We start from the raw sequence: 72,089 nt of genomic DNA, 5'->3' as shown, positions 1-72,089 counted from the left end.
ATGGGTGCACTAGTTCGGCGAAGAGATAGTAAAATGCAAGTGATATGGATGAATATGAGTGGTAATAACAATCTGAATAAATATGGCAGCAAGTAAACATGCAGTAAAACAGTAAATAAACGGTGATTCGATGTTTGGAAACAAGGCCTAGGGATCATACTTTCACTAGTGGTCACTCTCAACAATGATATCATAAAGGAATATAAATATAAGCACTTCACTATGCTACTCTGAACTACTCTCCGACTGGATAATGAACACTAATTCACCGTGTAGGGATGCAAAAGCAAACCTTAAAGATGTATTCCCAAGTACTAACGAACACCTCACGCTGCACTTTGAGCATTCATAGGTGGTACTATGTAACATCCCAAATTTCAATAAAAAAGAAAGTTAGAAGAATTACAGAGAGCAAAATTTCAAACCAACAAAAAACTTTTAAATTGCATATAGTGCCATGCATAGGACTTGTGCATTTGATTGATAGGCCATGATGATTGTTATAATATGTAGGTGCTACACTCTAAAACCCTAATGTGATCATGAGAAGATCACCAACCAAATAAATCAAAAAGAGAAAGAAATCAAATAAAAGAAAAACCCTAAAACCCTCACATATGGCTTATGCCATTTTTATAAATTTTGACCCTAGACCATTTTGGTCTTCACCATTATTTGAATAATGTTACTAAACACTTATTACAACTTTTGGAATCAAAGAAACACAAATCAAATGAATCTCAAACTCAAATTTGGATCACATATGATAATGGTCAAATATGCCAATTATAGTCTGATCCCTACTTTGAGCCCTTGCAATTCAAATTCTCCAAACTAAAATTTGTCAACTCTTTGCACCTCATCCTAGAGCACATCAAGGTGAACACTTTTTGTAAAGACCACCATGCCAAATTCTTTTTAGATCAAATACTATGCTCATCCAAAGTTGCAACTTTTTATTAAGTGGAACAATCTCACACTTACTGATTTTTGCAATTCTTTGAATTGAACAATTCCACCACCACCTCTCATCTTCTCTGGTCATTTACAACTTAACCAAACACACACAATTCAATTCTTGCAACCATTTGAACTCACTCAAATTTGGACAAATTTGCAAATTGCAAATATGGAACTATTTGACACTATTTCAAATAGTGATCTACCCAACTCTAATCTACCCTAAACTACCCTATCTGGTCCCCTTGTCCCCTCTCACACTAAATGCCCCATAGTAACCCTAAGGAGAGAGCATGGCAAGCTAGGGCATGGCCATGCCGGCCATGGCGCCACCCCGACAAGCCACCCCTCTCTCCCTTCATCGCCAGCACTGGCCCTGGTGCCACACCTCGCCACCGCACCTCTCTACTCCTCCGAAGCCAAGCCACGGTCCAGCTCGACGCAGACCAACGCCGGAGAACGCGCGGCCAGTATGCGCAGTGATGCCGCTCGCGTCGCGTGTGGACACGCCGCGGACACACCCTGGCCACGCGCCACCCCACCGTCTCCCTCTCGCTATGGCCCCGCTAGCAACGCGTTGAGCACCGCCGTGACACCACGACTCCACCAGACACGCTCGGAACCACGACCCTGGACCGCCGCCGCCGGAGACGACGACACAATCCCGTAAACGCCGCCGCCAGACATGGAAGCAAAGCGAGCTCTCCAGACGCCGCACGACCAAGCTGTCGCCACCGTTAGCTTCGCCTGGACGTGTAGAGCACTGCTGCACCCTCGCCTAGCTCAACCGCTCGCCCGAATCGCCGCGCCCATGTCGACCTCAACCCTGCCCCGCAGCACCCTCGCCCATCTATAAATAGAGTGTTCCCTGGACGCCATTGAGCACACCACCTCGCTCCCCATCCTCCACTGCCTCTCCTCAACCCATTAGCTACCTCGATCATCGCCGGAGATGCCGCAATCGCAAGCTCGGAACCGCGGAAGCCCTGGAGCAATCACCGTCGACTGGAGCCTCCTCGAGCAACGCCACTGCTACAGGCTACTTCCCCTTCATCGACAACCTCGCCTCGACCACCGCCGCCGCTCGCCAGACCAACGGTTAGCGCTCCGACCCCCTAGGCTCGCCGCCAGACCCTCGGCATCTCGTCGGAGAAGATGATGGCCCTGCGCCGTCCGATTCTGTTTTAATCCAACGCCTCTGGTTGATGCGTACTGATTCGGTGTTTATGAGTCTCTGACGAGTGGCCCCCACTCTGTCAGGCGGCCCACTCGCAAGAGCTGCGTTGCTGGGCCGTTTCTCTCTTTTTCAAACCGTTCCGGCCCAGTTTCGTTTCCCGCCAGCCCAATAATTCAATTCCAGTTTTAATTCAATTCAAACAAATTCAATACTGAACCCAACTTTGAAAATGCATAGAATCTGTTTGGCTTGGCCAAATTTAACAAATTTGATATTGATGGAAAGCTATGAAAAAGTTCTACAATATGCCACTGGTCCCACTTCAAGATCTGTTGTAGAAATAATCTGATAAAAAGATGAAGGCAGGGACTTTTCCATATTCAAATAATTATTAAAAATCAACCAAAATAGATATTAAGTTAATTCCAACTCCAATAGCTCACATTTGACTTACACTATTTTTTCTGCAAGAAAATGGTGTGGTCACTTTGCATGATCATGCCCTAGTTTAATTAATGGACAATATGGCTAGTTTATGTAAGTGATATTGTCCAAAACTATTACGCAAACCATATGAATATTATACTTCATTTAAATCTTGTCCCAAATGAATTCATGTGATGTTTGAACCCCTGGTCAAACACTCTTATATGAAATACTTCGATATTTAAATCATTGTAGAATTATTAAATGGTATGAGGTGGTCTACCTCATTTAAATCATTTTCTCAAATAATGATAATGAATGTTTGACTTAGGTCAATATAAATTCATGCATGATTGTTTGAGAAATTAAATCTTAAGAAGATTTCAATGAGAGGAAATTATTTCTCAAGAACCCTATGGAAACTATCATTTACATATTAAATAAAAGGAAATTATTTGTCCTCAAGCAACACAACCAATGCACCCTAATTAGATTAATTGTGTGCTTAGAATAGTTGTGTGAATATGTGTGATGTTTGGAATAGCCATTGAATTAGTTGAGTGATTATACTCGTATTTAAATTTAGACACTAGCACCAGAGAATACCCGGAAGAAGAAGGTTGCTACCAAGAAGAGGAGGAGGAGAACTTTGAGAACTACCAAGGCAAGCTAATATTCTTGCAAAGTGCAAAGCCCTTTGGGGCAAGGCACCATAGTCTTACCTTTCTTACCATAAGCCTATCCCAAGTTTCTACCTTACAAGTTTTTGCTTGTTTATTCAAAGAGTTACTTTTATAGTTAACTTTGGTCTAAGTTAAAAATGGTTACTGGAGTAGCAAAGTTAGTCTCAAACTAGCAACGCAAGATAGCACCCCTCATGATTAGAGCTAGTGCTAATTATTTAAAAACTTGACTACTCTAGATGGGAACAAGTGACTTGAACTGAATTTTGAAACCTTGGAATGATGAAGCATTCCATTGTATGAATTTTGAAAGTGAATATGACCAAGAGAAGATGGTGATTTTTGATAAAAATGATATTGGTTTGAATGCGATACCTTTCCAATATTGAGTACCCCCACAATACCTGATTATGGGTAGGGCTTAACTGGAAGTTTATCCATCTTAGTATGGGTTCCCTCTGAACACACATCATAGGGGTTATGCTTGAGGCTGCCTCCGTTGTTGAGAAATGATGTGAATTGAGGTGAATTGTACGGCCAAGCCCTGTGCAGTTCCCAGGTTGACAGTTGGTCTTCACTGGGAGGCCAAGCTCATGGGGAGAGGTGCTCATACTAGGATTTATAAGTGAAAGGTTATGGTTGATGATCCACGTAATGTGTTACGATGATTCGGGGTAATCCCGACGGATGAAATCAAATGTTGTGGCACAAGTGTGCAACCTCTGCAGAGTGGCAATCTATTCGAATAGCCGCGTCCACGGATACGGACGGTTGGAAAGGCCATACAGTTTCCGATGTTAAATTCTTGAAAATGATGGTGAAATGAATTGTGAAGTGGTGAATTGAATTGAAATCACCACTTGAATGGTGGGAATGACACTAATGTTCCCACTTGAGTTAGTTAGCACATGAATAAGCTCTTTCTCAAATACTTGTGAACTAAAATTGGCTTTATGCAAATAAACTAGAGCTTAGCAAACCTTACTAGAAATGTCTAGCACTTACACTAGTACTCCCTCTATTCCATTCTATAGTGCCTATTGTTTTTTGGCACGGAAATTAGCGCAGGAATATATTTTACACAAGACCCTTTGTTGAACGATTTGAGATCAACTTACAATTTGGTAAATCCATATCTTTCTAACTTACCATAACAATTTTTGGGAGCTGAACGATTTGGGAGCTGAACGGGGAGGGGTAATTGAAAAAAAGCTAAGCTACAACCTTATATTCTGAAACGGATGCCAAAAATCTATAGGCACTATATAAAGGAACGGAGGGAGTATTAGTTTGCGAGTACTTGAAGTACTCACGGCTTTGTCCCTGGCTATTCAAATGGCCAGAGTATGAAGATGAACAAGGAGATGACCAGCAGGACGCCTACGACAACTAGGACTCTTCCGACGTCAAGCGTTGGCCTGTGGACTAGAGAGTCCTTGTATCTTACGCTTCCGCTATGAACTTGTGTTTGTTCGTTGATCAATAGATCAACTATTCGTGTAATATGGATGATGTGATTCCAATTGTAAGACATTATGGTTTGTAATGAATGATGACTGTGATACTTAACTATTATGCCTCGCAACAACAATATTCCAGGGATTGCGATGTATGACATAATAGGCATCCGGACTTAAAAATCCGGGTGTTAGAACCATTGTTTGACCTTAGAACCATTGTTTGACCTTAGAAGACCTTAGTTAGAATGGGCGTTCTGAAAAACTTAAACTTTGAAATCAAATGAAGAGAATATTTGTGAAAATTTACTTACTCTCTTGTCTTTGAGACTTTTTCAAAATTTGATGAATCATGTTCTATCTTATTTGAATCTACTTAAAATTTTGCCACACTTGTTCACTCTCTAACTTACTCATCCAATTCTCTTTCAGATGGAGCCGAATGAACCCATCAACACCAAGTTTTACCAGCTTGGGAACGGAGGGAGCTTGATCTTCGAGCACGACCTCAACGCACTTTCGGACTTCCTCGAGCGCCCGCACCCTGAGTTCCACAGGATTCAGGTGGACGACACTCCTGGAGGAGAGTTGCAGTGGATCATCACTGCTGACTTGAGGGGCAAGATGGAGCCTCCCACCTCGGAGAGGATCCTCTTCTCCTTCCGCGAGAGCAACTGGCTCGATGGACTCGCACGTGGCCTTCAGGAGGCACTTGCGCGCCTCTGTGGACAGAACGTGGTGCGCATCCTCGCTTCGCGCTTCGCGCATCTCGTGAGGTGTGATGCCATGGGAGTGCCCATGGAGCTGCAGCCGCACCCGCAGCTGAGGCACCATGCTGAGCACCTGGACTTCATGCTCTACCAGACTCAGAAGGACCTCGACGCCACTCGTGCTTACGCGAACCAGACCCATGCTCACATCATCGAGCAGGGTGAGGCGATCAAGCTACTCAACAACGACCGCAAGAGCCTTCACCAGCAGCGTGCCAAGAAGGACTCTACGATTGCGCGCCTTCGCGCCAAGATCGCGTCTCTTGAGGCCACTGTCAAGGCCTAGGAGGATCAGATTAGAGAGATGGAGGACGATGACGGAGGTATCGACCTTCAGGGAGGAGGAGCCTTCCTGAGCGACGACGACGACTTTGAGGAGGACGAGTTCACCGAGGAGGAGGACTACGAGTTCCTGGAGGCAGGACCTGACGACTACGTCCCGATCGACGTCGAGGATGAGGAGTAGTTGCACTAGTTTCACTTATGTAGGTGTGAGTTGTATCCCGTCCTTTGTATCGTAGCATGAGAATGGTTCTTAAAACCATGGTAGTATGAGTATGTTAGTGTGTACTACGTGATGAATGAATGAATGAATGAATGTTATGTTTGTCATGAAAAGATTACAAGTTTCACATGTTTTCAAACTTACTCAAAATAAACCATAGAAATTTCCATCTTATCTCATGATCTTCTCTATCTTCAGATGGCCCCTCCCAATTGCACCAACGATGCGATGATGCAACTGCTGCAAACCCTGCTTGCCGACAGGGAGATAGAAAGAGCTGAACGCCAAGCCAACATCGCAGCCTTGCAGAACCTTGCCAATCAAGGCCATGGAAATCATGACCACCCCGGGTCCAAACTCAAGAACTTTCAGAACACCAATCCTCCGGTGTTTAGCAAGACTGAAGAACCCCTCGACGCCGACGACTGGCTCCAGACTATGGAGAACAACTTGGAAGTAGCCGGAGTGGAAGCCAATGAGAAGGTTTTGTTTGCAACCCATTATCTCGCCGGACCAGCCCGCGCTTGGTGGACAAGCACCCATGCCATGAACGGAGGTCAGTTCATGACTTGGGAGGATTTCAAGCTCAAGTTCAGCAAGTACCATGTACCCCCGGGTCTTATCAAAAAGATGAGGGATGAGTTCCGTGAACTAAAGCATGGTCGCTTGACGGTGGTAGAATACCGCGACAGGTTCCTTACATTGTCAAGGTACGCCCCCGACGAGACCGACACCACCAAGAAGAGGCAGGAGAGATTCCTGAATGGACTGCATGATGAGATGCAGACTGTCCTCGTCAACATCCCCTTCGCCGACCTTGAAGCCCTTGTTGACTCCGCCATCCAGATGGAGGGCAAGCTGAACCAAGCCAATGAGAACCGCAAGCGCCGCATGATGCATCAAAGTGTGTATAGCAATGCCAGAAGTATCGCCCCAGCTCAAGCGGAGGTTTCACTCCGAGAAACAACAACAAGCCCCCGATGCAGAACTCGCGCCCCGGTTATCAGAACCGGAGTGGAGGAAACTCCAAGCCAGGAGGCTACAACAACAACTACTACTACAACTACAACCGCGCTCCGCCCCGAGCCCCCAACAACAACAACAACAACAACACCAACACCGCTCCCAGAACCGGAAGCAACGCCATCCCCGTTGCGACCAAGGACAAGGCCACCATCAATTGTTATGAGTGTGGTGTAGTGGGGCACTACTCCAACGAGTGTCCCAAGAGACTCGCCAAGCTCGCCGGCAACACCGCTGCACCTGCTCAGCAACAACGCCGTGTCTCCACCGGCAAGAAGTTCGCCCCCAACAACCCCAATAACCGCAACGGCCGCCTCTACCACATGAACGCCGAAGAAGCCCAGGAAGCACCAGATGTTGTACTGGGTATGTTTTCTGTCAACCACATCCCTGCCAGAGTGTTGTTTGATTCCGGAGCATCTCATTCTTTTGTCACTGAAGACTTTGCATCAACAAGTAAAATTCAACCCATCAGTTTGAAGCATGTTATGATAGTTCAAATTCCCGGATCCACCACCAAAGCCAGAAAATTTTGCAAAAATGTACCCATCAAAATCCATGATGTAGATTTCTATGCCAATCTAATCATTCTGGGAACCAAAGGTTTGGAAGTCGTACTAGGAATGGACTGGATGTCAAAACACAATGGATTGATAGAATGTGCCAAGAAAGCCATCACCATGACTAGCAGCACCGGTATCATAGTAGAACATGTCTCTGAAAGACTACCTAGAAAATTCACCTGCAACCAAAGTGTATCCAAGCCAACTCTGGATCAAATCAGGGTCGTTTGTCGCTACCCTGATGTGTTTCCGGATGATCTACCCGGTATGCCCCCGGATCGGGATATAGAGTTCATCATCGAGTTAATCCCCGGAACTGGACCTATAGCCCAGAGAGCCTATAGCATGAACTTAACAGAGCTTGTGGAGCTGAAGAAACAGATAGATGATATGTTAGCCAAAGGTCTGATTAGACCTAGTGCATCCCCCTGGAGATCCCCAGTTTTGTTTGTGGACAAGAAGGATGGTGCAAATCTTTTATGTACTGACTATCGTAAGCTTAACGATGTCACCATCAAAAACAAGTACCCCCTACCCAAGATAGAAGACTTGTTTGATCAGCTAACCCTGGAGCCAAAGTTTTCTCCAAGATAGACCTTAGAACTGGATATCATCAGCTGAAGATCCGAGCCACCGACATTCTAAAGACTGCCTTCACCACCAGATATGGGTTGTATGAGTACAACATCATGTCGTTTGGATTAACCAATGCCCCCGCTTATTTCATGAATCTCATGAATAAGATCTTCATGAACTTTTTGGACAAGTTTGTCGTTGTCTTCATCGATGACATTCTGGTATACTCCAAGTCCGAAGAGGAACATGAACAGCATTTGGAGACTGTCCTAGAAACCCTTAGGCACCACCAGTTGTATGCCAAGTTCAGCAAGTTTGAGTTTTGGTTGGAGGAAGTAGGATTCCTGGGACACATCTTGTCTGCAGGAGGAATTGCCGTAGATCCTACCAAGATCAAAACTGTTCTGGAATGGCAAGCCCCAACCACTCAAACCGAGGTCCGCACTTTTCTTGGATTAGCCGGATATTACCGCAGATTTGTAGAAGGATTTTCGAGCATCGGTCGACCAATGACCCAACTATTGAAAAAGGACAAGAAGTTTGAGTGGACTGACAAATGTGAAGAGAGCTTTCGACAGCTCAAGAGTATCACCAAGCCCTTTGACGTATATTGCGACGCCTCCAAGACTGGTCTTGGATGTGTGCTTATGCAAGAAGGCAAAGTTGTATCCTACCTTTGAAGACAACTGAAGCAACATGAACAGAACTACCCAACCCATGACCTCGAGCTTGTTGCCGTGGTCCTAGCCTTGAAATGTTGGCGTCATTACCTCATGGGTAATCGATGCGAGATCTACTCCGACCACAAGAGCCTGAAATATATCTTCACCCAGAAGGAGCTGAACATGAGGCAACGCCGATGGATCGAATTGATCAAGGATTACGACATGGAGATTCACTACCACCCCGGCAAGGCCAATGTGGTAGCGGATGCTTTGAGTCGACTGCCGTGTCAGTTGAACTCCATGATCGCAACCGAGCAGCCCAGCCTGTATCAAGAGTTTGAACAGTTCAGACTAGAACTTGTTAGTGAAGGATTCCTAGCCAGCATAGAACTCCAACCCACCTTGGTTAGCCAGATCAAGGAAGCCCAGAAGGACAACGCTAGCATCGACAGAATCAAGAAGCAAATAGCCGCAGGAAAAGCCCCCGGATTCACTGTTGATGAAGCCGGAGTTCTTTGGTACAAGGAACACCTCTGCGTACCATCAGACTCAGACTTGAAGCAAGTCATCCTACAAGAAGCCCATGACACCCTTTATTCAATCCACCCCGGAGGTACCAAAATGTATCAAGACCTGAAGGAGCAATTCTGGAGGCATGGAATGAAGAGAGAAATCGGCAGCTACATCGCCAAGTGTGACATCTGTCAGAGAGTCAAGGCAGAACATCAACGACCCGCAGGACTGCTACAACCCCTGCAGATTGCAGAATGGAAGTGGGACTCCGTAGGAATGGACTTTATCACAGGTTTTCCCAAATCCAGCAAAGGCAATGATTCAATATGGGTAGTTGTCGATAGACTGACCAAGGTAGCCCATTTCATCGCCGTCAAGACCACATACCAAGGCCCAAAGTTAGCTGAACTGTACATCTCCAGAATAGTCGCCCTGCACGGAACCCCGAAGTCGATAGTGTCAGATAGAGGATCACAGTTCACCTCAAGATTCTGGCAGAAGGTGCACGAAGGACTAGGAACCCGTCTGAATTTCAGCACCACCTATTGATACGTCTCCAACGTATCGATAATTTCTTATGTTCCATGCCACTTTATTGATGATACCTACATGTTTTATGCATACTTTATGTCATATTTATGCATTTTCCAGCACTAACCTATTAACAAGATGCCGAAGAGCCAGTTGTTGTTTTCTGCTGTTTTTGGAATCAGAAATCCTAGTAAGGAAATATTTTCGGAATTGGACGAAATCAACGCCCAGGGGCCTATTTTCACACGAAGCTTCCAGAAGACCGAAGGAGTCACGAAGTGGGGCCACGGGGCGCTGCCACAGTAGGGCGGCGCGGCCTACAGGGGGCCCGCGCGGCCCTGCTGTGTGGGGCCCCCGTGACGCCTCTTGACCTGCCCTTCCGCCTACTTAAAGCCTTCGTCGCGAAACCCCCAGTACCGAGAGCCACGATACGGATAACCTTCCAGAGACGCCGCCGCCACCAATCCCATCTCGAGGGATTCAGGAGATCGCCTCCGGCACCCTGCCAGAGAGGGGAATCATCTCCCGGAGGACTCTTCACCGCCATGGTCGCCTCCGGAGTGATGAGTGAGTAGTTCACCCCTGGACTATGGGTCCATAGCAGTAGCTAGATGGTCGTCTTCTCCTAATTGTGCTATCATTGTTGGATCTTGTGAGCTGCCTAACATGATCAAGATCATCTATCTGTAATGCTATATGTTGTGTTTGTTGGGATCCGATGAATAGAGAATACTATGCTATGTTGATTATCAATCTATTACCTATGTGTTGTTTATGATCTTGCATGCTCTCCGTTACTAGTAGAGGCTCTGGCCAAGTTGATACTTGTAACTCCAAGAGGGAGTATTTATGCTCGATAGTGGGTTCATGTCTCCATTAAATCTGGGGGAGTGACAGAAACCTCTAAGGTTGTGGATGTGCTGTTGCCACTAGGGATAAAACATCAATGCTATGTCTAAGGATATATTTGTTGATTACATTACGCACCATACTTAATACAATTGTCTGTTGTTTGCAACTTAATACTGGAGGGGGTTCGGATGATAACCTGAAGGTGGACTTTTTAGGCATAGATGCATGCTGGATAGCGGTCTATGTACTTTGTCGTAATGCCCAATTAAATCTCACAATATTCATCATAACATGTATGTGCATGGTCATGCCCTCTTTATTTGTCAATTGCCAACTGTAATTTGTTCACCCAACATGCTATTTATCTTATGGGAGAGACACCACTAGTGAACTGTGGACCCCGGTCCATTCTTTTAATCAAATACAATCAACTGCAATACTTGTTCTACTATTTTCTGCAAACAATCATCTTCCACACTATACATCTAATCCTTTGTTACAGCAAGCCGGTGAGATTGACAACCTCACTGTCACGTTGGGGCAAAGTAATTTGGTTGTGTTGTGCAGGTTCCACGTTGGTGCCGGAATCCCTGGTGTTGCGCCGCACTACACTCCGCCGCCATCAACCTTCAACGTACTTCTTGGCTCCTACTGGTTCGATAAACCTTGGTTTCTTACTGAGGGAAAACTTGCCGCTGTACGCATCACACCTTCCTCTTGGGGTTCCCAACGGACGCGTGCTGTACGCGTATCAAGCTCTTTTTCTGGCGCCGTTGCCGGGGAGATCAAGACACGCTGCAAGGGGAGTCTCCACCTCCAATCTCTTTACTTTGTTTTTGTCTTGCTTTATTTTATTTACTACTTTGTTTGCTGCACTAAATGAAAATACAAAAAAATTAGTTGCTAGTTTTACTTGCATTTACTTTACTTATTTCATCATGTTTCCTCCTAATTTTACTTTAAAAGATATATATGTAGGAGATGGGTCTATAATTGGAAGAGATAATATAGAAGAATTTTTCACCCATGTTAGCATGGATGAGGATTTTGAAGATATACCATTATTAAAAGCTGCTCCTACTTATGAAAGTGCCTCTGCCTGTTTAGTACACCTGTTGGAAACTAGATTTATTAGTCTCAACCCCATGATACAACACATGTTTCTTACACTTTCTGATATGGAGAGGGGAGAAAAGAGAGATTTTGTTCTAAAAGTCCTTGATATGGAATTTAAAGATATAGCTAGAGAAGCTAGAAAAGTTTTCATTAAGTATAAGAGGCTTGGTATGTTCACCGATTTTAAAAGAACACTTGAAAAGATGGATATGGATAGAATTAAGTACACTAATAATGTTAATGATGGTGGGGAGATTAAAGCACCAATACCTTGTAAGCTCCTAGCAATGCATGAAGTTCTAGATGATAATTATGCTTGGCTTGTTCCTGAAAATTTGTTTGATGAGAGTAGCAAGCCCAAGAATAATGAAAAGGGAGCCTCTGAAACTTATGTATCCAAAATACAATGCATGGTTGAGAAAACTCCAAACCCCTCTGTAGACGCATCATCTCTTGATAATACTTGATACACACTTTCTGCGCCTAGCTGAAAGGCGTTAAAGAAAAGCGCTTATGGGAGACAACCCATGATTTTACTACAACACTTTTGTTTTATATTTGAGTCTTGGAAGTTGTTACTACTGTAGCAACCTCTCCTTATCTTAGTTTTGTTGCATTGTTGTGCCAAGTAAAGTCTTTGATAGTAAGGTTCATACTAGATTTGGATTACTGCGCAGAAACAGATTTCTTGTTGTAACGAATCTGGGCCTAATTCTCTATAGGTAACTCAGAAAATTATGCCAATTTACGTGAGTGATCCTCAGCCACGCAACTTTCATTCAATTTGAGCATTTTCATTTGAGCAAGTCAGGTGCCTCTTAGAAATTTGTCTTTACGAACTGTTCTGTTTTGACAAATTCTGCCTTTTATTTCGCATTGCCTGTTTTGCTATGCTTGATGGATTTTTCGATTCCATTAACTTTCAGTAGCTTTTTGCAATGTCCAGAAGTGTTAAGAATGATTATGTCACCTCTGAACATGTGAATTTTGATTGTGCACTAACCCTCTAATGAGTTGTTTTGAGTTTGGTGTGGAGGAAGTTTTCAAGGATCAAGAGAGGAGGATGATACAATATGATCAAGGAGAGTGAAATCTCTAAGCTTGGGGATGCCCCGGTGGTTCACCCCTGCATATTTCAAGAAGACTCAAGCGTCTAAGCTTGGGGATGCCCAAGGCATCCCCTTCTTCATCGACAACATTATCAGGTTCCTCTAGTGAAACTATATTTTTATTCCATCACATCTTATGTACTTTGCTTGGAGCGTCTGTTTGTTTTTGTTTTTGTTTTGTTTGAATAAAATGGATCCTAGCATTCATTGTGTGGGAGAGAGACACGCTCCGCTGTTGCATATGGACAAATATGTCCTTAGGCTTTACTCATAATATTCATGGCGAAGGTTGAAACTGCTTCGTTAAATTGTTGTATGGTTGGAAACGGGAAATGTTGCATGTGGTAGTGTATAATAAACTACTTGTAGAAAATTGAGCTTTGATAACTTGATTCTTTGCAAATGTTTTGAGGTATTTAGATGATAAGGCTTGCTGGATAAATAAGTTAAAATTAGTAGTGGATTGTTGTCTTTAAGCTTGTGCCGTACTACAAACTCTATTTAAATAGTTGAAGGTGTAGTTGGACTTGATAGCTTTCCATGTCTGAGAGTTCATCGTAATAAATAAGTTGTGCTGAAGGTCGAGGGAGCTAGCGGGGTACTTGTGCCACCGTGAACGGCCCTCCTTGGAGTAAATTTTAATCATGATCTTAATGTTGAACCTGCTAGATGTTTGCAATAAGCTTGTGAGTTCTTTTTGACTAATGTTAAGCTACGGTTTTTGGCACTTCCACCATCCAAATTTGCTAGCCTCTTCGGTACTGTGCATTGCCTTTTGCTCACATTGAGAATTGTGCATACTTCGCTAGTACATCCAAACCCGTGGGAGGACTTTCTCTTGTTCTCCTACACATAAGCCCATACATCTCCTCAAAACAGGCACCATACCTACCTACCACAGCATTTCCATAGCTATTCCGAGATATATTGTCATGCAACTTCCACTTTACATTACATGCCATGTTGTCATTTATTATTTATATATTGCTTTGCATGATCATATATAGCTGATGTGAGTTTTACCCATGTTACGCTAGATCATTGCACATCCTGCTACACTGGCAGAGGCATACAGTTTCATACATCATGTTTCATTCATTATGAGTTATTTGTACCAAAAAGTGTGTTGTCATATTAGGATGTTGCCCCTAAAAGTGAAAAGAGCCATGGAGGCCATCAAAAAAAGAAAAAGAAAAGAAAGAAAAAAAATAGAAAAAAAAAGAAAAAAATGAGAATAAAGAAAAAGGGGGCAGCATTACTATCTTTTATCCACACTTGTGCTCATGTTTTAGCACCCGCATTATTCATAGTCATCATTTGTGCTCATGTTTAGCACCTACACTTCATATGAGAGAGTTTTCATGTTTTATTAGTATAACTATGTGGGGAATTTACACTATAGAACTTGGGTTGTATATTCCAATGATGAGCCTCCTCAAAAGTGCTCTAGGTCTTCATGAGCAACCAAGTTGGATGCACCCCCACTAGTTCCATTGGAGAGCTTTCATACACATATAGCTCTATGTGCATCCGTTGCATGGCAATCACTACTCCTTGCATAGCTTCGATCATAAGGCTTCCTCTTGTCTAATGGTCATTTACAGCTTTGCAAGCCTTTCTTCCTTTTGGCCTTCCAAACCCCCATTAACGTTCTTTATGCCGTAACATCCTGGTGCTAATACCAAATGCTTGCGCTCACCGGTTGAGTAGACTTCGAAACAGTTGGTTCATGATGTTCATGTTTATGTTTACTTGACTGAATCCTTCTTATGTTGTGAAAATTTACTTGATGCTTGGAATGAAGGATAGAACTTCTACGCTGAATACTTAACACATCCTTAATGAACTTTGTACGGTTTCATGTCTTTAAAGCAATAGTTCATGAAAACTTCTAGCTTGTTTAACTCTTGCATTATCATCTCTTATATCAATATAGATACTTCCTTTGAATGATTTGATCTCAGCTCATGTGCTTATGATAGTATGATCAAGATTATGATGGCATGTCACTTCAGAAATTATCTTTGTTATCATTTACCTACTCGGGACGAGCAGGAACTAAGCTTGGAGATGCTGATACGTCTCCAACGTATCGATAATTTCTTATGTTCCATGCCACTTTATTGATGATACCTACATGTTTTATGCATACTTTATGTCATATTTATGCATTTTCCGGCACTAACCTATTAACAAGATGCCGAAGAGCCAGTTGCTGTTTTCTGCTGTTTTTGGTTTCAGAAATTCTAGTAAGGAAATATTTTCAGAATTGGACGAAATCAACGCTCAGGGGCCTATTTTCACACGAAGCTTCCAGAAGACCGAAGGAGTCACGAAGTGGGGCCACGGGGCGCCGCCACAGTAGGGCGGCGCGGCCTACAGGGGGCCCGCGCGGCCCTGCTGTGTGGGGCCCCCGTGACGCCTCTTGACCTGCCCTTCTGCCTACTTAAAGCCTTCGTCGCGAAACCCCCAGTACCGAGAGCCACGATACGGAAAACCTTCCAGAGACGCCGCCGCCGCCAATCCCATCTCGGGGGATTCAGGAGATCGCCTCCGGCACCTTGCCGGAGAGGGGAATCATCTCACGGAGGACTCTTCACCGCCATGGTCGCCTCCGGAGTGATGAGTGAGTAGTTCACCCCAGGACTATGGGTCCATAGCAGTAGCTAGATGGTCGTCTTCTCCTAATTGTGCTATCATTGTTGGATCTTGTGAGCTGCCTAACATGATCAAGATCATCTATCTGTAATGCTATATGTTGTGTTTGTTGGGATCCGATGAATAGAGAATACTATGCTATGTTGATTATCAATCTATTACCTATGTGTTGTTTATGATCTTGCATGCTCTCCGTTACTGGTAGAGGCTCTGGCCAAGTTGATACTTGTAACTCCAAGAGGGAGTATTTATGCTCGATAGTGGGTTCATGTCTCCATTAAATCTGGGGGAGTGACAGAAACCTCTAAGGTTGTGGATGTGCTGTTGCCACTAGGGATAAAACATCAATGCTATGTCTAAGGATATATTTGTTGATTACATTACGCACCATACTTAATGCAATTGTCTGTTGTTTGCAACTTAATACTGGAGGGGGTTCGGATGATAACCTGAAGGTGGACTTTTTAGGCATAGATGCATGCTGGATAGCGGTCTATGTACTTTGTCTTAATGCCCAATTAAATCTCACAATATTCATCATAACATGTATGTGCATGGTCATGCCCTCTTTATTTGTCAATTGCCTAACTGTAATTTGTTCACCCAACATGCTATTTATCTTATTGGAGAGACACCACTAGTGAACTGTGGACCCCGGTCCATTCTTTTAATCAAATACAATCAACTGCAATACTTTTTCTACTATTTTCTGCAAACAATCATCATCCATACTATACATCTAATCCTTTGTTACAGCAAGCCGGTGAGATTGACAACCTCACTGTCACGTTGGGGCAAAGTAATTTGGTTGTGTTGTGCAGGTTCCACGTTGGCGCCGGAATCCCTGGTGTTGCGCCGCACTACACTCCGCCGCCATCAACCTTCAACGTGCTTCTTGGCTCCTACTGGTTCGATAAACCTTGGTTTCTTACTGAGGGAAAACTTGCCGCTGTACACATCACACCTTCCTCTTGGGGTTCCCAATGGACGCGTGCTGTACGCGTATCACCTATCACCCTCAGACCGACGGACAGACTGAGAGAGTCAACCAGATACTGGAGGACATGCTGAGAGCGTGTGTACTGGAATATGGATCCAAGTGGGAAGACTGCTTACCTTACGCAGAATTCTCTTACAACAACAGCTATCAAGCTAGCCTGCAGATGGCCCCCTTTGAAGCCTTGTACGGAAGGAAATGCCGTACCCCCCTGAACTGGTCGGAAGTTGGAGAAAGCCAAGTTTTTGGCCCAGATGTTCTTCGTGAAGCCGAAGAGAAAGTGCACAAGATTCGCGAGTACCTCAAGACGGCGCAATCCAGACAGAAGAGCTATGCCGACAAGAGACGTCGGGAGATGACCTTTGAGATCGGAGACTTTGTCTATCTCAAGGTATCCCCCTTGAAAGGAATGCAAAGGTTTCAGCTGAAAGGAAAGCTCGCACCCCGATATGTCGGACCCTTCAAAGTTCTGAGTCGCCGAGGTGAAGTATCGTATCAACTGGAGCTACCAGAAGAGATGTCGGCGGTACACGACGTGTTTCACATCTCACTCCTCCGGAAGTGCCTTGAAGTCCCTGAGAAGACCGAAGTGTTCAAGAACATCAATCACCGATCGGTGGATATCAACAAGGACCTGACATACCGCGAAGTGCCGATTCGCATCCTGGAGGAAGCTTACCGAACCACCCGCACCCGAAGCATCAAGTTTCTGAAGATACAGTGGAGCAATCATACTGAAGATGAAGCCACCTGGGAACGCGAAGATTTCATGAAGGAGTACCCAGATCTCTTTAGTACCTAACTTTCTTTTAGATCTCGGGGCGAGATCTTTTGTAAGGGGGAAGGGTTTGTAACATCCCAAATTTCAATAAAAAGAAAGTTAGAAGAATTCCAGAGAGCAAAATTTCAAACCAACAAAAAACTTTTAAATTGCATATAGTGCCATGCATAGGACTTGTGCATTTGATTGATATGCCATGATGATTGTTATAATATGTAGGTGCCACACTCTAAAACCCTATTGTGATCATGAGAATATCACCAACCAAATAAATCAAAAAGAGAAAGAAATCAAATAAAAGAAAAACCCTAAAACCCTCACATATGGCTTATGCTATTTCTATAAATTTTGACCCTAGACCATTTTGGTCTTCACCATTATTTTAATAATGTTACTAAACACTTATTACAACTTTTGGAATCAAAGAAACACAAATCAAATGAATCTCAAACTCAAATTTGGATCACATATGATAATGGTCAAATCTGCCAATTATAGTCTGATCCCTACTTTGAGCCCTTGCAATTCAAATTCTCCAAACTAAACTTTGCCAACTCTTTGCACCTCATCCAAGAGCACATCAAGGTCAACACTTTTTGTAAAGACCACCATGCCAAATTCTTTTTAGATCAAATACTATGCTCATCCAAAGTTGCAACTTTTTATTAAGTGGAACAATCTCACACTTAGTGATTTTTGCAATTCTTTGAATTGAACAATTCCACCACCACCTCACATCTTCTCTGGTCATTTACAACTTAACCAAACACACACAATTCAATTCTTGCAACCATTTGAACTCACTCAAATTTGGAAACATTTGCAAATTGCAAATATGGAACTATTTGACACTATTTCAAATAGTGATCTACCCAACTCTAATCTACCCTAAACTACCCTATCTGGTCCCCTTGTCCCCTCTCACACTAAATGCCCCGTAGTAACCCTAAGGAGAGAGCATGGCAAGCTAGGGCATGGCCATGCCGGCCATGGCGCCACCCCGACAAGCCACCCCTCTCTCCCTTCGTCGCCAGCACTGGCCCTGGTGCCACACCTCGCCACCGCACCTCTCTACTCCTCCCTAGCCAAGCCACGGTCCAGCTCGACGAAGACCAATGCCGGAGAACGTGTGGCCAGTACGGGCAGTGATGCCGCTCGCGTCGCGTGTGGACACGCCGCGGACACACCCTGGCCACGCGCCACCCCACCGTCTCCCTCTCGCTATGGCCCGCGTTGAGCACCACCGTGACACCACGACTCCACCAGACACCACCGTTAGCTTCGCCTGGACGTGTAGAGCACTGCTGCACCCTCGCCTAGCTCAACCGCTCGCCGGAATCACCGCGCCCATGTCGACCTCAACCCTGCCCCGTAGCACCCTCGCCCATCTATAAATAGAGCGTTCCCTGGACGCCATTGAGCACACCACCTCGCTCCCCATCCTCCACTGCCTCTCCTCAACCCATTAGCTACCTCGATCATCGCCGGAGACACCGCAATCGCAAGCTCGGAGCCGCGGAAGCCCTGGAGCAATCGCCGTCGACTGGAGCCTCCTCGAGCGACGCCACTGCTACAGGCTGCTTCCCCTTCATCGACAACCTCGCCTCGACCACCGCCGCCGCTCGCTAGACCAACGGTTAGCGCTCCGACCCCCTAGGCTCGCCGCCAGACCCTCGGCATCTCGCCGGAGAAGACGATGGCCCTGCGCCGTCCGATTCTGTTTTAATCCAACGCCTCTGGTTGATGCGTACCGATTTGGTGTTTATGAGTCTCTGACGAGTGGCCCCCACTCTGTCAGGCGGCCCACTCGCAAGAGCTGCGTTGCTGGGCCGTTTCTCTCTTTTTCAAACCGTTTCGGCCCAGTTTCGTTTCCCGCCAGCCCAATAATTCAAATCCAGTTTTAATTCAATTCAAACAAATTCAATACTGAACCCAACTTTGAAAATGCATAGAATCTGTTTGGCTTGGCCAAATTTAACAAATTTGATATTGATGGAAAGCTATGAAAAAGTTCTACAATATGCCACTGGTCCCAATTCAAGATCTGTTGTAGAAATAATCTGATAAAAAGATGAAGGCAGGGACTTTTCTATATTCAAATAATTATTAAAAATCAACCAAAATAGATATTAAGTTAATTCCAACTCCAATAGCTCACATTTGACTTACACTAATTGTTTTTGCAAGAAAATGGTGTGGTCACTTTGCATGATCATGCCCTAGTTTAATTAATGGACAATATGGCTAGTTTATGTAAGTGATATTGTCCAAAACTATTATGCAAACCATATGAAGTATTATACTTCATTTAAATCTTGTCCCAAATGAATTCATGTGATGTTTGAACCCCTGTTCAAACACTCTTATATGAAATACTTGGAGATTTAAATCATTGTAGAATTATTAAATGGTATGAGGTGGTCTACCTCATTTAAATCATTTTCTCAAATAATGATAATGAATGTTTGACTTAGGTCAATATAAATTCATGCATGATTGTTTGAGAAATTAAATCTTAAGAAGATTTCAATGAGAGGAAATTATTTCTCAAGAACCCTATGGAAACTATCATTTACATATTAAATAAAAGGAAATTATTTCTCCTCAAGCAACACAACCAATGCACCCTAATTAGATTAATTGTGTGCTTAGAATAGTTGTGTGAATATGTGTGATGTTTGGAATAGACATTGAATTAGTTGAGTGATTATACTCGTATTTAAATTTAGACGCTAGCGCCGGAGAATACCCGGAAGAAGAAGGTTGCTACCAAGAAGAGGAGGAGGAGAACTTTGAGAACTACCAAGGCAAGCTAATATTCTTGCAAAGTGCAAAGCCCTTTGGGGCAAGGCAACATAGTCTTACCTTTCTTACCATAAGCCTATCCCAAGTTTCTACCTTACAAGTTTTTGCTTGTTTATTCAAAGAGTTACTTTTATAGTTAACTTTGGTCTAAGTTAAAAATGGTTACTGGAGTAGCAAAGTTAGTCTCAAACTAGCAAAGCAAGATAGCACCCCTCATGATTAGAGCTAGTGCTAATTATTTAAAAACTTGACTACTCTAGATGGGAACATGTGACTTGAACTGAATTTTGAAACCTTGGAATGATGAAGCATTCCATTGAATGAATTTTGAACGTGAATATGACCAAGAGAAGATGGTGATTTTTGATAAAACTGATATTGGTTTGAATGCGATACCTTTCCAATATTGAGTACCCCCACAATACCTGATTATGGGTAGGGCTTAACTGGAAGTTTATGCATCTTAGTATGGGTTCCCTCTGAACACACATCATAGGGGTTATGCTTGAGGCTGCCTCCGTTGTTGAGAAATGATGTGAATTGAGGTGAATTGTACGGCCAAGCCCTGTGCAGTTCCCAGGTTGACAGTTGGTCTTCACTTGGAGGCCAAGCTCATGGGGAGAGGTGCTCATACTAGGATTTATAAGTGAAAGGTTATGGTTGATGATCCGCGTACTGTGTTACGATGATTCGGGGTAATCCCGACAGATGAAATCAAATGTTGTGGCACAAGTGTGCAACCTCTGCAGAGTGGCAATCTATTCGAATAGCCGCTTCCACGGATACGGACGGTTGGAAAGACCATACAGTTTTCGATGTCAACTTCTTGAAAATGATGGTGAAATGAATCGTGAAGTGGTGAATTGAATTGAAATCACCACTTGAATGGTGGGAATGACACTAATGTTCCCACTTGAGTTAGTTAGCACATGAATAAGCTCTTTCTCAAATACTTGTGAACTAAAATTGGCTTTATGCAAATAAACTAGAGCTTAGCAAACCTTACTAGAAATGTCTAGCACTTACACTAGTATTAGTTTGCGAGTACTTGAAGTACTTACGGCTTTGTCCCTGGCTATTCAAATGGCCAGAGTATGAAGATGAACAAGTAGATGACCAGCAGGATGCCTACGACAACTAGGAGTCTTCCGACATCAAGCGTTGGCCTGTGGACTAGAGAGTCCTTGTATCTTACGCTTCCGCTATGAACTTGTACGTGTTTGTTCGTTGATCAATAGATCAACTATTCGTGTAATATGGATGATGTGATTCCAATTATAAGACATTATGGTTTGTAATGAATGATGACTGTGATACTTAACTATTATGCCTCGCAACAACAATATTCCTGGGATTGCGATGTATGACATAATAGGCATCCGGACTTAAAAATCCGGGTGTTGACATACTAACACACCACAATTTCATAGAGACATCCAACACAAATCATATTTCAGTGAACAAGTATTCTGTGAAATATAGCCTAAGAGACCCACACGGTGCACACACCCACACCTTTACACACGTGGGACAAGGAGTCTCCAGAGATCACATAAGTAAAATTTACTTGAATAGCATAATGACATCTAGATTACAAAGCTCATGGTCACATAATGATCACACCATGGGAGAGAGAGATAAACCACATAGCTACTGGTAGAGCCCTCAGCCCCAGGGGAGAACTACTCACTCCTCATCGTAGGATTCAGCAACGGCGATGGAGAGGGCGGTGGAGTCGATGGAGATGACTCCGAGGGAAATTCCGCGTCCCGGTAGGGTGCAGGAACAGAGACTTCTGTCCCCCGAATCTTGTCTGCGATGGCGGCAGAGCTACAAAACTTTTTGTGGGCGGAGGCTTGTATATTTAGGGTTTTTCGTCGGGAGCTTTATATAGGCAGAAGGGCGAGGTCGGTGGAGGCCTGGTGGCCCCAGACCACCCCTGGATGTGGGCCAGGGCCAGGGCACCCCTAGGGTAGGTCTGGCCACCCTGTGGCCCCCCTTCGTCTCTCCTCTGGACTTTGTCTTTGCTCCGGGAAAAATAGGAACTTTTCCTTTTGTTTCGTCCAATTCCGTGAATAATATCTGTACAACTTTTTTTGAAATACAAAAACAGCAGAAAACAGGGAACTGACGCTGTGGCATCTTGTTAATAGGTTAGTGTAGGAAAATGCATAGAAGTGCCACGAAGTGTAAACAAAACATATAGCAATTGGTGTAAAACAAGCATGGAGCATCAAAAGTTATAGATACGTTTGCAACATATCAACATCCCCAAGCTTAACTCATGCTCGTCCTCGAGTAGGTAAGTCATAACAAAATAATTTTTGAGGTGGCATGCAGCCAACACAATCTTGATCAAGCATTGTAAAGCATTGTGAGCCTGGATCTAAGTACTCTAAACATAGGCATGATAGATATAATTCAATAGAGCTTAGCAACTACTCCCTCCGTTCCTTTCTATAGTGCCTATAGATTCTTGGCATTTGTTTCAGAATATAAGGTTGTAGCTTAGCTTTTTTCAATTACAACCTCCCCGTTCAGCTCCCAAATCGTTCAGGTCCCAAATTTGTTATGGTAAGTTAGTAAGATATGAATTTCCCAAATTTTACGTTGATCACAAATCGTTCAGCTAGGGGTCTTGTGTAAAAAATACTCTTGCGCTAATTTTTGTGCCAAGAAACTATAGGCACTATAGAATGGAACAGAGGGAGTATATTATAACATGAAGAGTAACTCAAACAAAGGATCATGAATAATAGTTCATTGAAAGCAACTAAAACATAGTAAAGTGGTACTCAACATGTCCTTTATGAAGTAGAAAAACATAAATGCTAGGACACCTTTAAAGTTCAAAGGATGACTAGATACAAGTAATTTAAGAACAAGCAATATTCATAATCATGAATCAATCAATAATAATTTTGGGACTATGCACATTGCACTAAGAATGACAACTATGCTCTCTTAGTCGGTGCATAAACTAGAAGGTGCAGACTCAACATAATAGTAAAAGAGAGACTCTTTGCAGAGTAAGCAAGATAAACAAGTTTTATAAACCTTCCAAAAAGTATGGTACATATTATCTTTGAGCTCTAATTGCCCCTATCATAAGCATCTTGAATGGTTAAAGTTAATGTGAGTAAAAAAGAGCTATATGCTTGCAAATCACAAGTTGAAAATCTCATGCCCCTTGAATGCGAGTACCTAAACCTCATGCTACGCAACTTAGGTCCCACATATGTTCTTGTCATTGTAAGTATACATGTATCATTGAGAACCGCCAATGCGGTACCTCTTGCCTGATGATATGGAGGTACTCTTGTAAGAGCAATCTCATGCAAAATGAAAAGACAAATAGAGAGTGAGCATCTCGGCATTTTTTTCTGAAAATGCTCTGTTGCTCATATCGAAAAGTTGTCAACTAACAAAATTTATATAATAACCTGGGGCACATGCATAAAAATGGAAGCTCAAAATTCCGCTCTAGCTATTTATACGAATTTTTATGGTGACAACACATAATATGTTTTCAGGACAGCAACTTCCCCAAATGATACGTTCACTCTATTAGAGGCTATTCTTGGGAAAAATGAAATAAAAATGATAAAGAGAGGTTATTACAGAGGTAACAACTTCCAAGACTCAACATAAAAGAAAAATTACTGAAATAAACATGGGTTATCTCCTAAGAGTGCTTTTCTTTAACGCCTTTCAGCTAGACGCGGTAATTTGAGAAGATGCTCACATAAGAAATATGAATTGAAGCAAAAGAGAACATCAAGAAGCAAATATAAAACAAATTTAAGTCTAACCCACTTCCTATGCATAGGAATCTTGTACACAATAAATTCACAAATAACAAAGTGACAAGCATAGGAAGATAAAACAAGAGTAACTTCAAAACTTTCAGCATATAGAGAGGTGTTTTAGTACCATGCAAACTTCTACAACCATATTTTCCTCTCACATAATAACTTTCCGTAGCATCATTAATAAACTCAACAATATAGCTATCACATAAAACATTCTTATCATGAGCCACATGCATAAAATAATTATTACTCCCCACATAAGCATAATCATTCTTATTAATTGTACTGGGAGCAAATTCAAAAAAATAGCTATCATTATTATTCTCATCACCATAATCATAAAATATAGGAGGCATATTGTAATCATAATTAACTTCCTCCTCAATAGTAGGTGGACTGAAAATAACATAATCATCATTGTAATCATCATATACTGGAAGCATAGTATCATCATAACAAATTTCCTCCTCAAAAGCTAGGGAACTAAAAAGATAATTTTCATAAAAACTAGCTTCCCCAAGCTTAGACTTTTCCATAGCATTAGTAATAATGGTGTTCAAAGAATTCATACTAATAACATTGCTACCATCATGCAAGTAAAGTTCCATGGGTTTTTAATTTTCTCTTCAAACACCTCATGTCCTAACTCAAGATAAATACTATAAAGCTCTATAAAATTATTTTTGTTTTCCATTAAGCCTAACTAGTGAAAATAAAAACAAGAAACAAAAAGATGTAATTGCAGAATCTAAAGGAAATAACTTTGAGCACTCACCAGCAACTAAAAGACTTAGTAGCCAGAGCATGTGAGTACCTTTTACCTTCTCAGGCAACGGCGCAAGAAAAGAGCTTGATGTCTACGCACACTACTATTCTTATAGACAGTGTTAGGCCTCCAAGTGCAGAGGTTTGTAGAACAACATCAAGTTTCCCTTAAGTGGATCACCCAAGGTTTATCGAACTCAGGGAGGTAGAGGTCAAAGCTATCCCTCTCAAGCAACCCTGCAATTATGACACAAGAAGTCTCTTGTGTCCCCAACACACCTAATACACTTGTCAGATGTATAGGTGCACTAGTTCGGCGAAGAGATAGTAAAAGGCAAGTGATATGGATGAATATGAGTGGTAATAACAATCTAAAATAAATATGGCAGCAAGTAAACATACAGTAAAACAGTAAATAAACGGTGATTCGACTTTTGGAAACAAGGCCTAGAGATCATACTTTCACTAGTGGTCACTCTCAACAATGATATCACAAAGGAATATAAATATAATAACTTCACTATGCTACTTTGAACTACTCTCCAGCTGGATAACGAACACTAATTCACCGTGTAGGGGTGAAAAATCAAACCTTAAAGATGTATTCCTAAGTACTAATGAACACCCCACGCTGCACTTTGAGCATTCCTAGGCGGTACTAACACACCACAATTTCATAGAGACATCCAACTCAAATCATAGTGCAGTGAACACGTATTCTGTGAAATATAGCCTAAGAGACCCACACGGTGCACACACCCACACCTTTACACACGTGGGACAAGGAGTCTCTGGAGATCACATAAGTAAAATTCACTTGAATAGCATAACAACATCTAGATTACAAAGCTCATGGTCACATAAAGATCACACCATGGGAGAGAGAGATAAACCACATAGCTATCGGTAGAGCCCTCAGCCCCGGGGGAGAACTACTCACTCCTCATCGTAGGGGTCAGCAACGCGATGGAGATGGCGGTGGAGTCGATGGAGATGGCTCCGGGGGAAATTCCCCGTCCTGCCAGGGTGCCGGAACAGTGACTTATGTCCCACGAATCTTGTCTGCGACGACGGCAGAGCTATGGAACTTTGTGTGGGCGGAGGCTTGTATATTTAGGCTTTTTGTGTCGGGAGCTTTATATTGGCGGAAGGGCGAGGTCAGTGGAGGCCTGGTGGCCCCAAACCACCCCTAGGCGCAAGCCTAGGGCCAGACCACCCCTAGGATAGGTCTGGCTACCCTGTGGCCCCCCTTCGTCTCTCCTCTGGACTATCACAACCCATTTTTCTAACATGCATGTTTTCAAGTCTTGAAAAAATTAGAGCCAACAAAAACTTGTATTTCTTGTGACTATGTGTGTGCTTAGGATAGAATCTTGCAAATGGTTTGTGTAGAATTCTATTTGTGTGCAAAATTCTTCTAAAACCCTACCACCCAAGTTTGTCACCACTTTGAACCATTAGGGATTTCACTCCCACTTGATAACTCTCTCACACACATATGTTTCTTTGAATACAAAACCCTAACGAATCCTAGCCCTAGTCTCCAAAAATTCACCAAGGTAAGGGGAAACACTTCCCTCTCTTAATTTGGTGGAGACACCAACCTCAAGTGAACACCACCACCACACCACCTTTCCCTCTCATTTTCTCAACTCATGTGCATTTGCACTTTTCCAAATTTTTGGCACATGCAACTCCTTTGCAAGGCCCCACTTTTTCATCACTACCTCTCTCTCTCTCTCTCATTTTTCCAAGGTGAGAGACATGAGAGGGGACACTTCCCCCTCTCTTTCTCTTCTCTCTTTTTCCCTCACTTTTTCTCTCTGGTTTGGGCCGAGGGCATCACCACCTTTCCCACAACCCTGGCACAGCCCCAACACCCCCTCCCCTCTCTCTTTTGCAGCCCAGAACCACCAGCTTCCCCTCTCCCGCCAAAAACCCTAGCCCGCGAGCACGCTGGCACGCTCCAGCGCATCAACGTGCATGGACGCCTCGTGCGACGCGCCGTTGCCTCGACTACGCCCCACCACCTCGTCTTCATGCACCACCGCCTCGATTCCCCTCCCATGCCGCCTGGTCTACCCCGCTGTCCCCATCGTCTGCTACACACAGACGATCGCGCCGTCGCCTGTTGAGCACGGCCGATCCGCATGTCCCCCTCCTCTCCCTATAAAAACGATCCCTCTACCCTCCCCCCCCTTTCAAACCCTCCCCACTCTCACTCTACTATCTCCGCGCCGCTGTAGAGCTGCTCGAGCAGCAGCTCGAGCTGCAACTGCTCGTTGTCGTCAACGATGTGGTCACCGTAGGCGTGAAGAGCAGGTGGACGCTCGCCGCGACGACGCCGATGCCCCTCTCTCCCTTTTTCCTTCGCCAACGCCAGCATCTGCAGCCGCTGACCCTTTGATACGTCTCCGACGTATCGATAATTTCTTATGTTCCATGCCACATTATTGATGATATCTACATGTTTTATGCATACTTTATGTCATATTTATGCATTTTCCGGCACTAACCTATTAACGAGATGCCTAAGAGCCAGTTGCTGTTTTCTGCTGTTTTTGGTTTCAGAAATCCTAGTAAGGAAATATTCTCGGAATTGGACGAAATCAACGCCCAGGGGCTTATTTTCACACGAAGCTTCCAGAAGACCGAAGATGATACGAAGTGGGGCCACGAGCTGGCGACACAATAGGGCGGCGCGGCCCAAGCCTTGGCCGCGCCGGCCTACTGTGTGGGGCCCTCGTGTGGCCCCCTGACCTATCTCCTCCGCCTACTTAAAGCTTTCATCGCGAAACCCCCAGTACCGAGAGCCACGATACGGAAAACCTTCCAGAGACGCCGCCGCCGCCAATCTCATCTCGGGGGATTCAGGAGATCGCCTCCAGCACCCTGCCGGGGAGGGGAATCATCTCCCGGAGGACTCTTCACCGCTATGGTTGCCTCCGGAGTGATGAGTGAGTAGTTCACCCCTGGACTATAGGTCCATAGCAGTAGCTAGATGGTCGTCTTCTCCTAATTGTGCTTCATTGTCGGGTCTTGTGAGCTGCCTAACATGATCAAGATCATCTATCTGTAATGCTATATGTTGTGTTTGTTGGGATCCGATGGATAGAGAATACTATGCTATGTTGATTATCAATCTATTACCTATGTGTTGTTTATGATCTTGCATGCTTGCCGTTATTAGTAGAGGCTCTGGCCAAGTTTTTACTCTTAACTCCAAGAGGGAGTATTTATGCTCGATAGCGGGTTCATGCCTCCATTAAATCTAGGACAGTGACAGAAAGTTCTAAGGTTGTGGATGTGCTGTTGCCACTAGGGATAAAACATTGATGCTATGTCCGAGGATGTAGTTATTGATTACATTACGCACCATACTTAATGCAATTGTCTGTTGTTTTCAACTTAATACTGGAAGGGGTTCGGATGATAACCTGAAGGTGGACTTTTTAGGCATAGATGCATGCTGGATAGCGGTCTATGTACTTTGTCGTAATGCCCAATTAAATCTCACAATACTCATCATATCATGTATGTGCATTGCCATGCCCTCTCTATTTGTCAATTGCCCAACTGTAATTTGTTCACCCAACATGCTATTTATCTTATGGGAGAGACACCTCTAGTGAACTGTGGACCCCGGTCCATTCTTAACATCGAATACAATCTACTGCAATACTTGTTCTACTGTTTTCTGCAAACAATCATCATCCACACTATACATCTAATCCTTTGTTACAGCAAGCCGGTGAGATTAACAACCTCACTGTTTCGTTGGGGCAAAGTACTTTGGTTGTGTTGTGCAGGTTCCACGTTGGCGCCGGAATCCCTGGTGTTGCGCCGCCATCAACCTTCAACGTGCTTCTTGGCTCCTACTGGTTCGATAAACCTTGGTTTCTTACTGAGGGAAAACTTGCCGCTGTACGCATCACACCTTCCTCTTGGGGTTCCCAATGGACGCGTGCTGTACGCGTATCACCCTTCCCTCGCTCTTTCTCTTCACCCAGGACCGCCGCAGGACGCCTACGCCATCGACACGCCGATGCTGCCCGTGAAACAGACGATGTCGAGCGAGGAGGAGCATCTGCGACTGGATGACGACAGGATCTCCAGGCACAACGTCGCCACTCCCCCACCCTCTCTGCACGTCGCCAAGTCACCGCTGACCGCCGGTAAGCCGCGCTGTGATACGTCTCAAACGTATCTATAATTTCTTATGTTCCATGCTAGTTTTATGACAATACTCACATGTTTTATACACACTTTACATCATTTATACGCATTTTCCGGCACTAACCTATTGACAAGATGCCGAAGCGACAGTTCCTGTTTTGTGCTGTTTTTGGTTTCAGAAATCCTACAAAGGAAATATTCTCGGAATTGAACAAAATCAACGCCCAAGGTCTTATTTTTCCACGGAGCTTCCAGAAGACCGAAGAGCATACGAAGTGGGGCCGCGAGGCGGCCAAACCACAGGGCGGCGCGACCAAGGAGGCGCCCGCGCCGGCCTGTGGTGTGGGCCCCTCGTCAGCCCTCCGACTCTGCCCTTCCGCCTACTTATACTCTCCGTCGCGAAAACCCTATTACCGAGAGCCACGTTACGGAAAAAGTTCCAGAGACACCGCCGCTGCCAATCCCATCTCGGGGGATTCAGGAGATCGCCTCTGGCACCCTGCCGGAGAGGGGAATCATTTCCCGGAGGACTCTACATCATCATGATCGCCTCCGGACTGATGTGTGAGTAGTTCATCCTTGGACTATGGGTCCATAGCAGTAGCTAGATGGTTGTCTTCTCCTCATTGTGCTATCATGTTAGATCTTGTGAGCTGCCTATCATGATCAAGATCATCTATTTGTAATGCTACATGTTGTGTTTGTTGGGATCTGATGAATATGGAATACTATGTCAAGTTGATTATCAATCTATCATATATGTGTTGTTTATGATCTTGCATGCTCTCCGTTGCTAGTAGAGGCTCTGGCCAAGTTGATACTTGTAACTCCAAGTGGGAGTATTTATGCTCGATAGTGGGTTCATGCCTCCATTGAATCTGGGACAATGACAGAAAGTTCTAAGGTTGTGGATGTGCTGTTGCCACTAGGGATAAAACATCAATGCTTTGTCTAAGGATATTTGTGTTGATTACATTACGCACCATACTTAATGAAATTGTCTGTTGTTTGCAACTTAATACTGGAAGGGGTGCGGATGCTAACCCGAAGGTGGACTTTTTAGGCATAGATGCATGCTGGATAGCGGTCTATGTAATTTGTCGTAATGCCCTAAGTAAATCTCGTATTACTCATCATGATATGTATGTGGATTGTTATGCCCTCCCTATTTGTCAATTGCCCAAACTATAATTTGTTCACCCAACATGCTATTTCTTATTGGAGAGACACCACTAGTGAACTGTGGACCCTGGTCCATTCTTTTACATCTGAATACAATCTACTGCAATCATTGTTCTCTGCTGTTCTTCGCAAACAAACATCATTTTCCACACCATACATTTAATCCTTTGTTTACAACAAGCCGGTGAGATTGACAACCTCACTGTTACGTTGGGGCAAAGTATTTTGATTGTGTTGTGCAGGTTCCACATTGGCGCCGGAATCCCTGGTGTTGCGCCGCACTACACTCATCCGCCAACAACCTTCACGTGGCCTTTGACTCCTACTGGTTCGATAACCTTGGTTTTTTACTGAGGGAAAACTTGCTGCTGTACGCATCACACCTTCCTCTTGGGGTTCCCAATGGACGTGTGCTTCACGCGTTATCAAGCTCTTTTTTTGGCGCCGTTGCCGGGGAGATCAAGACACGCTGCAAGTGGAGTCTCTCACATCCAATCTCTTTACTTTGTTTTTGTCTTGCTTTACTTTATTTTATTTTACTGATTTGTTTGCTTTCTATATCAAAAACACAAAAAAATTAGTTACTTGCTTTATTTTATTTACTGTCTTGTTTGTGTTCTCTATATTAAAAACACAAAAAAATTAGTTACTTGCATTTTATTTAGTTTGCTTTATTTAGTATTGCTAAAATGAGTAATCCTGAAGTTGAAGTTGTTCGTTTAAGCAACAAGGGGGAGAATGTTTTAAAGATGCTTGGTATAGGATTAGTGATGCTCATCATAGGTGCACTAAAAAACACTCCACTATTATGTTACTTAGGAACTTTTATGTTGGTATCTCTAGCTGGAATAGGTATGTTCTTGATACTCTTGCGGGAGGTAATTTCCTAGGCACTCCTGCTTTAGAAGCTAGTTGCATTATTGAGAGTCTAGTTGGAATACCACCTGTTAATGAAGCTAAAATTGAAATTTTTCTTGAAGATGTCATGAAAATGTTGGAGGCCATAGAGAAAATATTCCAAGTGTTGAGACTAAATTGGGAATATTACTTGATAACACTGATAAACTTGATAAATCTCTAGGTGGAATTAATGAGAGAATTGCCATCTTAGAAACTTGTGCTACTCATGATAATCAAACCAATAGGATTAGTGAACTTGAAGAAGCTATGGGAACCTTGGGTTCAACTTTTTCTTCTCTTAAGTTTAAGGAGAAAGCTTATGTGGGTAAGGAGCAAAAGTTCATGTATGTCTCTAAGGTGCCTAAGCCCAAGAACTATTATAAGCCTAAAATTGAAAAAGCCCTTAGTACCACTATGGATGATGGAGCATCTAAGATACCTATTGTGACAAGTTGTGAAAATTATAATGTTGATGCCTCATCTCTTGATATTACTTGATTCACACTTTCTGCGCCTAGCTGAAAGGCGTTAAAGAAAAAGCGCTTATGGGAGACAACCCATTATTTTACTTCCGCACTTTGATTTTATATTTGAGTCTTGGAAGTTGTTACTACTGTAACAACCTCTCCTTATCTTTATTTTATTGCATTTTTTTACCAAGTAAAGTCTTTGATAGTAAGGTTGATACTAGATTTGGATTACTGCACAGAAACAGATTTCTTGCTGTCACGAATTTGAGTAGCCCCCTCTGTAGGTAACTCAGAGAAATCTGCCAATTTACGTGAATGATCCTCAGATATGTACGCAACTTTCATTCAATTTGAGCTTTTTCATCTGAGCAAGTTAAGTGCCGCTAAAAATTTTGTCTTTACGGACTGTTCTGTTTTGACAGATTCTGCATTTTATTTCGCATTGCCTGTTTTGTATGTTGGATGGATTTATTTGTTCCATTAACTTTCAGTAGCTTTGTGCAATGTCCAGAAGTGTTAAGAATGATTATGTCACATCTGAATATGTGAATTTTTGATTATGCACTAACCCTCTAATGAGTTTGTTTTGAGTTTGGTGTGGAGGAAGTTTTCAAGGATCAAGAGAGGAGGATGATACAATATGATCAAGAAGAGTGAAAACTCTAAGCTTGGGGATGTCCCCGTGGTTCATCCCTGCATATTTCAAGAAGACTCAAGCATCTAAGCTTGGGGATGCCCAAGGCATCCCCTTCTTCATCGACAACTTATCAGGTCACCTCTAGTGAAACTATATTTTTATTCCGTCACATCTTATGTGCTTTACTTGGAGTGTCTGTATGTTTTTATTTTTGTTTGTGTTTGAATAAAATCGGATCATAGCATTCTTTGTGTGGGAGAGAGACACGCTCCGCTGTTGCATATGAACACTGGTGTTCTTAGCTTTACTTTTAATGTTCATGGCGAAGGTTGAAACAGCTTCGTTCATTGTTATGGTTGGAAGCAGAAAATGCTTCATGTGGTAATTGGTATATTGTCTTGAATAACTTGATACTTGGCAATTGTCTTGCTCAATAGATCATGTTTAAGCTCTTGCATCATGTACTTTTCACCTATTAATGAAGAACTACCATAGAGCTTGTTGAAATTTGGTTTGCATGATTGGTCTCTCTAAAGTCTAGATATTTTCTGGTGAGGTGTTTGAACAACAAGGAAGACAGTGTAGAGTCTTATAATGCTTGCAATATGTTCTTATGTAAGTTTTGCTGTACCGGTTCATACTTGAGTTTGCTTCAAACAACCTTGCTAGCCAAAGCCTTGTATTGAGAGGGAATACTTCTCGTGCATCCAAATCCTTGAGCCAAAAACCTATGCCATTTGTGTCCACCATACCTACCTACTACATGGTATTTCTCTGCCATTCCAAAGTAAATTTCTTGAGTGCTACCTTTAAAATTTCATTCCTTGTCTTTGCAATATATAGCTCATGGGAAAATAGCTTAAAAACTATTATGATGAAGAATATGTAGCTTATGTATATTATTTCTTATAAGTTGCTTGTTGAGCGGTAACCATGTTTCTGGGGACGCCATCAACTATTACACCTTTGTTGAATATCATGTTAGTTGCTATGCATGTTCGTCTTGTCTGAAGTAAGGGTGATTTATCATGATCAAATGGTTTGAGTATGCATATTGTTAGAGAAGAACATTGGGCCGCTAACTAAAACCATGAATCATGGTGGAAGTTTCAGTTTGGACATCAATCCTCAATCTCTTATGAGAATATTATCTGTTGTTGAATGCTTATGCATTAGAGAGGAGTCCATTATCTATTTTCTATGTTGTCCCGGTATGGATGTCCTAAGTTGAGATGTATCAAAAACGAGAAATCAAATGCGATCTATCTCCTTGGACCTTTGTACAGGCGGCATAGAGGTACCCCTTTGTGACACTTGGTTGAAACATATTTTATGCAATGATAATCCATTTAAATCCAAGCTAATTAGGACAAGGTGCGAGAACTATTGGTATTCTATGCATGAGGCTTGCAACTTATAGGATGTCTTATGCATAACACATATGAATTATTACTACCGTTGACAAAATTGTTTCTATGTTTTCAAAATAAAAGCTCTAGCACAAAAATAGTGATCCATGCTTCCCTCTGCGAAGGGCCTTTCTTTTACTTTATGTTGAGTCAGTTCACCTACTTCTTTCTATCTTAGAAGCTAACACTTGTGTCAACTGTGTGCATTGATTCCTACATACTTTCTTATTTGCATTCATCATATTACTTTGTGTTGACAATTATCCATGAGATATACATGTTGAAGTTGAAAGCAACTGCTGAAACTTATATCTTCCTTTGTGTTGCTTCAAAACTTTCTACTAAGAATTTATTGCTTTACGAGTTAACTCCTATGCAAGTCTTATTGATGCTTGTCTTGAAAGTACTATTCATGAAAAGTCTTTGTTATATGATTCAGTTGTTTAGTCATTGTCTTTACCATTGCTTCGAATCACTTCATTCATCTCATATGCTTTACAATAGTATTGATCAAGATTATGATAGCATGTCACTTCAGAAATTATCCTTGTTATCGTTTACCTACTCGAGGGCGAGTAGGAACTAAGCTTGGGGATGCTTGATACGTCTCAAACGTATCTATAATTTCTTATGTTCCATGCTAGTTTTATGACAATACTCACATGTTTTATACACACTTTACATCATTTATACGCATTTTCCGGCACTAACCTATTGACAAGATGCCGAAGCGCAAGTTCCTGTTTTGTGCTATTTTTGGTTTTCGAAATCCTACAAAGGAAATATTCTCGGAATTGGACGAAATCAACGCCCAGGGTCTTATTTTTCCACGGAGCTTCCAGAAGACCGAAGAGCATACGAAGTGGGGCCGCGAGGCGGCCAAACCACAGGGCGGCGCGGCCAAGGAGGGGCCCGCGCCGGCCTGTGGTGTGGGCCCCTTGTCAGCCCTCCGACTCTGCCCTTCCGCCTACTTATACTCTCCGTCGCGAAAACCCTATTACCGAGAGCCACGATACGGAAAAAGTTCCAGAGACACCGCCGCCGCCAATCCCATCTCGGGGGATTCAGGAGATCGCCTCCGGCACCCTGCCGGAGAGGGGAATCATCTCCCGGAGGACTCTACATCACCATGATCACCTCCGGACTGATGTGTGAATAGTTCTTCCTTGGACTATGGGTCCATAGCAGTAGCTAGATGGTTGTCTTCTCCTCATTGTGCTATCATGTTAGATCTTGTGAGCTGCCTATCATGATCAAGATCATCTATTTGTAATGCTACATGTTGTGTTTGTTGGGATCCGATGAATATGGAATACTATGTCAAGTTGATTATCAATCTATCATATATGTGTTGTTTATGATCTTGCATGCTCTCCATTGCTAGTAGAGGCTCTGGCCAAGTTGATACTTGTAACTCCAAGAGGGAGTATTTATGCTCCATAGTGGGTTCATGCCTCCATTGAATCTGGGACAGTGACAGAAAGTTCTAAGGTTGTGGATGTGCTGTTGCCACTAGGGATAAAACATCAATGCTTTGTCTAAGGATATTTGTGTTGATTACATTACGCACCATACTTAATGCAATTGTCTGTTGTTTGCAACTTAATACTGGAAGAGGTGCGGATGCTAACCCGAAGGTGGACTTTTTAGGCATAGATGCATGCTGGATAGCGGTCTATGTAATTTGTCGTAATACCCTAAGTAAATCTCATATTACTCATCATGATATGTATGTGCATTGTTATGCCCTCTCTATTTTTCAATTGCCCAACTGTAATTTGTTCACCCAACATGCTATTTCTTATTGGAGAGACACCACTAGTGAACTGTGGACCCCGGTCCATTCGTTTACATCTGAATACAATCTACTGCAATCATTGTTCTCTGCTGTTCTTCGCAAACAAACATCATTTTCCACACCATACATTTAATCCTTTGTTTACAGCAAGCCGGTGAGATTGACAACCTCACTGTTACGTTGGGGCAAAGTATTTTGATTGTGTTGTGCAGGTTCCACGTTGGCGCCGGAATCCCTGGTGTTGGGCCGCACTACACTCCTCCGCCAACAACCTTCACGTGGCCTTTGACTCCTACTGGTTCAATAACCTTGGTTTCTTACTGAGGGAAAACTTGTTGTTGTACGCATCACACCTTCCTCTTGGGGTTCCCAACGGACGTGTGCTTCACGCGTTATCACGCTGCCGCTCCCTTTCTCTCTGTCACCGTGCGTGATGTAGACGTGCCAAGGACGGCGGCCTCAGACTCGTCAAATCTCGATCCCGTGGCTGCATGGGCCATGCACGCCACGGTGGACATGCAGGCCTAGCCCGCCACTGGCCCCTGGCCTCTTTTCTTTTTATTTTCTTCGCCACCTGGAAAATCCCCTAGGCCGGCCCATCTCTCCGCACTGGCACGGCCCAAATCCGTTCCTGCCCGTTTAAATCGTTTGAATCATTAAAATCTCTGTTAAAATTGAATTTGTATATGTGATCCATTTTGTAAATAACTCGAGTTTGGCACATCTGATTTGTATGATACCAATTGCATTAGAACCAGTATGAAATTACCTTTCAGATGCCACTCACCATGTGTTTCTAGGATTTTTGTACGATTATTGGCAGATTAAACTTGTTCTCTGTTTTTTCTGCTTAGTCTAACTAATTCCTAAAATTGTAGGATTAGTATGTTTGGGTGAATCCAATTGTGTTGATCTTGTTTCAGTACTGGACATCTAGGAAAAATATTGTTAGTCTTTGTTCATGCATATTGGTCACTATTAGTAAGTGTATGTGTGTCACATGCAATGATGGATTTTAAAACTCCTTTGATTTTATTCAAACTCTTGACACCACTTTGTTTAAAAATAGCCAACCTATGTTTTGTTACTGACAAACAAATACCCTTGCATATTTTATCTTGTTTTATTTAAACACTTGATTCTTGAGTTATGTATTGATTGTATGTATTATTCATCTTTGCGACGCTAGATACGAACGAGGGTGAAGTTGAAGGAGAGGATTCTGGAGAAGGTTTTGAAGAAGACCAGGGACAACCCAACAAAGGCAAGCCATCTTTTGATCTCTGAATGTTGTGATGCATGCTGTTGCTATCTATTTGTCGTCTTTTCCTCTTGATCTATCTTGTGTTAGTTCTATTTGTGTCGTCAATGCATGCTTACCTTAAGCATGTTGTTCCTATTTGACACCTCACATACACTCCTTGTGTGACATTGTGGTTTTTATCATGATCATGGTTTAACCTATTTTTGTGATGGGTATGCCTATTTACTTAGAGTATGTCGGATTGTTGGTCACCACTACCCCTCTTGGTGTTTTGTTTGTCAACATCATGTTATTGTCATATTCTTCTTCTTATCTCTAATCTTTACATGCTTACCTTAAGCAAGTATGACCCCATGACACTACATCTATCACCTTCTTGGTGGTATGATAACTATCATCATGTCCCCTTTGTCGCAAGTCTAGCTCTACTCAACAATGCCTTAGGTTGGGAAAACCCTAAGTTTATGTTTTTGAGACAAAAGCTTTGAAAACTTTGGGAAGATGTAGTCTTTCCCAAATGTTGTTTCAAATTGAAATACTTGTTGTTTCGGAAAAGAGATGTGTGGTTAGCCGTGGGTAACCAAAGAGGTGTGGGTAAGAATATTATAAAGAAGCACTGTGTATAAGTGTTCGTCATCCCAACTTTACTTTGCACAACCACATTACCCAAATGTGGGCACGGGCTTAGTCTCTAGTTTGTTGAAGCTGGCGTGAGACACCTCACAACTCTCTATGAGGGTCACGATGACCCTTGACGCCGGGTTGCGCTCTGGAGGAGGCAATACACTGTAGTTGCCTATAGCCGGAAGATTACTGAGGGTCTTCTGCCATGCACCGGAGACACACTCAAATAAGGAGGTGTGCTGCCGGTATGCTGGGAAGGTCAAGCCCACAAGGAAAGACTCATGCCAGGGGAGATGAGCGAAAGACTAAGATTGGTTATCCGAGACTCGCATACTTTCGTATGACGATCCGGGGATGATCCCAGCGGATTTACCGGTTCTTGTACCAATCTATTCGAATAGCCACGTCCACGGTCATGGAAAATTTGAAATGGCCATACTTAACCGGGGCTAGTTTTTTTTTAGAAATGCTTTACAAATGCAGTAAAGAGAATGTTGTTCCTGAAGTACCAGAAGGGTACGAGAAGTGATGAGGACCATATGGAGATGGTTGGGAAAAGAAATAAAACGGGCTACTCCTATCCTAGTGCTTTATGTTGTGGAACTCTTTTGAAGTATCCTATTCAACAAAGATATATAGATGTCATAGGTTATCTTTTGAAGTATCTTCTTCAACAAAGATATAGAGATGTCATAGGATATCTTTTGAAGTATCTTCTTCAACAAAGATATAGAGATGTCATAAGATATCTTTTGAAGTATCTTCGTCTTCAACAAAGACACAACGATGTCATAGCAAACTCCTTAGTGTCCCCTTCAACTGCGAAGTTGGGATGCTATATCCACAAGAGAAACTGATTCTCTTCCTCATGCTATATCCACAAGAGAAACTATTCTTCCCCTCTTGTCTTCTTAAGTTAGCGTTTGTTAGCACCTTCTTGATGGTTTGCGAGTACAATTCCAAATGTACGCACGGCTTTGTCCCTGGCTATTAACTTGGCCAGACTATGAGGGGGAGCATGAAGACGACGGAGGTTACCAAGACGATTATGCGACCTAGGATGATCTCCCAGTCAGCTGCCTGTAGGTCTAAGGCGTGACTTGGGCCCGACGTTGTTGATGTGTATCCGTTGCATGTTTGTGATGAACTTGCCCGAAGTGGCGTTTATGTAAGACTGGGTGATGTGACCCGTTTATTGTAAGACTTAGTTATTCAGTACTTTGTAATGGATGATGTGACTCTGGATATTTAGTTCGGTTATGTGCTCACGATGCACTGATCATGGGATCGTGAGTTGAATGCATAACAGGGTATTTCGGACAGCTAGTCCGGGGTCCCCACAGAGCTGGTATCAGAGCCATCCTGACTGTAGGAGACCTTAGTTAGCATGGGCGTTAAGGTAGTACCAAAAACTATTTTCGATATCAAAAACGAGATGACTATATGTTGAAATAATGCCTAGTCTCTCCCCTAAGTTCTCTTAAATTTAAGTTACTTGCATTAATCCTTAAAGTTTTACTTTATGTACTTGAAATTTTGCACACTTTTTGGTCATATTACTAATTACAACCTTAAAATTTTGTGTAGATGGGCGAACCTATGTACACCAGGAGCCATCAACTGGGCTATGAGCAGCCCCGCTACCTTTTTGAGTCCGCCCTTATCGAGGTGTCGCGGGCTGTGGGACGCCTGCTTCCTGAGGTAAACGGAGGACAGATGGAGAGCACCAAGGACGGAGAGTTGTCCTGGATGGTGGTGTGCACGCTTCGGGGTTCACATGTGGCGAACCTCGAGGAGTTTGATATTCAGGTCTTCAATCGCACTTGGGAGGAAGGGCTTGTGAGGGTGATGCAGGCTGCCCTCGCTCGCCTCGTCTTTCACCACCATGCTGAGTTGGAGTCCAAGGGATTTCCCCACGCTCACCTAGGACGCCGCAACGAGGAGGGTTTCCCCACCGAGGTGCCCTACACTTGCCCCCTCGGTCGCCAGGACGCTCAGATGGAGTACTTGCTCTACAAGACTCAGCTTAGCCTCGACTCCAACAGAATGGAGAATGAGGTACTGAAGTTTGAGCTTGAGGGACTCAAGATGGAGCTAAAGTTGGCCAAGCTCAAGAGCCATCGCCAACAGAAGCACAAGCTTCGTGTTTGCGAGGCCAATTATATGTTGAAGGTCAAGGTGATGCACCTCAAGATCGCCCTTCGTGAAGCCGAGGACAAGATCGAGATGCTCCAGGATGAGGGTGAGGATCTTTGCAAGGAGGATACCGCACTCATTAGTGATGATGATGACTACATGGAGGACGAGGGGTACAACTGGAACAGGCAGGACGAGGATGGGGATGAAGAAGACCTCGCCTTCATCAATGACGAGCCCGAGGACCCCGAGCCCCTCCCCTCCAAGGAGGTAGTTGCTGAGGATAATGAGGAAGAGGACCCTAGGGAGCCCCCATTCGAGGACAGCACTATCGTTCTCGATGAAGACTAGATGTGCACCACCCGAGACTTATGTTATGTTATGTTGTTCCTGATGTAGCGCGGCGTACTATGTTGGTCCTTTTGTGACATTGTTATGGTTGTGAACTATGCTCTTTTGGTAGAATCTATGCTATGTTTATGCTTGCACCTTTTATGTGTTTGTTGCCTTTTCGAGTTTTTCGACATGTTTCTTTTCATGCATTACATTCCCTCCCCCTTTGAAGAGACTTGCCTATTGGAGTTTCTCTCTTTTGCCTTATACCCTTGTCTCAATAAAATGGTTGAAACTCGCCGTGGAGGTTCAAGCCAAGACAACCCTCCACCCCCACCGGATCCCAACATGTCACAACTCTTGCATCTCATGATGGAGGACCGCCAAACAGCATGCGTAGAAAGCCAAGCCAACATCGCGGCTCTGCGACAGATCGCACAGCTTGCCGCGGGAAAGCGTGACAACGACGACGAAGGTGGAAATGGTGAGGAAGCGCCTAGGTCCCATCTGAGAGACTTTCAGAACACCAACCCACCTGTGTTCTCTAAGTGCACCGCACCTCTCGATGCGGATGACTGGCTCCGCACTATCGAGAAAAATCTGGAGGTAGCCGTTGTTGGAGAGCACGAGAAGGTGCTTCTCGCCAGTCATTTTCTCTCTGGACCCATGAGAGCGTGGTGGGAAAATGTTAAAGCTATGCAAGTGGCCGACCATGTTATCAACTGGGAAGAGTTCACCGCCAAGTTCCGCAAGGCCCACATACCCACGGGACTGATCAAGATGAAGAGGGATGAGTTCTTTAAGACACTGACACCGATGAGAAAAAGCAAGACCGTTTCCTGAATGGGGTCTGCATGAGGAGATCCAGAGCATCATTGTGGATGTTCCCTATACTAATCTGGAAGCGCTGGTGGATGCCGCCATCATGGTGGAGTCCAAGCGCAAAGCTTCCTTTGAAACTCGCAAGCGCAAGATGCAACAGCAGAAGAGTGGACCCAGCATTGCCAAGTTTCGCATTCCGCCCCCATCTAGGCCAGTACACCAGCCCCTGAGGACCCCAGCCTTAGTTCCAGCTTATCGCCCCAACAACAACAACCCCAATTGCCAAGCTATGCAACAGCGTTCTGGAGGAGGAAGTTACAACAACAACCCTCCCAACAACCCCACCGCTCGCACTCCCGGAGATGGTTGTTTTGCTTGTGGGAAGCATGGACACTTCTCTCATGACTGCCCCAACAAGATGAATGCTCCTCGGCGCAACAATGCACCCAGAACCAATCAAGGCCAAGCTCGTGCCGCATCTAGAAAGAATCCCCCTATTAAGAAGCAAGCCAATGCTGCCAGGGAACATCTGAAACATGTCAATGCTGAGGAAGCTGAGGAGTCTACCGACATCACGATGGGTATGTTCCTAGTCCACTCTACCCCTGCAAGAGTCTTATTTGATTACGGAGAATCACATTCTTTTGTTACCGAACCCTTTGTTAGGAAAAGTGGGATACCACCAACCCTCATGAACGACCTATGATAGTGCAAATACCCGGATCCACTGCCAAAACTCGCCTATCTTGCAAAAAAGTACCCATAATCATCCAAGGAGTACCTTTCCCAGCTGAACTTATAGTTCTAGGAGCCCATGGTTTAGAAGTGATAATTGGAATGGAGTGAATGATCGAGTATCAAGGACACATTGATTATTCTAGAAAATCCATTACCCTATCGAATACTGATGAAATCCAAGTAAAATACACCGCCACTACACATTCATCCAAAGCCTACTGCAAGAAGAGTATCTCCGTACCAACCATTTACCAAGTCCCAATCATTTGTGAGTTGTGTTCCCGGAAGAGTTACCCGGTATGCCCCCTGATCGAGATATCGAGTTCATCATAGAGTTGATCCCTGGAACTGCACCTATAGCACAACGACCTTACCGCATGAACCCTCGAGAGCCGATTGAGCTAAAGAAACAGTTGGATGACATGTTGAGCAAAGGTCTGATCCGACCTAGTGCCTCACCATGGGGATCACCCGTGATCTTCGTGGACAAGCGAGACGGTACCATTCGCCTATGTGTGGATTACCGGAAGCTCAATGATGTGACCATCAAAAAAAATATCCCCTTCCGAAGATAGAGGACTTTTTTGATCAAATGAATGGAGCCAGAGTCTTTTCCAAGATTGATCTCCGCACTCGTTATCATCAACTTAAGGTTCGTGAGTCAAACATTCCCAAGACTGCTTTCACCACCCGCTACGGACTGTGCGAGTACACCGTGATGTCTTTTGGTCTCACCAATGCCCCCGCCTACTTCATGAACCTAATGAACAAAGTCTTCATGGAGTACCTCGAAAAGTTTGTCGTGGTGTTCATCGATGACATCCTAGTCTAGTCAAAGACTGAGGAAGAACACGAGAGCATCTGAGACTCGTTTTGGGTACACTGAGAGAGAACCAACTCTATGCCAAGTTCAGCAAATGCCAGTTCTGGCTCAAGGAAGTTGGATTTCTTGGCCATGTCCTATCAGCCGGAGGAGTTTCTGTCGACCCCTCTCTAATCGAGTCCATCATGGAGAGGAAACCTCCTACCAACCCCACTGAAGTGAGATCTTTTCTCAGATTGGCGGGATACTATCGAAAGTTTGTTGAAGGATTCTCGAGCATCGCCAAACCTTTGACCTTACTGCTCAAGAAGGGCAAGAAGTTTGAATGGACTGACAAGTGTGAAGAAATCTTTCAAGAGCTCAAGAAACGACTTGTGTCTGCCCCCATCTTGACCATGCCTATAGTCACCAAAGACTTCATGATCTACTGTGACGCTTCCAAGCTTGGACTCGGTAGTGTTCTGATGCATGAAAGGAAGGCTATGGCTTACCTATCCCGACAACTTCGACCCCACAAGGTGAACTACCCAACTCATGACCTTGAGTTAGCTGCCATAGTTCATGCTCTCAAGACATGGCGTCAATAACTTATTGGAAACCGGTGTGATATCTACACCGATCACAAAAGCCTCAAGACATATTCACTCAGAAGGAGTTGAACATGCGACAAAGAAGATGGATAGAGCTGATAAAAGACTATGACCTCAGTAAATAACTTATTGGAAACCGGTGTGATATCTACACCGATCACAAAAGCCTCAAGACATATTCACTCAGAAGGAGTTGAACATGCGACAAAGAAGATGGATAGAGCTGATAAAAGACTATGACCTCAGTATCCACTATCATCCTGGAAAGATAAACATAGTCGCCGATGCCCTTAGTAGGGAGCCCTGCTCTCTAAATGCCCGTTTGAAGATTGAACAACCAATGTTATACCAAGAGTTTGGTTTAGAACTGGTTAGCCGGCCATGGATTCTTAGCCGCAATGGAGGTTAAGACTACATTGCAGGAACAAATTAAGGAAGCTCAGAAAGACCACGAAAGTATTGAAGGTATCAAACACCGTATGAGCAAGGAGGAAGCGGCTGGATTCTCCATTGACACGGAAGGAATCTTGTGGTATAACGGACGTCTCTGTGTGCCGAGTATCCCAGATCTGAAACAGCTGATTATGGAGGAAGCCCGTGACACTCCTTACTCCATTCATCCTGGTGGAACCAAGATGTACCAATATTTGAAAGAAACCTTTTGGTGGCATGGAATGAAGCGGGACATCGCATCCTTTATCGCTAGATGTGATATCTGCCAGAGAGTTAAGGCAGAACACCAACCCCCCACTGGACTTCTCCAACCTTTGCAGATTCCTGTATGGAAATGGGACGAAGTGGGAATGGACTTTATCACCGGCCTTCCCAGATCAAGTCGCGGACATGATTCAATATGGGTGATAGTTGACCGTCTCAGTAAAGTCGCCCATTTCTTGCCAGTCAAGACCACCGACTATGGAAGGAAATTAGCAGACCTCTATATCTCTCGAATAATTAGTCTTCATGGAGATCCCAAGACCATCGTATCAGACAGAGGCCCTCAATTCACTTCCCATTTCTGGAAGAAGCTTCATGAAGCTATGGGAACAAAGCTATCTTTCAGCACTGCGTACCATCCACAGACAGGAGGACAGACAGAACATGTGAATCAAATTCTAGAAGATATGTTACGCGCTTGTGTTCTAGCCTATGGAACCAAGTGGGAAGACTGTTTACCCTTCGCGGAGTTCTCATATAACAATAGCTATCAAGCTAGTCTTCAGATGGCACCTTTTGAACCCCTTTATGGACGTAAGTGTCGCACCCCTCTCAACTGGTCTGAGACGGGAGAAAGCCAAGTGTTTGGACCTGACGCACTCCAAGAAGCAGAAGAGCAAGTACAACTTATCCGTGACCATTTTAGAGCGGCACAATCTCGCCAGAAGAGCTACGCCAACACTAAGCGTCGAGAAGTGGCTATCAACATCGGAGATTTCGCTTATCTCCGAGTCAGATCGCTCAAGGGAATGCAACGATTCCATGTCAAGGGCAAGCTCGCGCCAAGATATATTGGACCCTTCAAGGTACTAGGCCAACGTGGTGAAGTATCGTACCAGCTGGAGTTGCCCCCTGAATTGTCGGAATTTCATGATATCTTCCATGTCTCCCTACTCCAAAGATGCCTCCTAGTACCTGACAAAACATAAGTGTTCAAGGACATTGACCATCGTTCTATCAACTTGAATCAAGACTTGACCTACTGGGAGAAACCACTTCGCATTCTTGAAGAGACCGTGAGAGTTACCCGCAGAAGGAAGATCAAAATTTTCAAGGTTCAGTGGAGTAACCACTCCGAAGAGGAAGATACCTAGGAACGAGAGGATTATCTCAGAAAGGAGTTCCCTTACCTCTTCAGCTCTTAGCCTCGGAATCTCGGGACGAGATTCTTTTAAGGGGGGAAGGTCTGTCACAACCCATTTTTCCTAACATGGATGTTTTCAAGTCTTGAAAAAATTATAGCCAACAAAAACTTCTATTTCTTGCGACTATGTGTGTGCTTAGGATAGAATCTTGCAAATGGTTTGTGTAGAATTTGGTTTGTGTGCAAAATTCTTCTAAAACCCTAGCACCCAAGTTTGTCACCACTTTGAACCATTAGGTTTTTCACTCCCACTTGATAACTCTCTCACTCACATATGTTTCTTTGAATCCAAAACACTAATGAATCCTAGCCCTAGTCTCCAAAAAAATTACTAAGGTAAGGGGGAAACACTTCCCTCTCTTAATTTGGTGGAGACACCAACCTCAAGTGAACAACACCACCACACCACCTTTCCCTCTCATTTTCTCAACTCATGTGCATTTGCACTTTTCCAAGTTTTTGGCACATGCAACTCCTTTGCATGGCCCCACTTTTTCATCACTGCCTCTCTCTCTCTCTTTCTCTCATTTTTCCAAGGTGAGAGACGTGAGAGGAGACACTTCCCTCTCACTTTCTCTTCTCTCTTTTTCCCTCACTTTTTCTCTCTGGTTTGGGCTGAGGCCATCACCACCTCTCCCACTACCCTGGCCCAGCTCCAACACCCCCTCCCCTCTCTCTTTCGTAGCCCAGAACCACCAGCTTCCCCTCTCACGCCAAAAACCCTAGCCCGCGAGCACACTGGAACGCTCCAGCACGTCAACGCGCGTGGACGCCTCGTGCGATGCGCCATCGCCTCGACTACGCCCCGCCACCTCATCTTCAGGCACCCCCGCCTGGTTTCCCCTCACACACCGCCTCGTCTACCCCGCTGTCCCCTCGTCTGCCGCGCACAGACGATCGCGCCGTCGCCTATTGGGCACGGCCGATCCGCCTATCCCCCTCCTCTCCCCATAAAAATGACCCCTCTGCCCTCGCCGCCCCCTTTCAACCCCTTCCCACTCTCACGCCACTATCTCTTCACCGCTGTAGAGCTGCTCGAGCAGCAGCTCGAGCTGCTGCTGCTTCTCGTTGTCGTCGACGCCGTGGTCACCGCGGGCGTGACGAGCAGGACGCCATCATCTGCAGCCCCTGACCCTTCCCTCGCTCTTTCTCTTCACCCAAGACCGCTGCAGGACGCCTACGCCATCGACACGCCGACACCGCCCATGAAGCAGACGACGCCGAGCGAGGAGGAGCAGCTTCGACTGGACGATGCCAGGACCTCCAAGCACAACGCTGCCACTCCCCCAGCCTCTCTGCACATCGCTAAGCCGCCGCTCTCTTTCTCTATGTCGCCGCGCGCGACGTAGACGTGCCGAGGACGAAGTCCTCAGAGCCGTCAGATATCGATCCCGTGGCTGCATGGGCCATGCACGCCAAGATGGACATGCAGGCCTAGCTCGCCACGAGCCCCTGCCCTCTTTTCTTTTTATTTTCTTCGCCACCTGGAAAATCCCATGGGCCGGCCCATCTCTGCGCACTGGCACGGCCCAAATCAGTTCCCACCCATTTAAATCGTTTGAAATATTAAAATCTCTGTTAAAATTGAATTTGTATATGTGAGCCATTTTGTAAATAACTTGAGTTTGGCACATCCGATTTGTATGAAACCAATTGCATTAGAACCAGTGCCACTGATCATGTATTTTTAGGATTTTTATACGATTTTTGGCAGATTAAACTTCTTCTATGTTTTATGCTTAGTCTAACTAATTCCTAAAATTTTAGGTTTAGTATTTTTGGGTGAATCCAATTATGTTGATCTTGTCTCAGTACTGGCAATCTAGGAAAAATATTTTTAATTTCCGTTCATGCATATTGGTCACTGTTAGTAAATGTATGTGTGTCACATGCAATGATAGATTTTAAAACTCCTTTGACTTTATTCAAAATCTTGACACCACTTTGTTTAAAAATAGCCAACCTATGTTTTGTTAGTGCCAAACAAACATCCCTGCATATTTTATCTTGTTTTATTTAAACACTTGGTTCTTGAGTTATGTATTGATTGTATGTATTATTTAAACCCTTGACGCTGGGTTGCGCTCTGGAGGAGGCAATACACTGTAGTTTCCTACAGCTGGACGATTACTGAGGGTCTTCCGCCGTAGCGCCGGAGACATGCTCAAATAAGGAGGTGTGATGCCGGGATGCCGGGAAGGTCAAGCCCGCAGGGAAAGACTCATGCCAGTGGAGATGAGCGAAAGACTAATATTGGTTATCCGAGACTCGCATACTTTTGTATGACGATCCGGGGATGATCCCGGCGGATTTACCAGGTCTCGTGGGGAAAGTGTGCAAATTCTGCAGAGTACCAATCTATTCGAATAGCCGCGTCCGCGGTCATGGATGAGTTGAAATGGCCATACTTAACTGGGGCCAGTTTTGTTTTAGAAATGTTTTACAAAAGAAGTAAAGAGAATGTTGTTCTTGAAGTACCAGAAGGGTATGGGAAGTGATGAGGACCATATGGAGATGGTCGGGAAAATAAATAAAACGGGCTACTCCCATCCTAGTGCTTTATGTTGTGGAACTCTTTTGAAGTATCCTCTTCAACAAAGATATAGAGATGTCATAGGATATCTTTTGAAGTATGTTCTTCAACAAAGATATAGAGATGTCATAGGATATCTTTTGAAGTATCTTCTTGAACAAAGACACAGCGATGTCATAGCAAACTCCTTAGTGTCCCCTTCAACTGCGAAGTTGGGATGCTATATCCACAAGAGAAATTGATTCTCTTCCTCATGCTATATCCACAAGAGAAACTATTCTTCCCCTCTTGTCTTCTTAAGTTAGCGTTTGTTAGCACCTCCTTGATGGTTTGCGAGTATAATTCCAAATGTACTGACGGCTCTGTCCCTGACTATTAACTTGGCCAGACTATGAGGAGGAGTATGAAGATGAAGGAGGTTACCAAGACGATTATGCTTGACTTGGGCCCGATGCTGTTGATGTGTATCCGCTGCATGTTTGTGATGAATTTGCCCGAAGTGGCGTTTATGTAAGACTGGATCATGTGACCCGTTTATTGTAAAACTTATTTATTCGATACTTTGTAATGGATGATGTAACTCTTGATATTCAGTTCGGTTACGTGCTCACGGCATACTGATCATGGGATCGTGAGTTGAATGCATAACAGGGTATTTCGGACAGCTAGTCCGGGGTCCCCACATGGACATTGTCTTCGCTCCGGAAAAATAAGAAATTTGGTTTTTGTTTCCTGCAATTCCGAGAATATTTCCTGTACAACATTTTTGAAATACAAAAACAGCAGAAAACAGGGAACTGACACTGTGGCATCTTGTTAATAGGTTATTGCCGGAAAATGCATAAAAGTGCCACAAAATGTAAACAAAACATACATCAATTGGTGTACAACAAGCATGGAGCATCAAAAATTATAGATATGTTTGCAACGTATCACCGCCGCGCAACCCAGGCGGTGGGATATTTATCTGCGAGATGCGCCATCAAGCCGGAGCTCCAAATGTCGCTTGACACTGCACTCGCCTTGTCGAAGGCAGAGTGGGAGAAGGAGGAGGCAGAGCACGAGCAGCTGCTCGAGCAGGAAGTGCGGCACCGTGCCCGCCGCGTCGTCGTCCTCGATGACAGCGACGATGATGGGGGAGAGCCGTCGCCTCCGCCTCGACGCGCCGGGGCCCAGGCTAGGGCAGCAGCCACCAGCCGCACGCAACGCCACCGAAGGACGACGACGGCTCCGACGACAACATCGGCGACTACATGGTGTTCTATCGCCATTTCGACATATAGGTGCTGGGTTTTTTCGTTTTTATTTATCGTGTGTACGTCGAATTCATTTATATGTAAGAATTCGACGAAAAAACTTCGAACTCACATATGTACAAATTTAGCCAATTTCATTGTGTTTTTCCAAATTTCGTCCGCATTTCAAATTATCGCTGGGTTGCCCTGGGCTCCGCCGCTAAAAAACTGGACCTCCCCAGACCAAAAATTTCATCCATCCGACGCTAAATAGCGCCGGATTTCGGCCTAGGAAGCGCCAACGATTGGAGATGGTCTAAGTAAGTAGGAGTCTACAAATTACAAATACGCCGAGGGGGTTTCTGGCCCTTGGAACAGGATCCAATGGCTAGGAACAGAAAATTTCAGATTTTCAGTGCCTCATTTTCACCTAATTTCTGTGTTTACCCCATCGTCTTCACATGGTTCTACTGCCGGACACGACATAACTGCGTCGCTGATGGCGACCGACTCCTTTATATTAGCGCCCAGTGCGGCCTCCGAACAAACGAACGCAGCCAGCGGCTCGGCGAGCGGAAGAGAGAGAGAGAGAGGACGAGGATCTGAGGAAGCTGCGCGAAGCGAAAGGGAGTGCCAATGGCGAAGGGAAGGACGGAGATGCAGGTCGGACCCGACGGCGTCGCCGTCATCGCCATCGCCAACCCGCCCGTCAACGCCCTCTCCGTGGACGGTGAACCGATCCCTTCTTCGTCTCCTCCTTTTTCCTGTAACCTTTGCCCACTTCAGTTTATTAGTAGTTATATACACCTAAGTTCTAGCCTGTCTGCTAGTGCTACATGCCATTGTGCAATGTCCTTGGGGATAAATTCTTAGGTATATTTGGCCTATGTCCTTGGGGATAAATTCTTAGCTATCTTACTTGACCTCTTGCTGCCGAGTAGTTGAGGATGACTTCATAGACTGGTGGCCGCAATGCGCAACGGTACTTCTTGGTCATCATGCTCGCGGTCTAGTGGATCTTGAAATTTTTTCTCACAACGCGGCCGTCTTCGACAACGCTTGGCCCTCCACAGCTACCCTGCTTGACACAATTAAGGCTGAGGCACATTCGTGGGCAAACACAAGGACTGGGATTCAGTGACTTGCCCAAAGCCAGTCACGTTGTAACTGGCCTCTCCCATCCACCTTCCATTTCCCATCCAACGGTGTAGGACAACCTGACCATATAACTTGCTAATATATGAGCTAACTAGCACAATGCCCACGCGTTGCTGCGAAAGAGCAAAAAACTATTGACTAAAAAAATAATTAGTCACTACTCGATGAGCGCCAGTTGTCCAATCATTAAAATTTTAGAGGCAAAAACTTTACTTGCACCATTGTTATAGGGTAAATTTAGATAAAAATGCTAGAAATATCCTAAATAATAGCGCTAATTCACCCACAGTCAAAGATCATTCACATGCACATGCTCACAGATCATGGATTAAATTCATGCACTTTGAAGTAGATGATAGTAATAAAAATGACAATTATTATCACTGTGTTGATCGCCAAAACCCACCGGCGGGCAGCGGCCTGTCAACACGGTAGAGCCGGGAAGAGCCTAGAGCTGCGGCTGGCTGAGACCCCTCCGAGCGACGGCCCGCAATGCTCTTCTGGTCACACGCGGCGATGCGAAGTGCAAGGGCGTGCCACCTGACCTATACCCGGTCAGGAAGGTGATGGGGATGCCTCGCTTAGTTCCTGCATGGCATACACGTAAACATTAAATACGAGCCTCGATCGGCTCTCAGGTTATCCTGTGAATCGGCTCAAAGAGCCGATCCACCCATGATTCGTACGGGGTGCACGAATACTTGGTGATCCTGCTTGATCAAGATAAAGCTAATGAGATCTATGACGATTTAGGGTTTTCACCGCATAATCGGATCATCCTACTACAGGTTGGGCCTCGCGGCCACGCACGGTGCTCATAAGCCGATCCTAAACAAGGCCAAAGAACCAACAATGAAGTTGATCCGCGGAACATCCTGTTTAGGACTTGCGAACGCCACCCTACGTGCCACTGGATCCTCCCCCCCTTTGTAAGGCCTAACTATTGCAGATATTAAACTAATCCTTGCATAACAAGGAGCAATCGTAACGGATCAGATCTACTAGATGATGAACAAGCAGGGTGCCGCCCCCACGCCTGAGATAGGCGTGAGGGCGGCTAGACATGCAAGGGTTGCACTACGTAAGCATGTTTATACGAAGAGCTATGCTAACCCTAACACATCTATGATAACTACGTTGCGCGTCATAAAAGACGCTTCAGTACGCGCAACGCATGAACAACGTGGAGCTTGTGCTGCCTAGATCGCAAGATGCGATCTAGGCAGCATGTCGCTTACCTGATTGAAACCCTCGAGACGAAGGAGTTGGCGGTGCGCCGAGATTGGTTTGTTTTGGGGTGAACGTTGTGTTGTTGTTTATTCCATAAACCCTAGATACATATTTATAGTCCAGCGGACTTTCTAACGTGGGAATATCCCACCGTGTGCGATACAAACTCTAAATCTTGATCTAAGATATAACCTACTATAATTAAAGATACACGGGCAAACTAGCCCAAATTCTCCGTGCAAGGCCGCTTCAGAGATCTTCCACGTGTAGTCTTCTAAGCCCATCTCTCTTACGGCCCACCTCTGGATTTGTCCAAAATCTGGTGATAACACATGCCCCCCTGGTTTTGGAAATAATTTTTCCAAAATCATTAAGCGTTCCTCCGTCGGGTCATGTCGTGGCAGAGCAGAACCATTTGCAGCCTCCGTCATCATTATGCCCTGTCCTTTCAGCTTCTTTGCAAAATTTGACAGCTCTGACATTACCCCTTCGGAAACTATGATGGCAGTAATTCCCACCAGGTTTCTCATTATTTAACCGTGCCGACTGAATAATTATCTTTATCCCCTTCCTCTGTTCCAGCCATCGGCACTCCAAAAAACCCTTCTGCGCACCATGTCCTCTTCTTCCTCTGCCTCGTCGGGACTTTCCTTCGAGTCCTCTTCTCCCGAGCCGATGCCAGCACCGAGCCCACAAGAAGTCCATGCGGCCAACATCCGCCGCGCCATTGAGGCCGGGGAGGAGTCAGACCATGACTTCTCCATCTGGTCCGAGGACGACCAATCCTCGACGGACGGGGAGAGCGACCTCCGCTTCCTCGCCAACGGGGAATCGGAAGAGGAGAGCGATGACGATCGCTTCTCCTGGGATGACTTTACCTCCTCCGAGGTGAAGGAAGAGGAAGAGGAAGAGGAGGACGACGACGACAGCCTCTCCGACGAGCCGCCGGCCAAGCGCCATTGCCCCTGGCCAGGGAATCTCAGTGATTATGATAGCGACGACGACGACGACGACGTGGAGGACGAGGACAACGAAGGTCCTGCCGGCGGCCGCTACAGCAGCGACGACGAGCTCGCCGGGAGCAGCGCCGACAGCGCTGACGATGGCGACGACGAGGGCAGTGACGGCCCGTAGAATAGGTCCTCTAGAATAGGATCAGCAACAGTAGACGGGGCAATGTATCCCCTTAGTACTCCCTTTTGAGAGCAATCAGCTCTTCTATGTAAGAAATCTGGTTTATCAATGAAGAACTTTTCCCCATTTTGAGTTTGCCGATTTCTTCGGAGTTTAATCGAGCCGATTCCCTCTTCCGCTGACCCTGCCGATCGTCACTTAGCCAACGCCCAACGAGCCGATAACAACACACCAGAATCTCAATGCCCCACCCCTTTGAGCTCTGGCGGACAACTATGCAAATCGTCGTTCTCACGAGAGCCCCAGAATTGCTGCCGAAAACGACTTGATCCTGAAGTCGATACCACTGGGTTTTCAGCCTGATGAAATCTCAATCGGCTTCTTAAGAACGGCAAACTCTGCGCCATCAGTTGCCCCCCGAGCCTTCATCAAGGCGAGCATATCAGTGGACTGACCAAATGTGTCGCCATCGGCCTCCGAATCGTAACGCAGAATCAGCCGATTCCATCAACATCGGCTCTCTGAAGAACTTCCAGGGCGAGCTGCCCCCCGAGCTTTCATCAAGGCAAGAATACCGGCAAGGATGCATAAGTCGTTGATCAGCTTTCTTTCTACTGATCATCGACGTTGATGTAAACCCTTGAGCACATAGCCAGTAGGTCTTGGTCCTGTGCAACTGTACTAAAGTCGATGGCTGCGCATCGGCTTTGCTTATGAAATTTTTTTTTATTTGGCCGATTTTTCCTTAACCGGCCCCCAATGTTCCACTGCACGCATGTCTGCACATGTTTATCTGCATATGTTTATCTGACTATATGCCCCCCGAGCCGAATCTGCTGAATGACTGCAGATATCGGCTTTCTTGGTTAGTCAGGGCACTGTACTTGCACGTCGGCTTCGCAAAGACTTATGCTGACTTTCATCTGCCGACGTGGCCACTGCCCAGTAGATCGTTGCTGACCACAAACAGAATATGTGCAGAAGATAATTTTGGCCGATTGCTGGAATCGGCCTCCACCTTGCTCGTTCGATGAAGGTTTTGTAATGTCCCTCCATAAACTTTTGGGGCCGATCACAAGGATCAGCCTCGCACGGTTTGCTCATTGGTTTAATCTTGCTACTCGGTTAGGCTGGATAAAACCAACCCAACCTCTGACTTGACGCGCCTGCTGTCGTCCACCTTAAGTGCATCGTATAATCGTGGAACACTAAGCTCCGTCGGCAAGACAAGCACCATGTTTGTGCCAGCCGATGTTTCATCATCGGCTTTCTTTTGCTTGGGACGCCACTCCATTCTTCGTGGACGACCCTCTTCATACAGGGCTCGCTGAACCTTTGCGGCCAGATCAGGCCGTGCCTTCCTTAGCGTATGCAGGTATAACCTTTCGGCTTCCTCCAGGCCGCGCAAACGTTGAACCCTGCGCTTTTGTGAACGGCTGAGTCCGTCAGGGCACCACCTCGGACGGTGGCACCTGTCTTCTTCTTCTTCTAGTCCTTCGTCTTCGGAATCCTCAAGATCTGCCCAACGAAGTGACTCAGCACGTTTGCTTGGTGGTGGGAGAGGCCCTAAGCGCTCAAACACAGACACGTTGGCTGCCTCCTTCTTCTTCTTGTTGCATTCTGGGCAATTGCCGATTGTGGGCAATCGGCTCATTCCTGAATCCCAGCAGTGTCTGAAGAAAGGGCAGTCCCAGTGTCTGGCGTTGTCATCTTGCCCCCTTGATGTGTCCGTGGCACGGCGCTCGTGCTCCTCCTCATAGCGATCCTGCCGACGATGTCTTCTGGCTTCTCTAGCCAGACGATCTCCTTCATCATCATAGTTGTACCGTCGGCGTTGGTCATACTGTCTCACATATTTGTTGAGGAGGTGATCGGGAGAGAGGTCGTTGATATCTTATGTTCTTCACTTCTCCCTCTGTAACGTAGCGCTTGCCATCATGATGGAGCCGATCGCGTGGAGCGGCCTCCTCTGTATCCTTGCTATGAGAGCAGCTGCCCTCATCTCCATCTTTGCCAGAGTGGTTCCCAAGTCCTACCATGTTGATGCTGAACGTGGGACCTGGCTGGCAACTCTCAGGGTAGATGACTTCTACCATGTTAACGGCGGGGAAGGGCTGGGTGTCTACCTTCATGGCGTACTGGTTGAAAATTAAACGCCCCTTCTCTATCGCCGCTTGGATGTGCTGACGCCACACCCTGCAGTCGTTGGTGGCATGTGAAAGCGAGTTGTGGAATTTGCAGTACGGCTTTCCGTTTAGCTCTTGCGCCGTGGGGAACTTGAGACCTTCAGGAATCGTCAATCGTTTCTCCTTGAGCAGGAGGTCGAAGATTTGTTCGGTCTTGGTCACGTCAAAATCAAATCCCCCGGGCGGCCCCGGTGGCTTTACCCATTTGGCAGGACACGGGGGTTCCTCCCCGAGTCCATTCAGCCACCGCTACTTCTTGGTCTCCCGCAGCACTTCACCTTCCTCTCGTATCGACCATGACTACGCACGCTTGAACTTGTCTTGGTACAGGTCTGGGTGGCGTTGTTCATATGCTGATAGTTTCGAACCATGTGCGCCCGAGGGATAATCGTTTGGGAGGCCATGTCCTTGAGCTGTGTTGCAAGGCCAGCCACCGCCAACTCGATCGCTTCCTTTTCAGCTTATACGAACCGAATAACATCGGTTCCTAAGATTCCCGAAGCGCTGGATGTATTCTGTCACCGTTTCTCCGCGCTTCGACGTAATTGTGCTAGATCGGCAATGCTAGACTCGGAAGCTTCGAATGATATTGCATATGGAACTGTTCTTCCAATTGCTTCCAAGATCGGATGGAGTTTGCTTGGCAAAGAGGTATACCATCCAAAAGCCGATCCCGTGAGGGACCGTGAAAAGAGCCTCACACGTAGCTGATCCGACACCGAAGCCGGTCCTAGTTGCGCCAAATATCGGCCGATGTGCTCGATGGAGCTGGAGCCATCCGATCCACCGAATTTGGAGAAGTCGGGAGCCGATATTTAGGTGGCAGCGGGATCATCTCGTACTCGTCGGGGTACGGCTTAGAATAGCCGATTGCCCTCCTTTTCGACATAATGCCGAACTGGTCTCTCGCATGGTACCGATCTGATCCGCCGTCTTGCCGCGGGAGATGCACTCGAAGATTCGCCGGGGTGGCGTACTTAGCCAGCCATGTTTGCTTTTCCAGCTCTGAGCCAACCGCAGGAGCTGGGCTCGGAGTTTCGTCGGGGTGGCGTACTTAGTTAGCCACGTCGCTTCTCAAGCTCGTCGCCGACGTCCCTCCCGTCTGCGCCGGAGTCCCCGACGTTGTGGCCTGGTTTGAGAGTGCCCAGTTGCCACAATCCGCACATACGTGCACGCGTATCCTTGAGGGATCTCCTTAGGCGCCTCAGCCAAGAACTCGGTAGTCACTAGGGTCACCACCGATCTTGTAGACGACGAATGCCGGTGTAGCCGGCACTTCAGTGGTGCTGCCAACGCATATGGCAGCGGTGGACGGGACTGGAGTGGCAACTCTCCTTGGTGTGTCCCGAGAGCTGGTCCCGACGGCGAGTACCGGTGGCTCATGATCTCCTGGATCACGCGCAGAGCGAGACGCTCCAACACGTTGACCAAGTTTTCGAGTGGCGGTGTAGCGAGTGAGCCACCAAGTAGTTGATCTCCTCGCCGCAGGCCCTGGTGCGTTCCTCCGACGGGGCAGAGAGATCTATCCCATCGAGTGCACCTTGTGGTGAGAACCCCTTCCATCTGATGCCATGGGTACGGGTTCTCTGAAAAGAGCCGATGAGGTCGGCTTCGAGGGTGGCCTTGATCTCGTCATGTTTCTTCTTGAGCTCAGCAGCAGCTCCTCGTAGGTGACCGGCGTGCCGTCCGTCGCCATCTCAGTATGTAGATGGCGATGTGGTTGATGTAGACGATTGTCCCACCGGGCGTGCCGTAATGTGTTGATCGCCAAAACCCACCGGCGGGCAGCGGCTGTCAACACGGTAGAGCCGGGAAGAGCCTAGAGCTGCGGCCGGCCGAGACCCCCCCGACCCACGGCCCGCCATCCTCTTCAGCGCACACGCGGCGACGCGAAGTGCAAGGGCGTGCCACCCGACCTAGACCCGGTCAGGAAGGTGATGGGGATGCCTCGCTTAGTTCCCGCATGGCATACACGTAAACATTAAATACGAGCCTCGATCGGCTCTCAGGTTATCCTGTGAATCGGCTCAAAGAGCCGATCCACCCATGATTCGTACGGGGTGCACGAATACTTGGTGATCCTGCTTGATCAAGATAAAGCTAATGAGATCTACGACGATTTAGGGTTTTCACCGCATAATCGGATCATCCTACTCCAGGTTGGGCCTCGCGGCCACGCACGGTGCTCATAAGCCGATCCTAAACAAGGCCAAAGAACCAACAATGAAGTTGATCCGCGGAACATCCTGTTTAGGACTTGCGAACGCCACCCTACGTGCCACTGGATCCTCCCCCCCTTTGTAAGGCCTAACTATTGCAGATATTAAACTAATCCTTGCATAACAAGGAGCAATCGTAACGGATCAGATCTACTAGATGATGAACAAGCAGGGTGCCGCCCCCACGCCTGAGATAGGCGTGAGGGCGGCTAGACATGCAAGGGTTGCACTACGTAAGCATGTTTATACGAAGAGCTATGCTAACCCTAACACATCTATGATAACTACGTTGCGCGCCATAAAAGACGCTTCAGTACGCGCAACGCATGAACAACGTGGAGCTTGTGCTGCCTAGATCGCAAGATGCGATCTAGGCAGCATGTCGCTTACCTGATTGAAACCCTCGAGACGAAGGAGTTGGCGGTGCGCCGAGATTGGTTTGTTTTGGGGTGAACGTTGTGTTGTTGTTTATTCCATAAACCCTAGATACATATTTATAGTCCAAATGGACTTTCTAACGTGGGAATATCCCACCGTGTGCGATACAAACTCTAAATCTTGATCTAAGATATAACCTACTATAATTAAAGATACACGGGCAAACTAGCCCAAATTCTCCGTGCAAGGCCGCTTCAGAGATCTTCCACGTGTAGTCTTCTAAGCCCATCTCTCTTACGGCCCACCTCTGGATTTGTCCAAAATCTGGTGATAACACACTGAGGGCATGAAATTAATTCAGAGCAAAATAGGGCAGCAACGGCATATATACTCAGACAGCAACAACTATGCAATTTCTTAGATGTTCCAACCCGCACCATAGCTTTAGAAATATTGTTTGTCATTTCTCTTAATAAAAAGAAGAAACATGCATGCAGTTAACAATCAACAAAGCAGCAACCAAACAGCCGAAAACTCTGAAGGCAGCCCGAGCTTGGGTGCTCCTTTTATCGAATCCCTATCAGACTATCCGTTTCATAAACCTACGTCATAACACGTTGTGTATAATTTTGTATAGACAGCCTGATGAAATACAGAGCCTGGATAGCCCCAACCACCTCACTCGTATGCATCATAGAACATGGAGGTCGAAAAGCAGTCAGGCCCATTCTATTTCCTCTTCTCTCTCAACTCTAATCCCGTGTCGAAGCGCATCTCGATCCCCACCGGCCACCGCCTCCGCTCTGGCCGGCCCCGCCGCGACTCCCCGACCGACGGCGCCACCAGCCGCCGCCGCCCTGACGAGGTCGCGGTTGCTATCGGCGTCTCCCTGCTAGGCCCTCTCCCCGCGGCCAGAGGAGCTCGTGGTTGTGCGCGTGAGGCTCGCTCGGTCCGTGCCCATGGCTGTGGTGCGCGCCCCCACGTCGTCCGCATCAGGTGCTAACAGGGACGGAGCAGGTCGGCGCTGCTGTCTTGGATAACCTGACCCCATTCCAGTAGAGGTGACACCATAGCACTCTTTGTGGAGCTTCGTCCCTGGCTGCTAGGTAATCAGTACATGATGCACTAGCTAATCTATGCATTATCTGCTAGCTCTTTGGGTGATGCTCTTTTTCTGTTATCTGGTAAAATGTTGTACTAGTACGCATAATTAGAATTTGCTAGCTGTATGTGATTCAGTGCAAATTTTGATTGCAATTGTTTCAGATATTCTGATTTCAGCAGAATAGGAAATTATAGAGTCTATGACATGTAGACCCCCTTTGTTATTGACTAAACAAACGGACAAGTTTTTGTCCAAATAGGTCTGCCGGTTGTGCAGACTCTTGTCCAGGGCGACCCATTTTGGACAATAATGGACATTTTTGTGTCCGAAATAGGTCTCCCCATTGAAGATGCCTTTAGATTATAACTAACTTCTAGTTGAATAACTCCCTCACTGTAAACATTGCCGAAATTATTGATATATACCCCTTTTATTTTTGTTGACCTGAATATTACGTTTGAGTCTAAACTCGTACTCTACGAACTAACAATCACTACAGTTCCTCACACAAATAGACAATCTTATAAGATAACCCGGACACCGTCCAGTTGTAATTAAGCACCTGCATATAGAACTTCTCGCCATTGTCAAAAAATCTAGTTTATTTACTGTCGCTAGCCCACCTACAATTACCACAACTACCCTAATTTAGCATATAAATAATTTATGCATCCAGTTTCACACACCTCTATTTACTAGCTATGCGAGATTATTTTCATACCTCTCCAAATTACTGGAAGTTCTTGCAGAAATGTGAGTGTTGCACATTGTATATTTGTTGTTAATTATCTCTCAAGTAAACATAACTTTTAATTGATCCACGATTTTCATTTCGTCAAGTCATGGATCATACATGAGTACCCTAGATTAGTAGACATTCTTGGAATTGTTATCAGGAACTGTTAATTGGAACCACCCAATGGATCACAAGAACTGTTAATTGGAACCACCCAATGGATCACAAGCTTTTCTCTTGTATAATCAGGCGAATAATGCAGATCAACATCACAGAATGCATCATGGCATGGATTTCTCATTTGAGCTGTCATCTTGAACCATAATTTGCGGTAAATCTATCCCATTCGCACCATTTTTAGCTTACATATCTAGCACTATAACCCAATTAGTTAGGAAATTACACCACATTACTTATTAACGTCATTAACCATAATCCATCATCTAATCACAGGTAGATGTGGTGGCAGTAATGAATTACTCAAATATTGCATCTATCCCAAACCAATTTGTCAAACAGGGGTTTACCGTAAACTCTTGCTGGCTGGTGAGTTGCACTACACTATAATGTTATATATTACCAATTAATCAGTACACAAATGCATTTATTTATGTTACTAATGCACACATACCTTCCCACAAATCCAAAATAATTTAGATTATAAAACACTTCTCCATGTTGTTCCACACTCCTTTACTTCTACTTGACAGCTTGTACAATTTTTCTTTTGAAACGCCGAAGAAAATAATTCATGTCATGGACCCTACCACTGGATCTTGAGGATTAAACGCAACAAAGAAGCTAAAACTAACTGCAAATTTAATCCAAAAAGATTTATTTGAATGCATCTAGAAATATTTCGCTGACTGGCAAGTCGATAAATTCAACTTGTCAAAGCGATTCCCTATACTAGTACACCCATTACAGGAGGTTATCATTTTACGCTGCTTGAACGTTCCTCCTTATTTCCTATGTAAATATTGTAGTAACAAGAATATGCGTGATGCCACGACTGTATTCAAATGTTTTTTACAGTGATGAATCCGATATCTGCACATCTTTCTTTGTGAAAAACTGGTGTCTAAGACTTGAAATTAGCAGTTTGCAAGGTCTTACCTTTATATGATTTCTATGGTTATCAATTTCTTTTATATATTTATCCAGCCTGAAAAAAAAAGTAGCTACCAATCTTGGCTGTTGCTGTGGGGTTCCACAACATAGCTGACAAGTTATTTTACTTGCAACATATCACAGGATAATATTGATAACCACGGATGAATGATATTACACAAAGTAATGATGATGCAAGGGAGCGCATCCAGTTTTGCTGAAGATCGCCTCCACGCTGCTAACATTGAACTTACCATGTTGGATTAAGCAATGCTGCCACACTTGTGTAGATGCCCGAACATGTAAATTATGTCTAAATCCATTAGTAGTATATCAAAACTCCAAGATCCCCAGAGCCTGCAATCTTTACGTTCACTGCTGGACAATCTCATCTAAATCAAAGACATCCATGTTCAACTGTTTTACATTTTTTTCTGCTAACACCAGTAAGAAGACTTACATGGATCTGAACAAAACTACACAGATGGATAACCATTCGCAACATCATAGCTTTTCTGGTGCTTACACTGGAAATTTATAAAGAATTTTCAGTACGAAATATCTTGTATTATGTCCTTGATTCGATAAAAATAATTAGACATGCCTTAAGAGCATCTTCAGCTGGGTCTCCCAAACGCATCCGGATCGAGCATTTGGGGGACGTGTTTCATTCGTGTCACGTTTGGGGGACGTCGCTTCCCAGCCGTGTCCTCCAAACGCCGCCCTCAAACTTTAAAATACTTTTTTTATTTAGTATATAGAAGAAGTGTCCTCCGGTGGCGCTTCCTGCTCGTCACCTCTTCCGAAGAGGCGATGTCGTCCGATGCGACGCATCGGAGGAACTTGTGTCCTCCTCGTCGTCGACGGAGCTCGTCGGCTGCGCCTTCTGCTTCGCTTTCGCCTCCACCTTCGCCCGGGCCGCCGCCGCCTCCTCAACCTCTTCCTCCTCCTCAGCCTCGGCCCGGCGGCGGGGAATCATCGTTGCCTCATGGAAGCCCGGAGAGGTCGCTCATCGTGAGAAGCTTGGATGAATGGCGATCGATTGAAGATCCGAAAGCGCCTACGTACGGGTCTTATTGAGCGTGGATGACCGGCGGCACAAATATCAAAGAGACCGGCGGTTGCTCTTCCGCAGAGTACGCGCTCCATTCAGCAGGTTCGCGCGTCGATCAACGCGGTTGCCAATGCGACGGTTCCACTTCCCGGCTATTGCATCGTCCCTAGGTAGGCGGCGGTTGAGCGTCCGTCCGTGAGTCGCTGACGCGTCGGTCCCGCCACGCCTCGCCTCTCTTTTCATTGTGTCTGGCGTGCCCGGAGCGTCCCCTGTGGGGCGGGGATGGCCTCGGGGCGCCGGACACCGTATCGGGCCGCGCCGAACAAAAAGCGACTTTGGGGGACGCGGTTGGGAACGTTTTTTTGTCCGACGCGTCCCAAATCCCTTTGGGGGACGGTTTGAGGAACGCGACTGGAGATGCTCTAACTTTGTCTAAATTTGGTGTCTTAACTTTGTCTCAAAATTTAGACAAAATTAAGACATATTTCATGCGACAGAGGGAGTAACAAAAATCCAGATCTAGAAGCATGAATAGTGTCCCTTTTGAATGTTCAAAAAATTGTCCAATTTGTCTTTTTTGCTGTATCTACAATACTAGGTATTTCACATTAAAAATTTGCACGCTGGTACTGTATATAGTTGAAATTTTTGGAAGTTTTCAAATTTTTCAAAGAGCCCGGGCTCTAATTAGCACTTTTCACCTTCCCAACCTCGTACTGTACCTGTTTAGACTAATACACATTGCACGGCTGGCACATGAAAAACCTCTGTTTACTAATGAACGAATGAAAAATGGTCCATGATGTTCCACAACTCCAATGGTTTGCCTGTGCGGTACAGGTTCTCATCGGCGGAAATTTATTTTTCTACAGCGTACCAACTGTCCTTATTAAAGTTTGTACTACCAGACTAGACCAAGAAGACGTGTATTGCAATTTCAACACACCGTATATCATTAGAAAATGGGCAGCATTGATTGCTTGGCGATTAACCACAGCCACTCACCAGCCGAGTGCACCCAAGCCCGGGCGTACATCGTCCGCTCTCCCAAACAGCTAGCTATTGTTGTGTCGACCTACACTAATTATATGCAACGCATCGACGGCAGCAAAGCACAGATGAAAGCAAGCAAACCAGCAGCAGAAGAAAATCTCTCTCTCCGTCGTTTCAAAATAGCAGCAGAAGAAAAGCGGCGGTCTACATCAAATCCAGCTCCCTGCACGCGGCACGCCCGTGTTGCTCATCCATGTCTCTCCGAAGCCCATCGGCAGACGTGGAGGCCACCAGCGATACCCGCATGGTGGATGATTCTATCACGGTGAGCATGGTCGAGGTGGAGACGGCCGGCGGCGCACGTGTCATGGAGGTGGAGGTCAGCACGCATGGTGTATGTGGTATTGTTGCGGGAGGTTGCTTGCTTCCATCGCGGATCTGGGCGCCGCCGCTTCTGCAAGTCAGTCGGTCACGACCAAAGCGATTACGGGTCTAATAAAACTGCACACCTTGCCACGGTAGAGAAGAGTAAAGATCGTGGGCCGAAGGTGGTTTCCGTGAGCGAGGGTACGGCCCATGGGTGCGAGCGAGCGACGTGAATCGGTTTTCAGGCGCTAGCGACGAGACGACGTACCACGGTCGTTTAGGAATTTAATAGTAAAGATTAGCTATGCGTACATGGTTTTACCCGCAAAAAAAAAAGATAATCTGCAACATTACATGTGAACCATTCACATCCTTTTACCACTAATTAAACACACCCACACTAGCTAACTATCCTAACTTGATCCGTAGTCAATTAATCAGCACAGGTTGCCAATATAGAATAGGGTAGGAGGTGTGCGACGCTACGGATGAGGCCTTCCCCAGCTGCTCCCGTAATGTTTTTTTGCATTCGGGAGAAAAAAAGCAGGATACTAATTGTTGATCATTTAGATGCAAATTATTATATCAAGCAGATTAACAAGTTCTTACAATAATTCTGTTTCTTAAAAGTTAACTATTGATTTTCTTTGTCTAAGATATTTCTCGTGATATATTTTCAGTGTTGTATAGCTTGAATGGCCACTATGAAGAAGCGGTTCGAAGGAATGATGTGAGAGCTATTGTTCTTACAGGTAATAGTCGTTCTTAGATTTCTTGTCCTTTTGTGGATAATATACGCTTTAAAAATCCTGAGAAGAATGCGCATGCCACAATATTGGAGAAAATTTTCTACTCTTTACTCTTTTGCAGTTTCTGTTATCTGAACATATTTTTTTGTGTGAGTTAATTTGCTTTTCCCTTGAAAAAAATCAGGAAAGGGAGGGATATTTTCTGCTGGACTCGATTTAAGTGCCTTTGGTGATATTCAGAGAAACAAATGTGCGATTAGCCCTCATTGAGCAATTTTCTGTCAAGACCATTTTATTATGTATCTGCATAGCTAAGCTCACACTGATGTGCAAAATTTATATTTCTAATAGCGGAGCAGCTAAAGGTTGCCTACACGTGGGTTGATGCCATGACTGATATTCTCGAAGGTATTTGCGCAATTCACCCTCCTCTCATTTTTTTCCGGAATACACAGGTCAACTGCATACCATTATATTAGTAGATCTAACGGTTGCATAACCTATTTTCATGGGTTTTCTCTCCGTCAGATGCTGGGAAGCCGTCAGTGACTGCTATTGATGGCCTTGCTCTTGGTGCAGGATTAGAAATTTCCATGGTGCAGAGTTTACCTACTTGCTTTGTTCTTCTCGTTATCAGCTAAATTCCAGAATTTATCGAAAAAAAAGCTAAATTCCAGAATGATTAGTTTTACCGAGTTGGGTTTCTTCTATTAGGTATGCCAAGCACGCATTTCAACCCCAAATGCTCAATTAGGCCTCTCAGATTTTCAAATCGGACTAATACCTGGATTTGGAGGTAGTATGACTTCTGTTAAAGAAAGAAAGCTTATATTATGTGCACTTCCTGCCGTACCCGATCCTGTAATTTTCACTGGTAACACCATTACAGCAGTGTCTTTTTGCGGGGACCATTACAGCAGTGTCAGCGGAGAAAGTTGTTGTTTTCTTTGTATGAGCCTAATGAACAAGACTCCAATTTACCATATGCGTCATATGCCAAAATTAAGTTGATTTCCTTCCATTGTTCCTTGTGCCATGCCATGCACTAGATTATGCATTACTGCTATGAAATTATTACCATGGTATTCTACTTTATACGATGTGTTTGATACTAGTCCTACATTTCAGGAACACAGCGACTTCCGCGCCTTGTTGGACTGACAAAAGCACTTGAAATGTTGATGGTACGTTCTCTTACTTCTCTCATTTACCTTGGTTTCTTCTTTCATTTTTCTTATGCATAGCACATTAACTTCTTATTTTGAAAATCATAAAACAAACCCATTTTGACCAGCTCTCAAAGCCAATTAAAGCTGAAGAAGCTCATGAGCTGGGTCTAGTCGACGACGTTGTTTCACCAAATGATTTGTTGAATGTTGCTCGCCGTTGGGCTTTGGATATCTCTGAGTCAAGAAGGCCATGGGTCCGAGCGCTCTACAAATCTGACAAGCTTGAATCCCCTGAGGAGGCCAGAGAGATCCTCAATTTTGCCAGAGTTCAGGCTCGAGAGCAGGCTGCCAATCTTCAGCATCCACTCGTCTGTATCGATGTTATCGAAGAAGGAATAATTTCCGGGCCCCGAGCCGGGCTTCGAAAGGTATGCGGCATTCAACATTTGCCTTGCTGTCTGGCATTTCGCTTGACAAGGAAACTATAAAACTTTAATATTTATCTGAGCTGTCTGCAACACAAATGCAGGAATCCATTGCTTTCCAGGAATTATTTTTCTCAGACACATGCAAAAGCTTGGTCCATGTGTTTTTTTCACAGCGTGCAACGTCAAAGGCAAGGGAGATGGATATATCGCTGTTTTTTCAAAAAAAAAAAACTGTAGTGACCTTTTAATGGTTACAGAACTGTATTTACATTTAGGGATCTTTTATCATAAATACATCAATTGCGCAACAGGTTCCTGGGATCACAGACTTGGGGTTGAAGCCTCAGAAGGTATCTAAAGTTGCCGTTGTTGGCGGTGGACTTATGGGTTCAGGAATCGCAACCGCGCTGATACTGAGCCATTATCATGTCATACTCAAAGAAGTCAATGAGAAATATCTAAGTGAAGGAATTGATAGGATAAAAGGTAGAAGATGAGTTGACCTTATTTACATCCTAGTAACTTCCTATCCAAAATTTCTTGCATCTTGATTTGGACCAGACGAATATAAAGGGGTGTTTAACTGCGTTCCTTTGATCAGGAAACTTGCAGAGTCGTGTAAGTAAAGGGAAAATGACCGAGGAGAAATATGAGAAGACACTCTCACTTCTTACGGGTGTCCTGGATTATGAGAAATTCAAGAACATGGATTTAGTTATTGAGGCAAGTTTTATATCTAATTACCACACAATCTGCTGCGTCAAGCAAAGTAACAGAAGGAGAGAGCCCTACTAAAATATATAGGTTTCTCCATTTTAGTTAACCTAGTTACCCTATGCTGCTTCTTCTCAATATGACAGGCAGTTTCAGAGAATGTGAAGTTGAAGCAGCAGATTTTTGCTGAACTGGAGCGACACTGTCCTTCCCACTGTTTTCTTGCCACGAACACTTCCACCATTGATCTTAACCTAATCGGAGAGAAGACAAATTCCCAAGACCGCATTGTCGGCGCACACTTCTTCACGTAAGGAAATAGTAATCATGTTCAGGCAAAACTCTTTAGTTGTGATTTCTGAACTACTTATGCATATACTCTTTACTTTCCACAGTCCAGCTCATATCGTGCCTCTTCTTGAGATAGTCCGCACCCCTCTTACCTCTCCGCAAGCGGTTCTCACTATGCTGAATGTGGGGAAGAATATCAAGAAGACACCAATAGTGGTCGGAAATTGTACTGGCTTTGCAGTCAAGCGTATGTTCTATCCATACACTCAGGCGGCACTCTTTCTTGTCGACCGTGGAATGGATGTTTACAAGATCGATCAAGCTTGTACCAAATTCGGGATGCCAATAGGCCCATTCAGGTAATTAGGTAACACTACACTGCTCAGATATCTCAGATTGAGATGATTCAAAGGAAATGCTTATTAGTGAGATCGTCAATACCGTTTCACGTGGTTTATGCACTTATTCTAATCAAACCACGTTGAATCACATTCCATTTTCATTTAAGGAGCTTCTTGCAGACTGGCAGATCTGGTTGGCTTTGGTGTTGCTCAAACCACTGGCATGCAGTACCTTGATAACTTTCCGGAGAGGGTCTACAAGTCAATGCTGATTCCTCTCATGATCGGAGACAAAAGGACAGGTAAAATTATTCAGTACATCTTACAGTGTTTCCTTGGTTCCCATCGGTGAGTGTGCCCACCTTGTGTTTCTTTATGTTTAACAGGTGAAGCCTCCGAAAAGGGGTTTTACAAGTATGACAGTAACAGGAAGGCAAACCCTGATCCTGAAATCACGAACTATGTAGTGGAGTCTAGGAGAATGGCAGGAACCACACCTGATCCCGAGGTTTGGTTTCAGTTTCCACTGTTTTACCTCATTCCTTTTTGTTCTTCACTTTTGCGACGTGATGTTTTCTTGAAGATTTGTGAAAGAGAAAATGCTAACATATAATCCCCAGTATACCACAAAAGAAGATTTCTTCATGAGTTTGATGCTGGCTAGATAGTAGATACTGTTTATCGATGGTGAAAGAGGCACGGTAGCTTTCGAATTTACCTGCTGCATTTGGTGAAATCTTACTATTTTCGTGGACTGCATAAGCTAAACTAGTTTTAGTGTTGATGGAAGTTTCAGGGGTGCATACATTTATTTGGACTGAATGGTTCTGTGCACACCATGTTTCAGTTGAACGCAAATTTTTACTAGTTATTCGAAGGAAACACCAATGGCCGTTTCTAATCAGCACGAGTTTTGTAAATGGTGACAGTTGCTGAAGTTGGATGACGGTGCGATACCAGAGATATTGTTCTTCCCGGTTATCAACGAAGCATGCCGTGTCCTGGGCGAGAACATCGCCGTCAAGGCTTCTGACCTTGACATCGCCTCCATATTTGGCATGGGTTTCCCATCATACAGGTGCTGTATCCAAATCATCTGTAATGTTGAACACTTAGATGATTCGCCAAGCTGCGATGAAACCGACTTGTGAAATGCATCCAGGGGTGGCATCATGTACTGGGCGGATTCCATCGGCGCAAGGCGCATCCACACGAAGCTGTCGGAATGGGAGGTGAAGTATGGCCAGTTCTTCAAGCCTTGCAAGTACCTGGCAAAAAGGGCAGCTGGAGGTGTTTCTCTGGTGAGAAGAATGACTTGGCACAGTGCAGTTTGGTTCTTTAGATATTTCAATCCAACTTTTTTCCTGACACTTGCTCATATATACGTGTGAAAATCAAATGAATTTACATTTGCAGAGCGCACCAGCGATGAAGACAATGAACAGGGCCATAGGCAAGCTGTAGATTTTTCTAAAAAACTTTTTGCAGTCGGAAAGGTTCCTACTGCTTTCCATATTAAGAGACAAAAGATGTCTGCAGTTACATGGTTACATATTTACAAAAGATGGGGGTTTGCCTTTGCCCAGAAGTGAAAGAACAACTATCCAAAGAAATCAAAGAGTCTGAGAGAAGTGCAAAATGAAACTATGCAACTCTTTCTTAGTTCTATGGACTAATAGAGCAAAAATTTCCTTGAATCTTCTCTTCCAAGAATCAACATCAGGCTTGACATTATTGAAGAGTAGATTGTTTCTTTCTTTCCAGATACACCATGCTCCACTAATAAAAACCTCCATAAACATTGGATCGTGCCATTGAATTTTTCCTTGTTCAATTATGTTCCCGACAAGATTTACTGAATGGGCAGTGGAAGAGCATGTGTTCTATGGTTTCTTATGGAGGATTGACATGTTAGATGTATATATTTGTCTTTTGTAGTTTCCCCATATGTTAGGGGGCTTTCTGCATATGTGCACCTGTACATGTACTATATATTGTGGTCTTTGGCCCCCTGGTAATACAACAAGCATATTATCATAACATGGTATCAGAGCTAAAATCGATTCTAGTTTCCGGCCGAAGTTGCTTGTTCCCGGCCGAAGTTGCTCCTTGATCTCCTCTTCTCCAGATCCTGCCCGACGCTCTCTCCTCCGACGCCCTTGATTCCTCTGCTCTCCGTCGGCCTGCTCTCTGTCTCGATTTGCCCCGTGGTGTGATCAGAATCTCCATCGCCAATTCGCCAGGAAGTCCTCGATCCAGGAGCCGGACGCCCGCCCTCGATCCACCCCGCTGCGCGATTTTCTCTCCGCCGGCCCGCGCCCCTGCTCCCGCCGGCCCGCGCCCACGCCTTCCATCGCCTCGCCAGGACCCTGAAGCCCTCGATCTCCATCGCCTCGCCAGTTTCTCGCCAGGACCCGACGCGATCCCATCGCCAGGACGCCAGACGCCGGGTGTCTGTCTCGATCCCGATTCGGATCTTCCTCGTGCCAGGCCTCCTCCGCCCCACTCGCGCCAGGCCTCGTCCTTGGCCCGCTCTGATTCGCGCCGCCGGCCTTCTGCAGATTTCTCCTTGTAGTTGATTTCGAAAAAAAAAAGCAAAAAAAAAAAAAAGCAAAAAAAAAATGTCTTCCTCGGGCTATGTTGCGATCCCTCGCTGCCCAGTGATCTTTGATGGCGCGAATTACCCTGATTTCGCTGCCTTCATGCGCGTCCACATGCGCGGTCTTCGTCTTTGGGGTGTCCTTTCTGGCGAGGTCTCCTGTCCGCCGCGCCCCGTTGCTCCTACGGTGCCTGTTGCACCACCACCTGTTGCCCTTGCCCCTGATGCTACTCAGGCGGATAAGGATGCAGCCAAGAGTGCTGATGACACTGCTTTGGCTGATTATGACCGAAAGGTCCAGGACCACTCTACTGCCGTTGCGACTTACCGGCTGGATCTGACCGAGTACACTCAGTGGATAGATGAGGATGCTAGCGCTGCTGCTGTTCTTACCTCCAGTGTTCTGCCTCAGTATGCGGCTGAGTTTATGGGTCTTCCCACTGCTGCTGCTCAGTGGGCTTTTCTTCGTCAGCGCTATCAGCCGTCTGGAGATGCTCTCTACCTATCTGTGGTCCGCCAGGAGCATGCCCTTCAGCAGGGTGATTCTACTATTGATGAGTTCTATACTCAGAGTGCTGCTATTTGGCGTCAGCTTGATTCTCTCCGTACAGCTGTGTGTGCCACCTGTCCCTGCTGTCTGACTGTGCGCGCGGATCTGGAGTTTCAGCGCGTTTTTGAGTTCTTGTCGCGGCTCCGTAAGGAGTTTGAGCCGCGCCGGGCCCAGCTACTTGCCCGTGGTCGTGTTCCGCTCTCTGAGGTACTTGCTGAGCTTCATGCTGAGGAGACTCGTCTTCGTGGTGCTGGTCTTCTTGAAGTTCCCTCTGTTCTTGCTGCTCGTGGCCCTCCTGTGCCGTCTGCTCGTGGACCTCCTATGTCGCCGGCTTCGTTGCGGCCTCTGGCACAGCCGATACTTCCTACTCCTCCATTCCAGGGTCAGCGTCAGCCCCAGCAGCCTCGTGGCTCGACATCACCTCCTTGCACCTACTGTGGCAGGCCTGGCCACACTATCTCTACTTGCTGGCAGAGGGATCCCAGCTTACGCCCGCCGCATCTTACTCGTCGTCAGGCTGGTTCTTCAGGATCTTCTGCTGTTGCGCTATCTGATCAGGACATTCTCCGTGGTCTTCGTGGTCTGCTCGCTGGTACAGGCTCTTCCTCGACGGGTACTGCTGGTTTTGTGCCTGGCTCTTCTGGCACCGCGCGACCACCACCTTCCACACAGTCAGGTACGTCATCCCCGTGGTATCTGGATTCTGGAGCTTCTTTTCATATGACCTCTGCGTCTTCTATTCTTTCTGCTCTTCGCTCTCTTGTTTCGCCTGTTCGTGTTATCACGGCTGATGGTACCTCTCTCCCTGTTTCCAGTCGAGGCACCCTTTCTACTACCTCTTTCTCTGTTCCTGATGTTTCTCATGTTCCTAGTCTTAAGATGAACCTGTTTTCCGCTAGTCAGCTTACTGATTCTGGTTGTCGCGTCATTCTGGACGCTGATTCTTGTGCTGTTCAGGACCGCCGTACACAGGCCCTGGTTGGAGCTGGCCCTCGCAGCCTTGAGTCCCCGGGGCTCTGGGAGTTAGACTGGCTTCGCGTTCCTTCTGCTGCCACTTCATCCGCCAGTTCTCCTGCGGTTGCTGCTTCTGTCACTGGATCTTTTCAGCAGTGGCATCATCGGCTGGGTCACCTATGTGGCTCCCGTTTATCGTCATTAGTTCGTCGTGGTCTTCTGGGGTCTGTCTCAGGAGACGTGTCTTTGCATTCGTGTCAGGGTTGTAGGCTAGGCAAACAGATTCAGCTTCCCTATCCTACTAGTGCGTCTGTATCTCAGCGACCTTTTGATTTAGTTCATTCAGATGTTTGGGGTCCGGCTCCCTTTCCTTCGAAAGGGGGTCATCGATACTATATTTTGTTTATTGATGATTTTTCGCGATACACCTGGTTGTTTCTTATGCACTCTCGCAGTGAGGTGCTTTCTATTTATCAGCGTTTTGCAGCCATGGTTCGTACTCAGTATTCCACGCCTATTCGTGTGTTTCGTGCTGACTCTGCAGGAGAGTATATCTCCCAGCACCTGCGTGGTGTTCTTGCTGAGCAGGGCACCCTTGCCCAGTTCTCATGTCCCAGCACCCATGCTCAAAATGGTGTCGCCGAGGGTAAGCATCGTCATATTCTTGAGACTACCCGTGCTATGATGATTGCTTCCTCTCTTCCGCCGCATTTCTGGGCTGAGGCTGTCGCTACATCGACTTACCTCATTAACATTCAGCCTTCTGCTGCCCTTCAAGGTGGCATTCCTCTCGAGCGTCTTTCTGGTTGCTCTCCAGATTACTCGACACTTCGTTTATTTGGTTGCGTTTGCTATGTTCTTCTCCCTCCTCGCGATCGCACCAAGCTGACCGCTCAGTCTGTTGAGTGTATTTTTCTCGGATACAGTGATGAGCATAAGGGCTATCGCTGTTGGGACCCCGTTGGTCGTCGGATGCGCATCTCTCGTGATGTCACGTTTGATGAGACGCGTCCCTTCTATCCTCGTCCCACCTCGGGTCCTTACCCGGTGGATGATATCTCTTTTCTTCTTTTTCCGGATGCACCCCCTGCTATCTCGTCTCCTCCCCCTCCTAGTCCTGATGTGCCTCCTTCGGCGCCATCCTCTCCTCCGTCTAGTCCACCTAGTACTCCTCGTTCTCCGGCTTCGGATCCTTCTGATGCTGTCCCTTCTTCCGCTTCTTCTGATGAGTTGTCCTCTGCTGATGACCTTCCCCCTTCACGGCCTGTCCGTCAGCGTCGTGCTCCAGCTCGTTACTCTCCTAGTCAGTATGGTCTCTCTGTCATTTCCGAGCCGACTTCTTATCGGGATGCCGAGCGTCATCCTGAATGGCAGCTTGCCATGGCTGAGGAGATCGCTGCGCTTGAGCGCACTGGCACTTGGGATCTTGTTTCTCCACCTTCTGGTGTTCGTCCTATCACGTGTAAGTGGGTCTATAAAATTAAGACTCGCTCTGATGGATCTCTTGAGCGCTATAAAGCGCGTCTTGTGGCTCGTGGCTTTCAGCAGGAGCACGGCCGTGACTATGATGAGACTTTTGCCCTTGTGGCTCATATGACTACTGTGCGTACTCTTCTTGTTGTTGCTTCTGTTCGTCGCTGGTCTGTCTCCCAGCTTGATGTTCAGAATGCTTTTCTTAATGGCGAGTTGAGTGAGGAGGTTTACATGCAGCCTCCTCCTGGGTATTCTGTTCCCGATGGGATGGTTTGTCGTCTTCGACGTTCTCTATATGGTCTCAAACAGGCTCCTCGTGTCTGGTTTGAGCGCTTCGCCTCTGTGGTGACTGCTGCTGGTTTCTCTCCCAGTCTTCATGATCCAGCACTTTTCGTTCACACTTCTTCTCGTGGACGTACTCTTCTTCTTCTCTATGTTGATGATATGATCATTACTGGTGATGATCCTGAGTATATTGCCTTCGTTAAGGCTCGTCTTCGTGATCAGTTTCTTATGACTGATCTTGGTCCTCTTCGCTATTTTCTTGGCATTGAGGTTTCCTCCACTTCTGATGGCTTTTCTATCTCTCAGGAAAAGTACATTCAGGATCTTCTTGCTCGTGCTGCTCTTGGGGATGAGCGCACAGTCGATACACCTATGGAGCTTAATGTTAAGCTTCGTCCTACTGATGGTGATCCTCTTCCTGATCCCACCCATTATCGCCATCTTGTTGGGAGTCTTGTTTATCTTGCTGTCACTCGTCCTGATATTTCTTATCCTGTTCATATTCTGAGTCAGTTTGTCTCATCTCCTACCACTGTTCACTATAGTCATCTCCTCCGTGTTCTTCGTTATCTTCGTGGCACGATCACTCGTC

General features: G+C 45.4%; 1 protein-coding gene and 1 long non-coding RNA gene across 3 annotated transcripts; both read left to right on the top strand.

The window, feature by feature from the left end:
- The first annotated feature begins 48,776 nt into the window (after nt 1-48,776).
- Nucleotides 48,777-67,333, top strand: LOC127349247 (glyoxysomal fatty acid beta-oxidation multifunctional protein MFP-a). 2 transcript variants are annotated; one of them, XM_051375009.2, is made up of 18 exons: nt 48,777-49,005; nt 62,625-62,696; nt 62,878-62,943; nt 63,045-63,101; nt 63,222-63,289; nt 63,408-63,489; nt 63,822-63,877; nt 63,988-64,290; nt 64,392-64,478; nt 64,602-64,776; nt 64,892-65,017; nt 65,155-65,314; nt 65,400-65,654; nt 65,817-65,938; nt 66,023-66,144; nt 66,566-66,714; nt 66,799-66,937; nt 67,053-67,333. In XM_051375009.2, the coding sequence occupies exons 1-18, from the start codon at nt 48,912-48,914 to the stop codon at nt 67,098-67,100; spliced, it is 2,181 nt and encodes a 726-aa protein (XP_051230969.1). In that variant the 5' UTR covers nt 48,777-48,911; the 3' UTR covers nt 67,101-67,333. The 2 variants fall into 2 exon arrangements, with proteins under 2 accessions (XP_051230969.1, XP_051230983.1); XM_051375023.2 differs by lacking the exons at nt 48,777-49,005; nt 62,625-62,696 and having other exon boundaries at nt 63,053-63,101.
- LOC139837629 (uncharacterized) lies at nt 56,912-59,990 on the top strand. The gene is made up of 4 exons (XR_011754205.1): nt 56,912-57,686; nt 58,671-58,752; nt 58,875-58,967; nt 59,676-59,990. It is a non-coding gene; the product is annotated as an uncharacterized lncRNA (long non-coding RNA).
- Nucleotides 67,334-72,089: the final 4,756 nt, after the last annotated feature.

This window comes from Lolium perenne, chromosome 1 (genome assembly GCF_019359855.2).
Source record: "Lolium perenne isolate Kyuss_39 chromosome 1, Kyuss_2.0, whole genome shotgun sequence".
NCBI lineage: Eukaryota > Viridiplantae > Streptophyta > Magnoliopsida > Poales > Poaceae > Lolium > Lolium perenne.
Note: the sequence above shows the minus strand (reverse complement) of the source record. Positions and strands in the feature narration are given on the sequence as shown.

Excerpts from the sequence above, each read along its gene's own strand:
- LOC127349247 (XM_051375009.2), top strand. The coding sequence starts at position 48,912 with ATGGCGAAGGGAAGGACGGAGATGCAGGTCGGACCCGACGGCGTCGCC. Across the intron at positions 63,490-63,821 it reads ACTAATACCTGGATTTGGAG|GAACACAGCGACTTCCGCGC; the intron begins GTAGTATGACTT and ends CCTACATTTCAG. Across the intron at positions 66,715-66,798 it reads ATGGGTTTCCCATCATACAG|GGGTGGCATCATGTACTGGG; the intron begins GTGCTGTATCCA and ends AAATGCATCCAG.